This window comes from Schistocerca gregaria, chromosome 3 (genome assembly GCF_023897955.1).
Source record: "Schistocerca gregaria isolate iqSchGreg1 chromosome 3, iqSchGreg1.2, whole genome shotgun sequence".
NCBI lineage: Eukaryota > Metazoa > Arthropoda > Insecta > Orthoptera > Acrididae > Schistocerca > Schistocerca gregaria.
The window spans coordinates 50,797,616-50,869,704 of NC_064922.1; positions in this window are offsets into that span (position 1 = coordinate 50,797,616).

Consider the following 72,089-nt stretch of genomic DNA (forward strand, 5'->3'; position numbering starts at 1 on the left):
CTGATGTATTCAATCCCGATGCAATTTCTGTGTTTCAACAACACTCTGATAGTCCACAGATTACAGAATGCCTCCACATGTGCATCGGAAACTTCTACTGGTCTTGCAGGGAACGATCAAAGCGTAGACTGTTTGAGACATTACTCCCATGGAGGAAAGTGCGCATGGTGACTGTTGTATTCAATCCCGATACAATTTCTGTGTTTCATCAACACTTTGAAGGTCAACAGATTACAGAATACCCCCAGATGTTCATCGGAAACTACTACTGGTCTTCCAGGGAACAATCAAAGCGTAAACTGTTTGAGACATTACTCCCATGGAGGAAAGTGCGCATGGTGACTGTTGTATTCAATCCCGATGCATTTTCTGTGTTTTATCAACACTTTGAAGGCCCACTGTTTACAGAATGCCTCCAGATGTGCATCGGAAGCTACTACTGGTCTTCCAGGGAACGATCAAAACGTATACTGTTTGAGACATTACTCCCATGGAGGAAAGTGCGCATGTTGACTGTTGTTTCAATCCCGATGCAATTTCTGTGTTTCATCAACACTCTGAAAGTCCACAGATTACAGAATGCCTCCAGATGTGTATCGGAAACTACTACTGGTCTTCCAGGGAACGATCAAATAGTACACTGTTTGAAGCACTACTCCCATGGAGGAAAGTACACATGGTGACTGTTGTATTCAATCCCGATACATTTTCTGTGTTTCAACAACGCTCTGATAGTCCACACATTACAGAATGCCACAAGGTGTTCATCGGAAACTACTACTGGTCTTCCAGGGAACGATCAAAACGTAATCTGTTTGACACATTTCTCCCATTTAGGAAAGTGCGCATGGTGAGTGTTATATTCAGTCCCGAGGCAATTTCTTGTGTTTCATCAACACTTTGAAGGGCCCCAGATTACAGAATGCCTCCAGATGTGCATCGGAAACTACTACTGGTCTTCCAGGAAACGATCCAGACGTAGGCTGTTTGAGACATTACTCCAATGGAGGAAAGTGCACATGGTGACTGTTGTATTCAATCCCGATGCAATTTTTGCGTTTCTACAACACTTTGATAGTCCGCAGATAACAGAATGCATCCAGATGTGCATCGGAAACTACTACTGGTCTTCCAGTGAACGATCAAAGGGTAGACTGTTTAAGACATTACTCCCCAGGAGGAAAGTGCGCATGGTGACTGTTGTATTCAATCCCGAGGCAATTTCTGTGTTTCATCAACACTTTGAAGGTCCACAGATTACAGAATGCCTCCAGATGTGCATCGGAAACTACTACTGGTCTTGCAGGTAAAGATCAAATCGTAGACTGTTTGAGACATTACTCCCATGGGGGAAAGTGCGCATGGTGACTGTTGTATTCAATCCCGATGCAATTTCTGTGTTTCATCAACGCTTTGAAGGGCTACAGATTACCGAATACCTATAGATGTGCATCGGAAACTAATACTGGTCTTCCAGGAAACTATCAAAGCGTATACTGTATGAGACATTATTCCCATGGAGGAAAGTGCGCATGGTGACTGTTGTATTCTATCCCGATGCTGTTTATGTGTTCAACAACACTCTGATGGTCCACAGATTACAGAATGCCTCCAGATGTGCATCGGAAACTTTTACTGGTCTTCCAGGGAACGATCAAAGCGTAGACTGTTTGAGACATTACTCCCATGGAGGAAATTACACATGGTGACTGTTGTATTCAATGCCGATGCAATTTCTGTGTTTAAAAAACAATCTGATAGTCCACAGATTGCAGAATGCCTCCAGATGTGCATCGGAAACTACTACTGGTCTTCCAGGAAACGATCAAAGCGTAGACTGTTTGAGACATTACTCCCATGGAGGAAAGTGCGCATGGTGACTATTGTATTCAATCCCGATGCATTTTCTTTGTTTCATCAACACTTTGAAGGTCCACTGTTTACAGAATGCCTCCAAATGTGCATCGGAAACTACTACTGGTCTTCCATTAAACGATCAAAACGTAGACTGTTTGAGATATTTCTCCCATGGAGGAAAGTGCGCATCGTGACTGTTGTATTCAATCCCGATGCAATTTCTGTGTTTCATCAACACTCTGAGAGTCCACAGATTACAGAATGCCTCCAGATGTGTATCGGTAACTACTACTGGTCTTCCAGGGAACGATCAAGGTGTATACTGTTTGAGACATTACTCCCATGGAGGAAAGGGCGCATGGTGACTGTTGTATTCAATCCCGATGCAATTTCTGTGTTTCTACAACACTCTGATAGTCCACAGATAACAGAATGCATCCAGATGTGCATCGGAAAGCATCGGAAACTACTACTGGTCTTCCAGGGAACGATCAAATAGTACACTGTTTGGGGCATTACTCCCATGGATTAAAGTACACATGGTGACTGTTGTATTCAATCCCGATGCAATTTCTGTGTTTCAACAACACTCTGATAGTCCACAGATTACAGAATACCACCAGATGTGCATCGGAAACTACTACTGGTCTTCCAGGGAACGATCAAATAGTAGACTGTTTGAGACATTACTTCCATGGAGGAAAACTGCGCATGGTGACTGTTGTATTCAATCCCGATGCAATTTCTGTGTTTCAACAACGCTCTGATAGTCCACACATTACAGAATGCCCCAAGATGTTCATCGGAAACTACTACTGGTCTCCCAGGGAACGATCGAAGCGTAATCTGATTGACACATTTCTCCCATGGAGGAAAGTGCGCATGGTGACTGTTGTATTCAATCCCAATGCAATTTCTGCGTTTCTACACCTCTTTGATAGTCCACAGATAACAGAATGCATCCAGATGTGCATCAGAAACTACTACTGGTCTTCCAGTGAACGTTCAAAGAGTAGACAGTTTGAGTCATTACTCCCCAGGAGGAAAGTGCGCATGGTGACTATTGTATTCAATTCCGATGCATTTTCTGTGTTTCATCAACACTTTGAAGGTCCACTGTTTACAGAATGCCTCCAAATGTGCATCGGAAACTACTACTGGTCTTCCATTGAACGATCAAAACGTAGACTGTTCGAGACATCACTCCCATGGAGGAAAGTGCGTATGGTGACTGTTGTATTCAATCCCGATGCAATTTCTGTGTTTCATCAACACTCTGAGAGTCCACAGATTACAGAATGCCTCCAGATGTGTATCGGAAACTACTACTGGTCTTCCAGGGAACGATCAAAGCGTATACTGTTTGAGACATTACTCCCATGGAGGAAAATTTCGCATGGTGACTGTTGTATTCATTCCCGATGCAATTTCTGTGTTTCAACAACGCTCTGATAGTCCACCCATTGCAGAATGCCTCCAGATGTTCAACAGAAACTACTACTGGTCTTCCAGAGAACGATCAAGGCGTAAACTCTTTGAGACATTACTCCCATGGAGGACAGTGCGCATGGTGACTGTTGTATTCAATCCTGATGAAATATCTGTGTTTCAACAACACTCTGATAGTCCACAGATTACAGATTGCCTCCAGATGTCCATCGGAATCTACTAATGGTCTTCCAGGGAACGATCAAAGGGTAGACTGTTTGAGAAATTACTCCAATGGAGGAAAGTGCGCATGGTGACTGTTGTATTCAATCCCGATGCAATTTCTGCGTTTCTACAACACTTTGATAGTCCACAGATAACAGAATGCATCCAGATGTGCATCGGAAACTACTACTGGTCTTCCAGTGAACGATCTAAGTGTAGACTGTTTGAGACATTACTCCCCAGGAGGAATGTGAACATGGTGACTGTTGTATTCAATCCCGAGGCAATTTCTGTGTTTCATCAACACTTTGAAGGTCCACAGATTACAGAATGCCTCAAGATGTGCATCGGAAACTACTACTGGTCTTGCAGATAACGATCAAATCGTAGACTGTTTGAGACAGTACTCCCATGGAGTAAAGTGCGCATGGTGACTGTTGTATGCAATCCCGATGAAATATCTGTGTTTCATCAACACTCTGATAGTCCACAGGTTACAGAATGCCTCCAGATGTGCATCGGAAACTACTACTGGTCTTGCAGGGAACGATCAAAGCGTAGACTGTTTGAGACATTACTCCCATGGAGGAAAATTGCGCATGGTGACTGTTGTATTCAATCCCGATGCAATTTCTGTGTTTCAACAACACTCTGATAGTCCACAGATTACAGAATGCCTCCAGATGTGCATCGGAAACTACTACTGGTCTTCCAGGAAACGATCAAAGCGTAGACTGTTTGAGACATTACTCCCATGGAGGAAAATTGCGCATGGTGACTGTTGTATTCAATCCCGATGCAATTTCTGTGTTACAACAACACTCTGATAGTCCATAGATTACAGAATGATACCACATGTGCATCGGAAACTACTATTGGTCTTCCAGGGAACGATCAATGCATAGACTGTTTGAGACATTACTCTCATGGAGGAAAGTGCGCATGGTGACTGTTGTATTCAATCCCCATGCAATTTCTGTGTTTCAACAACACTCCGATAGTCCACACATTATAGAATTCCCCCAGATGTTCATCGGAAACTACTACTGGTCTTCCAGGGAACGATCAAATCGTAAATTGTTTTAGACATTACTCCCATGGAGGAAAGTGCGCATGGTGACTGTTGTGTTCAATGCCGATGCAATTTCTGTTTTTCATCAACACTTTGAAGGTCCACAGACTGCAGAATGCCTCCAGATGTGCATCGGAAACTACTACTGGTATTCCAGGAAACGATCAAAGCGTAGACTGTTTGAGACTTTATTCCCATGGAGGAAAGTGCGCATGGTGACTGTTGTATTCTATCCCGATGCAAATTTCTGTGTTTCATCAACACTTTGAAGGTCAACAGATTACAGAATGCCTCCAGATGTGCAACGGAAACTATTACTGGTTTTCCATGGAACGATCAAATCGTAGACTGTTTGAGACATTACTCCCATGGAGGAAAATTGCGCATGGTGACTGTTGTATTCATTCCCGATGCAATTTCTGTGTTTCAACAACGCTCTGATAGTCCACACATTGCAGAATGCCGCCAGATGTTCAACAGAAACTACTACTGGTCTTCCAGAGAACGATCAAAGCGTAAACTCTTTGAGACATTACTCCCATGGAGGACAGTGCGCATGGTGACTGTTGTATTCAATCCTGATGAAATATCTGTGTTTCAACAACACTCTGATAGTCCACAGATTACAGAATGCCTCCAGATGTTCATCGGAAACCACTACTGGTCTTCCAGGGAACAATCAATGCGTAAACTGTTTGAGATATTACTCCCATGGAGGAAAGTGCGCATGGTGACTGTTGTATTCAATCCCGATGCAATTTCTGTGTTTGATCAACACTTTGAAGGTCCACAGATTACAGAACGAATCCAGATGTGCATCGGAAACTACTACTGGTCTTCCAGGGTACGATCAAAACGTAGACTGTTTGAGACATTACTCCCATGGAGGAATGTGCGCATGGTGACTGTTGTATTCAATCCCGATGCAATTTCTGTGTTTCATCAACACTTTGAAGGTCAACAGATTACAGAATGCCTCCAGATGTGCAACGGAAACTATTACTGGTCTTCCAGGGAACGATCAAAGCGTAAACTGTTTGAGACATTACTCCCATGGAGGACAGTGCGCATGGTGACTGTTGTATTCAATCCCGATGCAATTTCTGTGTTTCAACAACACTCTGATAGTCCACAGATTACAGAATGCCTCCAGATGTGCATCGGAAACTACTACTGGTCTTCCAGGAAACGATCAAAGCGTAGACTGTTTGAGACATTACTCCAATGGAGGAAAGTGCACATGGTGATTGTTGTATTCAATCCCGATGCAATATCTGCGTTTCTACAACACTTTGATAGTCCACAGATAACAGAATGCATCCAGATGTGCATCGGCAACTACTACTGGGCTTCCAGTGAACGATCAAAGGGTAGACTGTTTGTGACATTACTCCCCAGGAGGAAAGTGCGCATGGTGACTGTTGTGATCAATCCCGAGGCAATTTCTGTGTTTCATCAACACTTTGAAGGTCCACAGATTACAGAATGCCTCCAGATGTGCATCGGAAACTACTACTGGTCTTGCAGGTAACGATCAAATCGTGGACTGTTTGAGACATTACTCCCATGGGGGAAAGTGCGCATGGTGACTGTTGAATTCAATCCCGATGCAATTTCTGTGTTTCATCAACACTTTGAAGGGCTACAGATTACCGAATACCTCCAGATGTGCATCGGAAACTACTACTGGTCTTCCAGGGAACGATCAAATAGTAGACTGTTTGAGACATTACTTCCATGGAGGAAAACTGCGCATGGTGACTGTTGTATTCAATCCCGATGCAATTTCTGTGTTTCAACGACGCTCTGATAGTCCACACATTACAGAATGCCCCAAGATGTTCATCGGAAACTACTACTGGTCTTCCAGAGAACGATCGAAGCGTAATCTGATTGACACATTTCACCCATGGAGGAAAGTGCGCATGGTGACTGTTGTATTCAATCCCGATGCAATTTCTGCGTTTCTACAACACTTTGATGGTCCACAGATAACAGAATGCATCCAGATGTGCATCGGAAACTACTACTGGTCTTCCATTGAACGATCAAAACGCAGACTGTTTGAGACATTACTCCCATGGCGGAAAGTGCGCATGGTGACTTTTGTATTCAATCCCGATGCAATTTCTGTGTTTCATCAACACTCTGAGAGTTCACAGATTACAGAATGCCTCCAGATGTGTATCGGAAACTACTACTGGTCTTCCAGGGAACGATCAAAGCGTATACTGTTTGAGACATTACTCCCATGGAGGAAAATTGCGCATGGTGACTGTTGTATTCATTCCCATTGCAATTTCTGTGTTTCAACAACGCTCTGATAGTCCACACATTGGAGAATGCCTCCAGATGTTCATCAGAAACTACTACTGGTCTTCCAGAGAACGATCAAATCGTAAACTCTTTGAGACATTACTCCCATGGAGGACAGTGCGCATGGTGACTGTTGTATTCAATCCCGATGCAATTTCTGTGTTTCAACAACACGCTAATAGTACACAGATTACAGAATGCCTCCAGATGTGCATCGGAAGCTACTACTGGTCTTCCAGGAAACGATCAAAGCGTAGACTGTTTGAGACATTACTCCCATGGAGGAAAATTGCGCATGGTGACTGTTGTATTCAATCCCGATGCAATTTCTGTGTTTCTACAACACTCTGATAGTCCACAGATTACAGATTGCCTCCAGATGTGCATCGGAAACTACTACTGGGCTTCCAGGGAACGATCAAAGCGTAGACTGTTTGAGACATTACTCCAATTGAGGAAAGTGCGCATGGTGACTGTTGTATTCAATCCCGATGCAATTTCTGCGTTTCTACAACACTTTGATAGTCCACAGATAACAGAATGCATCCAGATGTGCATCGGAAACTACCACTGGTCTTCCAGTGAACGATCAAAGTGTAGACTGTTTGAGACATTACTCCCCAGGAGGAAAGTGCGCATGGTGACTGTTGTGTTCAATCCCGAGGCAATTTCTGTGTTTCATCAACACTTTGAAGGTCCACAGATTACAGAATGCCTCAAGATGTGCTTCGGAAACTACTACTGGTCTTGCAGATAACGATCAAATCGTAGACTGTTTGAGACAGTACTCCCATGGAGGAAAGTGCGCATGGTGACTGTTGTATTCAATCCCGATGCTATTTCAGTGTTTCAACAACACTCTGATAGTCCATAGATTACAGAATGATACCAGATGTGCATCGGAAACTACTACTGGTCTTCCAGGGAACGATCAATGCGTAGACTGTTTGAGACATTACTCTCATGGAGGAGAGTGCGAATTGTGACTGTTGTATTCAATCCCCATGCATTTTCTGTGTTTCAACAACACTCCGATAGTCCACACATTACAGAATTCCCCCCGATGTTCATCGGAAACTACTCCTGGTCTTCCAGGGAACGATCAAATCGTAAATTGTTTTAGACATTACTCCCATGGAGGAAAGTGCGCATGGTGACTGTTGTGTTCAATGCCGATGCAATTTCTGTTTTTCATCAACACTTTGAAGGTCCACAGATTGCAGAATGCCTCCAGATGTGCATCGGAAACTACTACTGGTATTTCAGGAAACGATCAAAGCGTAGACTGTTTGAGACTTTATTCCCATGGAGGAAAGTGCGCATGGTGACTGTTGTATTCTATCCCGATGCTAATTTCTGTGTTTCAACAACACTCTGATAGTCCACAGATTACAGAATGCCTCCAGATGTTCATCGGAAACCACTACTGGTCTTCCAGGGAACAATCAATGCGTAAACTGTTTGAGACATTACTCCCAGGGAGGAAAGTGCGCATGGTGACTGTTGTATTCAATCCCGATGCAATTTCTGTGTTTGATCAACACTTCGAAGGTCCACAGATTACAGAACGAATCCAGATGTGCATCGGAAACTACTACTGGTCTTCCAGGGAACGATCAAAACGTAGACTGTTTGAGACATTACTCCCATGGAGGGATGTGCGCATGGTGACTGTTGTATTCAATCCCGATGCAATTTCTGTGTTTCATCAACACTTTGAAGGTCAACAGATTACAGAATGCCTCCAGATGTGCAACGGAAACTATTACTGGTCTTCCAGGGAACGATCAAATCGTAGACTGTTTGAGACATTACTCCCATGGAGGAAAGTGCGCAAGGTGACTGTTGTACTCAATCCCGATGCAATTTCTGTGTTTCATCAACACTCTGATAGTCCACACATTACAGAATGCCCCCAGATGTGAATCTGAAACTACTACTGGTCTTCCAGGAAACGATCAAATCGTAGACTGTATGAGACATTACTCCCATGGAGGAAAGTGCGCATGGTGACTGTTGTATTCAATCCCGATGAAATTTCTGTGTTTCAACAACACTCTGATAGTCCACAGATTACAGAATGCCTCCAGATATGCATCGGAAACTACTATTGGTTTTCCAGGGAACGATCAAAGCGTAAACTGTTTGAGACATTACTCCCATGGAGGAAAGTGCGCATGGTGACTGTTGTACTCTATCCCGATGCAATTTCTGTGTTTCATCAACACTCTGATATTCCACACATTACAGAATGCCTTCAGATGTTCATCGGAAACTACTACTGGTCTTCCGGAGGACGATCAAAGCGTAAACTCTTTGAGACATTACTCCCATGGAGGACAGTGCGCATGGTGACTATTGTATTCAATCCCGATGCAATTTCTGTGTTTCATCAACACTCTGATAGTCAACAGATTACAGATTGCCTCCAGATGTGCATCGGAAACTACTACTGGTCTTCCAGTGAACGATCAAAGTGTAGACTGTTTGAGACATTACTCCCCAGGAGGAAAGTGCGCATGGTGACTGTTGTATTCAATCCCGAGGCAATTTCTGTGTTTCATCAACACTTTGAAGGTCCACAGATTACAGAATGCCTCCAGATGTGCATCGGAAACTACTACTGGTCTTGCAGGTAACGATCAAATCGTAGACTGTTTGTGACATTACTCCCATGGAGTAAAGTGCGCATGGTGACTGTTGTATGCAATCCCGATGCAATTTCTGTGTTTCAACAACACTCTGATAATCCACAGATTACAGAATGCCTCCAGATGTGCATCGGAAACTACTACTGGTCCTACAGGAATCGATCAAAGCGTTGACTGTTTGAGACATTACTCCCATGGAGGAAAATTGCGCATGGTGACTGTTGTATTCAATCCCAATGCAATTTCTGTGTTTCAACAACACTCTGAAAGTCCACAGATTACAGAATGCCTCCAGATGTGCATCGGAAACTACTACTGGTATTAGAGGAAACGATCTAAGCGTAGACTGTTTGAGACATTACTCCCATGGAGGAAAGTGCGCATGGTGACTGTTGTATTCAATCCCGATGCAATTTCTGTGTTTCATCAACACTTTGAAGGGCCGCAGATTACAGAATGCCTACACATGTGCATCGGAAACTACTACTGGTCCTACAGGAATCTATCAAAGCGTAGACTGTTTGAGACATTACTCCCATGGAGGAAAATTGCGCACGGTGACTGTTGTATTCAATCCCGATGCAATTTCTGTGTTTCAACAACACTGTGATAGTCCACAGATTACAGAATGCCACCAGATGTGCATCGGAAACTACTACTGGTCTTCTAGGGAACGATCAAAGCGTAAACTGTTAGAGCCATTACTCCCATGGAGGAAAGTGCGAATGGTGACTGTTGTGTTCAATCCCGATGCAATTTCAGTGTTTCATCAACACTTTGAAGGTCCACAGATTACAGAATGCCTCCAGATGTGCATCGGAATCTACTACTGGTCTTCCAGGAAACGATCAAAGCGTAGACTGTTTGAGACATTATTCCCATGGAGGAAAGTGGGCACGGTGACTGTTGTATTCTATCCCGATGCAATTTCTGTGTTTCAACAACACTATGATAGTCCACAGATTACAGAATGCCTCCAAATGTGCACCGGAAACTACTACTGGTCTTCCAATGAACGATCAAAGCGTAGACTATTTGAGACATTACTCCCATGGAGGAAAGTACACATGTTGACTGTTGTATTCAATCCCGATGCAATTTCTGTGTTTCTACAACACTCTGATAGTCCACAGCTAACAGAATGCATCCAGATGTGCATTGGAAACTAATACTGGTCTTCCAGGTAACGATCAAATAGTACACTGTTTGAGGCATTACTCCCATGGAGGAAAGTACACATGGTGACTGTTGTATTGAACCCCGATGCAATTTCTGTATTTCAACAACACTCTGATAGTCCACAGATTACAGAATGCCTCCAGATGTGCATCGGAAACTACTACTGGTCATCCAGGGAACGATCAAAGCGTAATCTGATTCACACATTTCTCCCATGGAGGAAAGTGCGCATGGTGACTGTTGTATTCAGTCCCGAGGCAATTTCTTCTGTTTCATCAACACTTTGAAGATCCACAGATTACAGAATGCCTCCAGATGTGCAACGGAAACTACTACTGGTCTTCCAGGGAACGATCAAATCGTAGACTGTTTGAGACATTACTCGCATGGAGGAAAGTCCGCATGGTGACTGTTGTATTCAATCCCGATGCAATTTCTGTGTTTCATCAAATCTTTGAAGGTCCCCAGATTACAGAATGCCTCCAGATGTGCATCGGAAACTACTACTGGTCTTCCAGGAAACGATCCAGGCGTAGACTGCTTCAGGCAATACTCCAATGGAGGAAAGTGCGCATGGTGAATGTTGTATTAAATCCCGATGCAATTTCTGTGTTTCAACAACACTCTGATAGTCCACAGACTACAGAATGCCTCCAGATGGGCATCGGAAACTACTATTGGTCTTCCAGGGAACGATCAAAGCGTAGACTGTTTGAAACATTACTCCCATGGAGGAAAATTGCGCATGGTGACTGTTGTATTCAATCCCGATGCAATTTCTGTGTTTCAACAACACTCTGATAGTCCACAGATTACAGAATGCCTCCAGATGTGCATCGGAAACTACTACTGGTCTTCCAGGGAACGATCAAAGCGTAGACTGTTTGAGACATAACTCCAATGGAGGAAATTGCGCATGGTGACTGTTGTATTCAATCCCGATGCAATTTCTGCGTTTCTACAACACTTTGATAGTCCACAGACAACAGAATGCATAAAGATGTGCATCGGAAACTAATACTGGTCTTCCAGTGAACGATCAAAGAGTAGACTGTTTGAGACATTACTCCCCAGGAGTAAAGTGCGCATGGTGACTGTTGTATTCAATCCCGAGGCAATTTCTGTGTTTCATCAACACTTTGAAGGTCCACAGATTACAGAATGCCTCCAGATGTGCATCGGAAACTACTACTGATCTTGCAGGTAACGATCAAATCGTAGACTGTTTGAGACATTACTCCCATGGAGGAAAGTGCGCATGGTGACTGTTGTATTCTATCCCGAATGAAATTTCTGTGTTTCATCAACACTCTGATAGTCCACAGGTTACACAATGCCTCCAGATGTGCATCGGAAACTACTACTGGTCTTCCAGGGAACGATCAAACCGTAGACTGTTTGAGACATTACTCCCATGGAGGAAAATTGCGCATGGTGACTGTTGTATTCAATCCCGATGCAATTTCTGTGTTTCAACAACACTCTGATAGTCCAACAGATTACAGAATGCCTCATGATGTGTATCGGAAACTACTACTGGTCTTCCAGGGAACGATCAAATAGTACACTGTTTGAGGCATTACTCCCATGGAAAAAAATTGCGCATGGTGACTGTTGTATTCAATCCCGATGCAATTTCTGTGTTTCAACAACACTCTGATAGTCCATAGATTAATTAATGATACCAGATGTGCATCAGAAACTACTAGTGGTCTGCCAGGGAACGGTCAAAGCGTAGACTGTTTGAGACATTACTCCCATGGAGGAAACTGCGCATGGTGACTGTTGTATTCAATCCCCATGCAATTTCTGTGTTTCAACAACACCCTGATAGTCCACACATTACAGAATTCCCCCAGATGTTCATCGGAAACTATTACTGGTCTTCCAGGGAACGATCAAATCGTAAATTATTTGAGACATTACTCCCATGGAGGAAAGTGCGCATGGTGACTGTTGTGTTCAATTCCGATGCAATTTCTGTGTTTCATCAACACTTTGATAGTCCACAGATTACAGATTGTCTCAAGATGTGCTTCGTAAACTACTACTGGTCTTACAGGGAACGATCAAGGCGTAGACTGTTTGAGAATTACTACAATGGAGGAAAGTTGTCATGGTGAATGTTGTATTCAATCCCGATGCAATTTCTGTGTTTCATCAATACTTTGAAGGTCCACAGATTACAGAATGAATCCAGATGTGCATCGGAAACTACTACTGGTCTTCCAGGAAACGATCAAAGCGTAGACTGTTTGATACATTACTCCCATGGAGGAAAATTGCGCATGGTGACAGTTGTATTCAATCCCGATGCAATTTCTGAGTTTCTACAACACTCTGATAGTCCACAGATTACAGATTGCCTCCAGATGTGCATCGGAAACTACTACTGGGCTTCCAGGGAACGATCAAAGCGTAGACTGTTTGAGACATTACTCCAATGGAGGAGAGTGCGCATGGTGACTGTTGTATTCAATCCCGATGCAATTTCTGCGTTTCTACAACACTTTGATAGTCCACAGATAACAGAATGCATCCAGATGTGCATCGGAAACTACTACTGGTCTTCCAGTGAACGATCAAAGTGTAGACTGTTTGAGACATTACTCCCCAGGAGGAAAGTGCGAAGGTGACTGTTGTATTCATTCCCGAGGCAATTTCTGTGTTTCATCAACACTTTGAAGGTCCACAGATTACAGAATGCCTCAAGATGTGCATTGGAAACTACTACTGGTCTTGCAGATAACGATCAAATCGTAGACTGTTTGAGACAGTACTCCCATGGAGGAAAGTGCGCATGGTGACTGTTGTAAGCAATCCCGATGAAATTTCTGTGTTTCATCAACATTCTGATAGTCCACAGGTTACACAATGCCTCCAGATGTGCATCGGAAACTACTACTGGTCTTCCAGGGAACGATCAAAGCGTAGACTGTTTGAGACATTACTCCCATGGAGGAAAATTGCGCATGGTGACTGTTGTATTCAATCCCGGTGCAATTTCTGTGTTTCAACAACACTCTGATAGTCCACAGATTACAGAATGCCTCCAGATGTGCATCGGAAACTACTACTGGTCTTCCAGGAAACGATCAAAGCGTAGACTGTTTGAGACATTACTCCCATGGAGGAAAATTGCGCATGGTGACTGTTGTATTCAATCACGATGCAATTTCTGTGTTTCAACAACACTCTGATAGTCCATAGATTACAGAATGATACCAGATGTGCATCGGAAACTACTACTGGTCTTCCAGGGAACGATCAATGCGTAGACTGTTTGAGACATTACTCTCATGGAGGAAAGTGCGCATGGTGACTGTTGTATTCAATCCCCATGCAATTTCTGTGTTTCAACAACACTCCGATAGTCCACACATTATAGAATTCCCCCAGATGTTCATCGGAAACTACTACTGGTCTTCCAGGGAACGATCAAATCGTAAATTGTTTTAGACATTACTCCCATGGAGGAAAGTGCGCATGGTGACTGTTGTGTTCAATGCCGATGCAATTTCTGTTTTTCATCAACACTTTGAAGGTCCACAGATTGCAGAATGCCACCAGATGTGCATCGGAAACTACTACTGGTATTTCTGGAAACGATCAAAGCGTAGACTTTTTGAGACTTTATTCCCATGGAGGAAAGTGCGCATGTTGACTGTTGTATGCAATCCCGATGCAATTTCTGTGTTTCAACAACACTATGATAGTCCACAGATTACAGAATGCCTCCAAATGTGCACCGGAAACTACTACTGGTCTTCCAATGAACGATCAAAGCGTAGACTATTTGAGACATTACTCCCATGGAGGAAAGTACACATGTTGACTGTTGTATTCAATCCCGATGCAATTTCTGTGTTTCTACAACACTCTGATAGTCCACAGCTAACAGAATGCATCCAGATGTGCATTGGAAACTAATACTGGTCTTCCAGGTAACGATCAAATAGTACACTGTTTGAGGCATTACTCCCATGGAGGAAAGTACACATGGTGACTGTTGTATTGAACCCCGATGCAATTTCTGTATTTCAACAACACTCTGATAGTCCACAGATTACAGAATGCCTCCAGATGTGCATCGGAAACTACTACTGGTCATCCAGGGAACGATCAAAGCGTAATCTGATTCACACATTTCTCCCATGGAGGAAAGTGCGCATGGTGACTGTTGTATTCAGTCCCGAGGCAATTTCTTCTGTTTCATCAACACTTTGAAGATCCACAGATTTCAGAATGCCTCCAGATGTGCAACGGAAACTACTACTGGTCTTCCAGGGAACGATCAAATCGTAGACTGTTTGAGACATTACTCGCATGGAGGAAAGTCCGCATGGTGACTGTTGTATTCAATCCCGATGCAATTTCTGTGTTTCATCAAATCTTTGAAGGTCCCCAGATTACAGAATGCCTCCAGATGTGCATCGGAATCTACTACTGGTCTTCCAGGAAACGATCCAGGCGTAGACTGCTTCAGGCAATACTCCAATGGAGGAAAGTGCGCATGGTGAATGTTGTATTAAATCCCGATGCAATTTCTGTGTTTCAACAACACTCTGATAGTCCACAGACTACAGAATGCCTCCAGATGGGCATCGGAAACTACTATTGGTCTTCCAGGGAACGATCAAAGCGTAGACTGTTTGAAACATTACTCCCATGGAGGAAAATTGCGCATGGTGACTGTTGTATTCAATCCCGATGCAATTTCTGTGTTTCAACAACACTCTGATAGTCCACAGATTACAGAATGCCTCCAGATGTGCATCGGAAACTACTACTGGTCTCCCAGGGAACGATCAAAGCGTAGACTGTTTGAGACATAACTCCAATGGAGGAAATTGCGCATGGTGACTGTTGTATTCAATCCCGATGCAATTTCTGCGTTTCTACAACACTTTGATAGTCCACAGACAACAGAATGCATAAAGATGTGCATCGGAAACTAATACTGGTCTTCCAGTGAACGATCAAAGAGTAGACTGTTTGAGACATTACTCCCCAGGAGTAAAGTGCGCATGGTGACTGTTGTATTCAATCCCGAGGCAATTTCTGTGTTTCATCAACACTTTGAAGGTCCACAGATTACAGAATGCCTCCAGATGTGCATCGGAAACTACTACTGATCTTGCAGGTAACGATCAAATCGTAGACTGTTTGAGACATTACTCCCATTTAGGAAAGTGCGCATGGTGACTGTTGTATTCTATCCCGAATGAAATTTCTGTGTTTCATCAACACTCTGATAGTCCACAGGTTACACAATGCCTCCAGATGTGCATCGGAAACTACTACTGGTCTTCCAGGGAACGATCAAACCGTAGACTGTTTGAGACATTACTCCCATGGAGGAAAATTGCGCATGGTGACTGTTGTATTCAATCCCGATGCAATTTCTGTGTTTCAACAACACTCTGATAGTCCAACAGATTACAGAATGCCTCATGATGTGTATCGGAAACTACTACTGGTCTTCCAGGGAACGATCAAATAGTACACTGTTTGAGGCATTACTCCCATGGAAAAAAATTGCGCATGGTGACTGTTGTATTCAATCCCGATGCAATTTCTGTGTTTCAACAACACTCTGATAGTCCATAGATTAATTAATGATACCAGATGTGCATCAGAAACTACTAGTGGTCTGCCAGGGAACGGTCAAAGCGTAGACTGTTTGAGACATTACTCCCATGGAGGAAACTGCGCATGGTGACTGTTGTATTCAATCCCCATGCAATTTCTGTGTTTCAACAACACCCTGATAGTCCACACATTACAGAATTCCCCCAGATGTTCATCGGAAACTATTACTGGTCTTCCAGGGAACGATCAAATCGTAAATTATTTGAGACATTACTCCCATGGAGGAAAGTGCGCATGGTGACTGTTGTGTTCAATTCCGATGCAATTTCTGTGTTTCATCAACACTTTGATAGTCCACAGATTACAGATTGTCTCAAGATGTGCTTCGTAAACTACTACTGGTCTTACAGGGAACGATCAAGGCGTAGACTGTTTGAGAATTACTACAATGGAGGAAAGTTGTCATGGTGAATGTTGTATTCAATCCCGATGCAATTTCTGTGTTTCATCAATACTTTGAAGGTCCACAGATTACAGAATGAATCCAGATGTGCATCGGAAACTACTACTGGTCTTCCAGGAAACGATCAAAGCGTAGACTGTTTGATACATTACTCCCATGGAGGAAAATTGCGCATGGTGACAGTTGTATTCAATCCCGATGCAATTTCTGAGTTTCTACAACACTCTGATAGTCCACAGATTACAGATTGCCTCCAGATGTGCATCGGAAACTACTACTGGGCTTCCAGGGAACGATCAAAGCGTAGACTGTTTGAGACATTACTCCAATGGAGGAGAGTGCGCATGGTGACTGTTGTATTCAATCCCGATGCAATTTCTGCGTTTCTACAACACTTTGATAGTCCACAGATAACAGAATGCATCCAGATGTGCATCGGAAACTACTACTGGTCTTCCAGTGAACGATCAAAGTGTAGACTGTTTGAGACATTACTCCCCAGGAGGAAAGTGCGAAGGTGACTGTTGTATTCATTCCCGAGGCAATTTCTGTGTTTCATCAACACTTTGAAGGTCCACAGATTACAGAATGCCTCAAGATGTGCATTGGAAACTACTACTGGTCTTGCAGATAACGATCAAATCGTAGACTGTTTGAGACAGTACTCCCATGGAGGAAAGTGCGCATGGTGACTGTTGTAAGCAATCCCGATGAAATTTCTGTGTTTCATCAACATTCTGATAGTCCACAGGTTACACAATGCCTCCAGATGTGCATCGGAAACTACTACTGGTCTTCCAGGGAACGATCAAAGCGTAGACTGTTTGAGACATTACTCCCATGGAGGAAAATTGCGCATGGTGACTGTTGTATTCAATCCCGGTGCAATTTCTGTGTTTCAACAACACTCTGATAGTCCACAGATTACAGAATGCCTCCAGATGTGCATCGGAAACTACTACTGGTCTTCCAGGAAACGATCAAAGCGTAGACTGTTTGAGACATTACTCCCATGGAGGAAAATTGCGCATGGTGACTGTTGTATTCAATCACGATGCAATTTCTGTGTTTCAACAACACTCTGATAGTCCATAGATTACAGAATGATACCAGATGTGCATCGGAAACTACTACTGGTCTTCCAGGGAACGATCAATGCGTAGACTGTTTGAGACATTACTCTCATGGAGGAAAGTGCGCATGGTGACTGTTGTATTCAATCCCCATGCAATTTCTGTGTTTCAACAACACTCCGATAGTCCACACATTATAGAATTCCCCCAGATGTTCATCGGAAACTACTACTGGTCTTCCAGGGAACGATCAAATCGTAAATTGTTTTAGACATTACTCCCATGGAGGAAAGTGCGCATGGTGACTGTTGTGTTCAATGCCGATGCAATTTCTGTTTTTCATCAACACTTTGAAGGTCCACAGATTGCAGAATGCCACCAGATGTGCATCGGAAACTACTACTGGTATTTCTGGAAACGATCAAAGCGTAGACTGTTTGAGACTTTATTCCCATGGAGGAAAGTGCGCATGTTGACTGTTGTATGCAATCCCGATGCAATTTCTGTGTTTCATCAACACTCTGAGAGTTCACAGATTACAGAATGCCTCCAGATGTGTATCGGAAACTACCACTGGTCTTTAAGTGAACGATCAAAGCGGATACTGTTTGAGACATTACTCCCATGGAGGAAAATTGCGCATGGTGACTGTTGTATTCATTCCCGATGCAATTTCTGTGTTTCAACAACGCTCTGATAGTCCACACATTACAGAATGCCTCCAGATGTTCATCAGAAACTTCTACTGGTCTTCCAGAGAACGATCAAAGCGTAAACTCTTTGAGACATTACTCCCATGGAGGACAGTGCGCATGGTGACTGTTGTATTCAATCCTGATGAAATTTCTGTGTTTCAACAACACTCTGATAGTCCACAGATTACAGATTCCCTCCAGATGTGCATCGGAAACTACTACTGGGTTTCCATGGAACGATCAAAGCGTAGACTGTTTGAGACATTACTCCCATGGAGGAAAGTACACATGTTGACTGTTGTATTCAATCCCGATGCAATTTCTGTGTTTCTACAACACTCTGATAGTCCACAGCTAACAGAATGCATCCAGATGTGCATTGGAAACTAATACTGGTCTTCCAGGTAACGATCAAATAGTACACTGTTTGAGGCATTACTCCCATGGAGGAAAGTACACATGGTGACTGTTGTATTGAACCCCGATGCAATTTCTGTATTTCAACAACACTCTGATAGTCCACAGATTACAGAATGCCTCCAGATGTGCATCGGAAACTACTACTGGTCATCCAGGGAACGATCAAAGCGTAATCTGATTCACACATTTCTCCCATGGAGGAAAGTGCGCATGGTGACTGTTGTATTCAGTCCCGAGGCAATTTCTTCTGTTTCATCAACACTTTGAAGATCCACAGATTACAGAATGCCTCCAGATGTGCAACGGAAACTACTACTGCTCTTCCAGGGAACGATCAAATCGTAGACTGTTTGAGACATTACTCGCATGGAGGAAAGTCCGCATGGTGACTGTTGTATTCAATCCCGATGCAATTTCTGTGTTTCATCAAATCTTTGAAGGTCCCCAGATTACAGAATGCCTCCAGATGTGCATCGGAAACTACTACTGGTCTTCCAGGAAACGATCCAGGCGTAGACTGCTTCAGGCAATACTCCAATGGAGGAAAGTGCGCATGGTGAATGTTGTATTAAATCCCGATGCAATTTCTGTGTTTCAACAACACTCTGATAGTCCACAGACTACAGAATGCCTCCAGATGGGCATCGGAAACTACTATTGGTCTTCCAGGGAACGATCAAAGCGTAGACTGTTTGAAACATTACTCCCATGGAGGAAAATTGCGCATGGTGACTGTTGTATTCAATCCCGATGCAATTTCTGTGTTTCAACAACACTCTGATAGTCCACAGATTACAGAATGCCTCCAGATGTGCATCGGAAACTACTACTGGTCTTCCAGGGAACGATCAAAGCGTAGACTGTTTGAGACATAACTCCAATGGAGGAAATTGCGCATGGTGACTGTTGTATTCAATCCCGATGCAATTTCTGCGTTTCTACAACACTTTGATAGTCCACAGACAACAGAATGCATAAAGATGTGCATCGGAAACTAATACTGGTCTTCCAGTGAACGATCAAAGAGTAGACTGTTTGAGACATTACTCCCCAGGAGTAAAGTGCGCATGGTGACTGTTGTATTCAATCCCGAGGCAATTTCTGTGTTTCATCAACACTTTGAAGGTCCACAGATTACAGAATGCCTCCAGATGTGCATCGGAAACTACTACTGGTCTTGCAGGTAACGATCAAATCGTAGACTGTTTGAGACATTACTCCCATGGAGGAAAGTGCGCATGGTGACTGTTGTATTCTATCCCGAATGAAATTTCTGTGTTTCATCAACACTCTGATAGTCCACAGGTTACACAATGCCTCCAGATGTGCATCGGAAACTACTACTGGTCTTCCAGGGAACGATCAAACCGTAGACTGTTTGAGACATTACTCCCATGGAGGAAAATTGCGCATGGTGACTGTTGTATTCAATCCCGATGCAATTTCTGTGTTTCAACAACACTCTGATAGTCCAACAGATTACAGAATGCCTCATGATGTGTATCGGAAACTACTACTGGTCTTCCAGGGAACGATCAAATAGTACACTGTTTGAGGCATTACTCCCATGGAAAAAAATTGCGCATGGTGACTGTTGTATTCAATCCCGATGCAATTTCTGTGTTTCAACAACACTCTGATAGTCCATAGATTAATTAATGATACCAGATGTGCATCAGAAACTACTAGTGGTCTGCCAGGGAACGGTCAAAGCGTAGACTGTTTGAGACATTACTCCCATGGAGGAAACTGCGCATGGTGACTGTTGTATTCAATCCCCATGCAATTTCTGTGTTTCAACAACACCCTGATAGTCCACACATTACAGAATTCCCCCAGATGTTCATCGGAAACTATTACTGGTCTTCCAGGGAACGATCAAATCGTAAATTATTTGAGACATTACTCCCATGGAGGAAAGTGCGCATGGTGACTGTTGTGTTCAATGCCGATGCAATTTCTGTGTTTCATCAACACTTTGATAGTCCACAGATTACAGATTGTCTCAAGATGTGCTTCGTAAACTACTACTGGTCTTACAGGGAACGATCAAGGCGTAGACTGTTTGAGAATTACTCCAATGGAGGAAAGTTGTCATGGTGAATGTTGTATTCAATCCCGATGCAATTTCTGTGTTTCATCAATACTTTGAAGGTCCACAGATTACAGAATGAATCCAGATGTGCATCGGAAACTACTACTGGTCTTCCAGGAAACGATCAAAGCGTAGACTGTTTGATACATTACTCCCATGGAGGAAAATTGCGCATGGTGACAGTTGTATTCAATCCCGATGCAATTTCTGAGTTTCTACAACACTCTGATAGTCCACAGATTACAGAATGCCTCCAGATGTGCATCGGAAACTACTACTGGTCTTCCAGGAAACGATCAAAGCGTAGACTGTTTGAGACATTACTCCCATGGAGGAAAATTGCGCATGGTGACTGTTGTATTCAATCACGATGCAATTTCTGTGTTTCAACAACACTCTGATAGTCCATAGATTACAGAATGATACCAGATGTGCATCGGAAACTACTACTGGTCTTCCAGGGAACGATCAATGCGTAGACTGTTTGAGACATTACTCTCATGGAGGAAAGTGCGCATGGTGACTGTTGTATTCAATCCCCATGCAATTTCTGTGTTTCAACAACACTCCGATAGTCCACACATTATAGAATTCCCCCAGATGTTCATCGGAAACTACTACTGGTCTTCCAGGGAACGATCAAATCGTAAATTGTTTTAGACATTACTCCCATGGAGGAAAGTGCGCATGGTGACTGTTGTGTTCAATGCCGATGCAATTTCTGTTTTTCATCAACACTTTGAAGGTCCACAGATTGCAGAATGCCACCAGATGTGCATCGGAAACTACTACTGGTATTTCTGGAAACGATCAAAGCGTAGACTGTTTGAGACTTTATTCCCATGGAGGAAAGTGCGCATGTTGACTGTTGTATGCAATCCCGATGCAATTTCTGTGTTTCATCAACACTCTGAGAGTTCACAGATTACAGAATGCCTCCAGATGTGTATCGGAAACTACCACTGGTCTTTAAGTGAACGATCAAAGCGGATACTGTTTGAGACATTACTCCCATGGAGGAAAATTGCGCATGGTGACTGTTGTATTCATTCCCGATGCAATTTCTGTGTTTCAACAACGCTCTGATAGTCCACACATTACAGAATGCCTCCAGATGTTCATCAGAAACTTCTACTGGTCTTCCAGAGAACGATCAAAGCGTAAACTCTTTGAGACATTACTCCCATGGAGGACAGTGCGCATGGTGACTGTTGTATTCAATCCTGATGAAATTTCTGTGTTTCAACAACACTCTGATAGTCCACAGATTACAGATTCCCTCCAGATGTGCATCGGAAACTACTACTGGGTTTCCATGGAACGATCAAAGCGTAGACTGTTTGAGACATTACTCCCATGGAGGAAAGTACACATGTTGACTGTTGTATTCAATCCCGATGCAATTTCTGTGTTTCTACAACACTCTGATAGTCCACAGCTAACAGAATGCATCCAGATGTGCATTGGAAACTAATACTGGTCTTCCAGGTAACGATCAAATAGTACACTGTTTGAGGCATTACTCCCATGGAGGAAAGTACACATGGTGACTGTTGTATTGAACCCCGATGCAATTTCTGTATTTCAACAACACTCTGATAGTCCACAGATTACAGAATGCCTCCAGATGTGCATCGGAAACTACTACTGGTCATCCAGGGAACGATCAAAGCGTAATCTGATTCACACATTTCTCCCATGGAGGAAAGTGCGCATGGTGACTGTTGTATTCAGTCCCGAGGCAATTTCTTCTGTTTCATCAACACTTTGAAGATCCACAGATTACAGAATGCCTCCAGATGTGCAACGGAAACTACTACTGGTCTTCCAGGGAACGATCAAATCGTAGACTGTTTGAGACATTACTCGCATGGAGGAAAGTCCGCATGGTGACTGTTGTATTCAATCCCGATGCAATTTCTGTGTTTCATCAAATCTTTGAAGGTCCCCAGATTACAGAATGCCTCCAGATGTGCATCGGAAACTACTACTGGTCTTCCAGGAAACGATCCAGGCGTAGACTGCTTCAGGCAATACTCCAATGGAGGAAAGTGCGCATGGTGAATGTTGTATTAAATCCCGATGCAATTTCTGTGTTTCAACAACACTCTGATAGTCCACAGACTACAGAATGCCTCCAGATGGGCATCGGAAACTACTATTGGTCTTCCAGGGAACGATCAAAGCGTAGACTGTTTGAAACATTACTCCCATGGAGGAAAATTGCGCATGGTGACTGTTGTATTCAATCCCGATGCAATTTCTGTGTTTCAACAACACTCTGATAGTCCACAGATTACAGAATGCCTCCAGATGTGCATCGGAAACTACTACTGTTCTTCCAGGGAACGATCAAAGCGTAGACTGTTTGAGACATAACTCCAATGGAGGAAATTGCGCATGGTGACTGTTGTATTCAATCCCGATGCAATTTCTGCGTTTCTACAACACTTTGATAGTCCACAGACAACAGAATGCATAAAGATGTGCATCGGAAACTAATACTGGTCTTCCAGTGAACGATCAAAGAGTAGACTGTTTGAGACATTACTCCCCAGGAGTAAAGTGCGCATGGTGACTGTTGTATTCAATCCCGAGGCAATTTCTGTGTTTCATCAACACTTTGAAGGCCCACAGATTACAGAATGCCTCCAGATGTGCATCGGAAACTACTACTGGTCTTGCAGGTAACGATCAAATCGTAGACTGTTTGAGACATTACTCCCATGGAGGAAAGTGCGCATGGTGACTGTTGTATTCTATCCCGAATGAAATTTCTGTGTTTCATCAACACTCTGATAGTCCACAGGTTACACAATGCCTCCAGATGTGCATCGGAAACTACTACTGGTCTTCCAGGGAACGATCAAACCGTAGACTGTTTGAGACATTACTCCCATGGAGGAAAATTGCGCATGGTGACTGTTGTATTCAATCCCGATGCAATTTCTGTGTTTCAACAACACTCTGATAGTCCAACAGATTACAGAATGCCTCATGATGTGTATCGGAAACTACTACTGGTCTTCCAGGGAACGATCAAATAGTACACTGTTTGAGGCATTACTCCCATGGAAAAAAATTGCGCATGGTGACTGTTGTATTCAATCCCGATGCAATTTCTGTGTTTCAACAACACTCTGATAGTCCATAGATTAATTAATGATACCAGATGTGCATCAGAAACTACTAGTGGTCTGCCAGGGAACGGTCAAAGCGTAGACTGTTTGAGACATTACTCTCATGGAGGAAACTGCGCATGGTGACTGTTGTATTCAATCCCCATGCAATTTCTGTGTTTCAACAACACCCTGATAGTCCACACATTACAGAATTCCCCCAGATGTTCATCGGAAACTATTACTGGTCTTCCAGGGAACGATCAAATCGTAAATTATTTGAGACATTACTCCCATGGAGGAAAGTGCGCATGGTGACTGTTGTGTTCAATGCCGATGCAATTTCTGTGTTTCATCAACACTTTGATAGTCCACAGATTACAGATTGTCTCAAGATGTGCTTCGTAAACTACTACTGGTCTTACAGGGAACGATCAAGGCGTAGACTGTTTGAGAATTACTCCAATGGAGGAAAGTTGTCATGGTGAATGTTGTATTCAATCCCGATGCAATTTCTGTGTTTCATCAATACTTTGAAGGTCCACAGATTACAGAATGAATCCAGATGTGCATCGGAAACTACTACTGGTCTTCCAGGAAACGATCAAAGCGTAGACTGTTTGATACATTACTCCCATGGAGGAAAATTGCGCATGGTGACAGTTGTATTCAATCCCGATGCAATTTCTGAGTTTCTACAACACTCTGATAGTCCACAGATTACAGATTGCCTCCAGATGTGCATCGGAAACTACTACTGGGCTTCCAGGGAACGATCAAAGCGTAGACTGTTTGAGACATTACTCCAATGAAGGAGAGTGCGCATGGTGACTGTTGTATTCAATCCCGATGCAATTTCTGCGTTTCTACAACACTTTGATAGTCCACAGATAACAGAATGCATCCAGATGTGCATCGGAAACTACTACTGGTCTTCCAGTGAACGATCAAAGTGTAGACTGTTTGAGACATTACTCCCCAGGAGGAAAGTGCGAAGGTGACTGTTGTATTCAATCCCGAGGCAATTTCTGTGTTTCATCAACACTTTGAAGGTCCACAGATTACAGAATGCCTCAAGATGTGCATTGGAAACTACTACTGGTCTTGCAGATAACGATCAAATCGTAGACTGTTTGAGACAGTACTCCCATGGAGGAAAGTGCGCATGGTGACTGTTGTAAGCAATCCCGATGAAATTTCTGTGTTTCATCAACACTCTGATAGTCCACAGGTTACAGAATGCCTCCAGATGTGCATCGGAAACTACTACTGGTCTTCCAGGGAACGATCAAAGCGTAGACTGTTTGAGACATTACTGCCATGGAGGAAAATTGCGCATGGTGACTGTTGTATTCAATCCCGGTGCAATTTCTGTGTTTCAACAACACTCTGATAGTCCACAGATTACAGAATGCCTCCAGATGTGCATCGGAAACTACTACTGGTCTTCCAGGAAACGATCAAAGCGTAGACTGTTTGAGACATTACTCCCATGGAGGAAAATTGCGCATGGTGACTGTTGTATTCAATCACGATGCAATTTCTGTGTTTCAACAACACTCTGATAGTCCATAGATTACAGAATGATACCAGATGTGCATCGGAAACTACTACTGGTCTTCCAGGGAACGATCAATGCGTAGACTGTTTGAGACATTACTCTCATGGAGGAAAGTGCGCATGGTGACTGTTGTATTCAATCCCCATGCAATTTCTGTGTTTCAACAACACTCCGATAGTCCACACATTATAGAATTCCCCCAGATGTTCATCGGAAACTACTACTGGTCTTCCAGGGAACGATCAAATCGTAAATTGTTTTAGACATTACTCCCATGGAGGAAAGTGCGCATGGTGACTGTTGTGTTCAATGCCGATGCAATTTCTGTTTTTCATCAACACTTTGATGGTCCACAGATTGCAGAATGCCACCAGATGTGCATCGGAAACTACTACTGGTATTTCTGGAAACGATCAAAGCGTAGACTGTTTGAGACTTTATTCCCATGGAGGAAAGTGCGCATGTTGACTGTTGTATGCAATCCCGATGCAATTTCTGTGTTTCATCAACACTCTGAGAGTTCACAGATTACAGAATGCCTCCAGATGTGTATCGGAAACTACCACTGGTCTTTAAGTGAACGATCAAAGCGGATACTGTTTGAGACATTACTCCCATGGAGGAAAATTGCGCATGGTGACTGTTGTATTCATTCCCGATGCAATTTCTGTGTTTCAACAACGCTCTGATAGTCCACACATTACAGAATGCCTCCAGATGTTCATCAGAAACTTCTACTGGTCTTCCAGAGAACGATCAAAGCGTAAACTCTTTGAGACATTACTCCCATGGAGGACAGTGCGCATGCTGACTGTTGTATTCAATCCTGATGAAATTTCTGTGTTTCAACAACACTCTGATAGTCCACAGATTTCAGATTCCCTCCAGATGTGCATCGGAAACTACTACTGGGTTTCCATGGAACGATCAAAGCGTAGACTGTTTGAGACATTACTCCAATGGAGGAAAGTGCGCATGGTGACTGTTGTATTCAATCCCGATGATATTTCTGCGTTTCTACAACACTTTGATAGTCCACAGATAACAGAATGCATCCAGATGTGCATCGGAAACTACTACTGGTCTTCCAGTGAACGATCAAAGTGTAGACTGTTTGAGACATTACTCCCCAGGAGGAAAGTGCGCATGGTGACTGTTGTATTCAATCCCGAGGCAATTTCTGCGTTTCTACAACACTTTGATAGTCCACAGACAACAGAATGCATCCAGATGTGCATCGGAAACTACTACTGGTCTTCCAGTGAACGATCAAAGTGTAGACTGTTTGAGACATTACTCCCCAGGAGGAAAGTGCGAAGGTGACTGTTGTATTCATTCCCGAGGCAATTTCTGTGTTTCATCAACACTTTGAAGGTCCACAGATTACAGAATGCCTCAAGATGTGCATTGGAAACTACTACTGGTCTTGCAGATAACGATCAAATCGTAGACTGTTTGAGACAGTACTCCCATGGAGGAAAGTGCGCATGGTGACTGTTGTAAGCAATCCCGATGAAATTTCTGTGTTTCATCAACACTCTGATAGTCCACAGGTTACAGAATGCCTCCAGATGTGCATCGGAAACTACTACTGGTCTTCCAGGGAACGATCAAAGCGTAGACTGTTTGAGACATTACTGCCATGGAGGAAAATTGCGCATGGTGACTGTTGTATTCAATCCCGGTGCAATTTCTGTGTTTCAACAACACTCTGATAGTCCACAGATTACAGAATGCCTCCAGATGTGCATCGGAAACTACTACTGGTCTTCCAGGAAACGATCAAAGCGTAGACTGTTTGAGACATTACTCCCATGGAGGAAAATTGCGCATGGTGACTGTTGTATTCAAACACGATGCAATTTCTGTGTTTCAACAACACTCTGATAGTCCATAGATTACAGAATGATACCAGATGTGCATCGGAAACTACTACTGGTCTTCCAGGGAACGATCAATGCGTAGACTGTTTGAGACATTACTCTCATGGAGGAAAGTGCGCATGGTGACTGTTGTATTCAATCCCCATGCAATTTCTGTGTTTCAACAACACTCCGATAGTCCACACATTATAGAATTCCCCCAGATGTTCATCGGAAACTACTACTGGTCTTCCAGGGAACGATCAAATCGTAAATTGTTTTAGACATTACTCCCATGGAGGAAAGTGCGCATGGTGACTGTTGTATTCAATCCCGATGCAATTTCTGCGTTTCTACATCACTTTGATAGTCCACAGATAACAGAATGCATCCAGATGTGCATCGGAAACTACTACTGGTCTTCCAGTGAACGATCAAAGTGTAGACTGTTTGAGACATTACTCCCCAGGAGGAAAGTGCGCATGGTGACTGTTGTATTCAATCCCGAGGCAATTTCTGTGTTTCATCAACACTTTGAAGGTCCACAGATTACAGAATGCCTCAAGATGTGCATCGAAATCTACTACTGGTCTTGCAGATAACGATCAAATCGTAGACTGTTTGAAACAGTACTCCCATGGAGGAAAGTGCGCATGGTGACTGTTGTATGCAATCCCGATGAAATTTCTGTGTTTCATCAACACTCTGATAGTCCACAGATTACATAATGCCTCCAGATGTGCATCGGAAACTACTACTGGTCTTCCAGGAAACGATAAAAGCGTAGACTGTTTGAGACATTACTCCCATGGAGGAAAATTGCGCATGGTGACAGTTGTATTCAATCCCGATGCAATTTCTGTGTTTCTACAACACTCTGATAGTCCACAGATTACAGATTGCCACCAGATGTGCATCGGAAACTACTACTGGGCTTCCAGGGAACGATCAAAGCGTAGACTGTTTGAGACATTACTCCAATGGAGGAAAGTGCGCATGTTGACTGTTGATTTCAATCCCGATGAAATTTCTGCGTTTCTACAACACTTTGATAGTCCACAGATAACAGAATGCATCCAGATGTGCATCGGAAACTACTACTGGTCTTCCAGTGAACGATCAAAGTGTAGACTGTTTGAGACATTACTCCCCAGGAGGAAAGTGCGCATGGTGACTGTTGTATTCAATCCCGAGGCAATTTCTGTGTTTCATCAACACTTTGAAGGTCCACAGATTACAGAATGCCTCAAGATGTGCATCGGAAACTACTACTGGTCTTGCAGATAACGATCAAATCGTAGACTGTTTGAGACAGTACTCCCATGGAGGAAAGTGCGCATGGTGACTGTTGTATGCAATCTCGATGAAATTTCTGTGTTTCATCAACACTCTGATAGTCCACAGGTTACAGAATGCCTCCAGATGTGCATCGGAAACTACTACTGGTCTTCCAGGGAACGATCAAAGCGTAGACTGTTTGAGACATTACTCCCATGGAGGAAAATTGCGCATGGTGACTGTTGTATTCAATCCCGATGCAATTTCTGTGTTTCAACAACACTCTGATAGTCCACAGATAACAGAAAGCCTCCAGATGTGCATAGGAAACTACTACTGGTCTTCCAGGAAACGATCAAAGCGTAGACTGTTTGAGACATTACTCCCATGGAGGAAAATTGCGCATGGTGACTGTTGTATTCAATCCCGATGTAATTTCTGTGTTTCAACAACACTCTGATAGTCCATAAATTACAGAATGATACCAGATGTGCATCGGAAACTACTACAGGTCTTCCAGGGAACGATCAATGCGTAGACTGTTTGAGACATTACTCTCATGGAGGAAAGTGCGCATGGTGACTGTTGTATTCAATCCCGATGCAATTTCTGTGTTTCAACAACACTCCGATAGTCCACACATTATAGAATTCCCCCAGATGTTCATCGGAAACTACTACTGGTCTTCCAGGGAACGATCAAAGCGTAGACTGTTTGAGACATTACTGCCATGGAGGAAAATTGCGCATGGTGACTGTTGTATTCATTCCCGATGCAATTTCTGTGTTTCAACAACGCTCTGATAGTCCACACATTACAGAATGCCTCCAGATGTTCATCAGAAACTACTACTGGTCTTCCAGAGAACGATCAAAGCGTAAACTCTTTGAGACATTACTCCCATGGAGGACAGTGCGCATGGTGACTGTTGTATTCAATCCTGATGAAATTTCTGTGTTTCAACAACACTCTGATAGTCCACAGATTACAGATTCCCTCCAGATGTGCATCGGAAACTACTACTGGGCTTCCATGGAACGATCAAAGTGTAGACTGTTTGAGACATTACTCCAATGGAGGAAAGTGCGCATGGTGACTGTTGTATTCAATCCCGATGCAATTTCTGCGTTTCTACAACACTTTGATAGTCCACAGATAACAGAATGCATCCAGATGTGCATCGGAAACTACTACTGGTCTTCCAGTGAACGATCAAAGTGTAGGCTGTTTGAGACATTACTCCCCAGGAGGAAAGTGCGCATGGTGACTGTTGTATTCAATCCCGAGGCAATTTCTGTGTTTCATCAACACTTTGAAGGTCCACAGATTACAGAATGCCTCAAGATGTGCATCGAAATCTACTACTGGTCTTGCAGATAACGATCAAATCGTAGACTGTTTGAGACAGTACTCCCATGGAGGAAAGTGCGCATGGTGACTGTTGTATGCAATCCCGATGAAATTTCTGTGTTTCATCAACACTCTGATAGTCCACAGGTTACAGAATGCCTCCAGATGTGCATCGGAAACTACTACTGGTCTTCCAGGGAACGATAAAAGCGTAGACTGTTTGAGACATTACTGCCATGGAGGAAAATTGCGCATGGTGACTGTTGTATTCAATCCCGATGCAATTTCTGTGTTTCAACAACACTCTGATAGTCCACAGATTACAGATTGCCACCAGATGTGCATCGGAAACTACTACTGGGCTTCCAGGGAACGATCAAAGCGTAGACTGTTTGAGACATTACTCCAATGGAGGAAAGTGCGCATATTGACTGTTGTATTCAATCCCGATGAAATTTCTGCGTTTCTACAACACTTTGATAGTCCACAGATAACAGAATGCATCCAGATGTGCATCGGAAACTACTACTGGTCTTCCAGTGAACGATCAAAGTGTAGACTGTTTGAGACATTACTCCCCAGGAGGAAAGTGCGAAGGTGACTGTTGTATTCATTCCCGAGGCAATTTCTGTGTTTCATCAACACTTTGAAGGTCCACAGATTACAGAATGCCTCAAGATGTGCATTGGAAACTACTACTGCTCTTGCAGATAACGATCAAATCGTAGACTGTTTGAGACAGTACTCCCATTGAGGAAAGTGCGCATGGTGACTGTTGTAAGCAATCCCGATGAAATTTCTGTGTTTCATCAACACTCTGATAGTCCACAGGTTACAGAAGGCCTCCAGATGTGCATCGGAAACTACTACTGGTCTTCCAGGGAACGATCAAAGCGTAGACTGTTTGAGACATTACTCCCATGGAGGAAAATTGCGCATGGTGACTGTTGTATTCAATCCCGGTGCAATTTCTGTGTTTCAACAACACTCTGATAGTCCACAGATTACAGAATGCCTCCAGATGTGCATCGGAAACTACTACTGGTCTTCCAGGAAACGATCAAAGCGCAGACTGTTTGAGACATTACTCCCATGGAGGAAAATTGCGCATGGTGACTGTTGTATTCAATCACGATGCAATTTCTGTGTTTCAACAACACTCTGATAGTCCATAGATTACAGAATGATACCAGATGTGCATCGGAAACTACTACTGGTCTTCCAGGGATCGATCAATGCGTAGACTGTTTGAGACATTACTCTCATGGAGGAAAGTGCGCATGGTGACTGTTGTATTCAATCCCCATGCAATTTCTGTGTTTCAACAACACTCCGATAGTCCACACATTATAGAAATCCCCCAGATGTTCATCGGAAACTACTACTGGTCTTCCAGGGAACGATCAAATCGTAAATTGTTTTAGACATTACTCCCATGGAGGAAAGTGCGCATGGTGACTCTTGTGTTCAATGCCGATGCAATTTCCGTTTTTCATCAACACTTTGAAGGTCCACAGATTTCAGAATGCCACCAGATGTGCATCGGAAACTACTACTGGTATTTCAGGAAACGATCAAAGCGTAGACTGTTAGAGACTTTATTCCCATGGAGGAAAGTGCGCATGTTGACTGTTGTATGCAAACCCGATGCAGTTTCTGTGTTTCATCAACACTCTGAGAGTCCACAGATTACAGAATGCCTCCAGATGTGTATCGGAAACTACCACTGGTCTTCCAGGGAACGATCAAAGCGGATACTGTTTGAGACATTACTCCCATGGAGGAAAATTGCGCATGGTGACTGTTGTATTCATTCCCGATGCAATTTCTGTGTTTCAACAACGCTCTGATAGTCCACACATTACAGAATGCCTCCAGATGTTCATCAGAAACTTCTACTGGTCTTCCAGAGAACGATCAAAGCGTAAACTCTTTGAGACATTACTCCCATGAAGGACAGTGCGCATGGTGACTGTTGTATTCAATCCCGATGCAATTTCTGCGTTTCTACAACACTTTGATAGTCCACAGATAACAGAATGCATCCAGATGTGCATCGGAAACTACTACTGGTCTTCCAGTGAACGATCAAAGTGTAGACTGTTTGAGACATTACTCCCCAGGAGGAAAGTGCGCATGGTGACTGTTGTATTCAATCCCGAGGCAATTTCTGCGTTTCTACAACACTTTGATAGTCCACAGATAACAGAATGCATCCAGATGTGCATCGGAAACTACTACTGGTCTTCCAGTGAACGATCAAAGTGTAGACTGTTTGAGACATTACTCCCCAGGAGGAAAGTGCGAAGGTGACTGTTGTATTCATTCCCGAGGCAATTTCTGTGTTTCATCAACACTTTGAAGGTCCACAGATTCCAGAATGCCTCAAGATGTGCATTGGAAACTACTACTGGTCTTGCAGATAACGATCAAATCGTAGACTGTTTGAGACAGTACTCCCATGGAGGAAAGTGCGCATGGTGACTGTTGTAAGCAATCCCGATGAAATTTCTGTGTTTCATCAACACTCTGATAGTCCACAGGTTACAGAATGCCTCCAGATGTGCATCGGAAACTACTACTGGTCTTCCAGGGAACGATCAAAGCGTAGACTGTTTGAGACATTACTCCCATGGAGGAAAATTGCACATGGTGGCTGTTGTATTCAATCCCGGTGCAATTTCTGTGTTTCAACAACACTCTGATAGTCCACAGATTACAGAATGCCTCCAGATGTGCATCGGAAACTACTACTGGTCTTCCAGGAAACGATCAAAGCGTAGACTGTTTGAGACATTACTCCCATGGAGGAAAATTGCGCATGGTGACTGTTGTATTCAAACACGATGCAATTTCTGTGTTTCAACAACACTCTGATAGTCCATAGATTACAGAATGATACCAGATGTGCATCGGAAACTACTACTGATCTTCTAGGGAACGATCAATGCGTAGACTGTTTGAGACATTACTCTCATGGAGGAAAGTGCGCATGGTAACTGTTGTATTCAATCCCCATGCAATTTCTGTGTTTCAACAACACTCCGATAGTCCACACATTATAGAATTCCCCCAGATGTTCATCGGAAACTACTACTGGTCTTCCAGGGAACGATCAAATCGTAAATTGTTTTAGACATTACTCCCATGGAGGAAAGTGCGCATGGTGACTGTTGTGTTCAATGCCGATGCAATTTCTGTTTTTCATCAACACTTTGAAGGTCCACAGATTGCAGAATGCCACCAGATGTGCATCGGAAACTACTACTGGTATTTCAGGAAACGATCAAAACGTAGACTGTTTGAGACTTTAATCCCATGGAGGAAAGTGCGCATGGTGACTGTTGTATGCAATCCCGATGCAATTTCTGTGTTTCATCAACACTCTGAGAGTCCACAGATTACAGAATGCCTCCAGATGTGTATCGGAAACTACCACTGGTCTTCCAGGGAACGACCAAAGCGGATACTGTTTGAGACATTACTCCCATGGAGGAAAATTGCGCATGGTGACTGTTGTATTCATTCCCGATGCAATTTCTGTGTTTCAACAGCGCTCTGATAGTCCACACATTACAGAATGCCTCCAGATGTTCAACAGAAACTACTACTGGTCTTCCAGAGAACGATCAAAGCGTAAACTCTTTGAGACATTACTCCCATGTTGGACAGTGCGCATGGTGACTGTTGTATTCAATCCTGATGAAATTTCTGTGTCTCAACAACACTCTGATAGTCCACAGATTACAGATTCCCTCCAGATGTGCATCGGAAACTACTACTGGGCTTCCATGGAACGATCAAAGCGTAGACTGTTTGAGACATTACTCCCCAGGAGGAAAGTGCGCATGGTGACTGTTGTATTCAATCCCGAGGCAATTTCTGTGTTTCATCAACACTTTGAAGGTCCACAGATTACAGAATGCCTCAAGATGTGCATCGGAAACTACTACTGGTCTTCCAGGGAACGATCAAAGCGTAGACTGTTTGAGACATTACTGCCATGGAGGAAAATTGCGCATGGTGACTGTTGTATTCAATCCCGATGCAATTTCTGTGTTTCAACAACACTCTGATAGTCCACAGATTACATAATGCCTCCAGATGTGCATCGGAAACTACTACTGGTCTTCCAGGAAACGATAAAAGCGTAGAATGTTTGAGACATTACTCCCATGGAGGAAAATTGCGCATGGTGACAGTTGTATTCAATCCCGATGCAATTTCTGTGTTTCTACAACACTCTGATATTCCACAGATTACAGATTGCCACCAGATGTGCATCGGAAACTACTACTGGGCTTCCAGGGAACGATCAAAGCGTAGACTGTTTGAGACATTACTCCAATGGAGGAAAGTGCGCATGTTGACTGTTGTATTCAATCCCGATGAAATTTCTGCGTTTCTACAACACTTTGATAGTCCACAGATAACAGAATGCATCCAGATGTGCATCGGAAACTACTACTGGTCTTCCAGTGAACGATCAAAGTGTAGACTGTTTGAGACATTACTCCCCAGGAGGAAAGTGCGCATGGTGACTGTTGTATTCAATCCCGAGGCAATTTCTGTGTTTCATCAACACTTTGAAGGTCCACAGATTACAGAATGCCTCAAGATGTGCATCGGAAACTACTACTGGTCTTGCAGATAACGATCAAATCGTAGACTGTTTGAGACAGTACTCCCATGGAGGAAAGTGCGCATGGTGACTGTTGTATGCAATCCCGATGAAATTTCTGTGTTTCATCAACACTCTGATAGTCCACAGGTTACAGAATGCCTCCAGATGTGCATCGGAAACTACTACTGGTCTTCCAGGGAACGATCAAAGCGTAGACTGTTTGAGACATTACTCCCATGGAGGAAAATTGCGCATGGTGACTGTTGTATTCAATCCCGATGCAATTTCTGTGTTTCAACAACACTCCGATAGTCCACACATTATAGAATTCCCCTAGATGTTCATCGGAAACTACTACTGGTCTTCCAGGGAACGATCAAATCGTAAATTGTTTTAGACATTACTCCCATGGAGGAATGTGCGCATGGTGACTGTTGTGTTCAATGCCGATGCAATTTCTGTTTTTCATCAACACTTTGAAGGTCCACAGATTGCAGAATGCCTCCAGATGTGCATCGGAAACTACTACTGGTATTTCAGGAAACGATTAAAGCGTCGACTGTTTGAGACTTTATTCCCATGGAGGAAAGTGCGCATGGTGACTGTTGTAAGCAATCCCGATGAAATTTTTGTGTTTCATCAACACTCTGATAGTCCACAGGTTACAGAAAGCCTCCAGATGTGCATCGGAAACTACTACTGGTCTTCCAGGGAACGATCAAAGCGTAGACTGTTTGAGACATTACTTCCATGGAGGAAAATTGCGCATGGTGACTGTTGTGTTCAATCCCGGTGCAATTTCTGTGTTTCAACAACACTCTGATAGACAACAGATTACAGAATGCCTCCAGATGTGCATCGGAAACTACTACTGGTCTTCCAGGAAACGATCAAAGCGTAGACTGTTTGAGACATTACTCCCATGGAGGAAAATTGCGCATGTTGACTGTTGTATTCAATCACGATGCAATTTCTGTGTTTCAACAACACTCTGATAGTCCATAGATTACAGAATGATACCAGATGTGCATCGGAAACTACTACTGGTCTTCCAGGGAACGATCAATGCGTAGACTGTTTGAGACATTACTCTCATGGAGGAAAGTGCGCATGGTGACTGTTGTATTCAATCCCCATGCAATTTCTGTGTTTCAACAACACTCCGATAGTCCACACATTATAGAATTCCCCCAGATGTTCATCGGAAACTTCTACTGGTCTTCCAGGGAACGATCAAATCGTAAATTGTTTTAGACATTACTCCCATGGAGGAAAGTGCGCATGGTGACTGTTGTGTTCAATGCCGATGTAATTTCTGTTTTTCATCAACACTTTGAAGGTCCACAGATTGCAGAATGCCACCAGATGTGCATCGGAAACTACTACTGTTATTTCAGGAAACGATCAAAGCGTAGACTGTTTGAGACTTTATTCCCATGGAGGAAAGTGCGCATGGTGACTGTTGTATGCAATCCCGATGCAATTTCTGTGTTTCATCAACACTCTGAGAGTCCACAGATTACAGATTCCCTCCAGATGTGCATCGGAAACTACTACTGGGCTTCCATGGAACGATCAAAGCGTAGACTGTTTGAGACATTACTCCAATGGAGGAAAGTGCGCATGGTGACTGTTGTATTCAATCCCGATGCAATTTCTGCGTTTCTACAACACTTTGATAGTCCACAGATAACAGAATGCATCCAGATGTGCATCGGAAACTACTACTGGTCTTCCAGTGAACGATCAAAGTGTAGACTGTTTGAGACATTACTCCCCAGGAGGAAAGTGCGCATGGTGACTGTTGTATTCAATCCCGAGGCAATTTCTGTGTTTCATCAACACTTTGAAGGTCCACAGATTACAGAATGCCTCAAGATGTGCATCGAAATCTACTACTGGTCTTGCAGATAACGATCAAATCGTAGACTGTTTGAGACAGTACTCCCATGGAGGAAAGTTCGCATGGTGACTGTTGTATGCAATCCCGATGAAATCTCTGTGTTTCATCATCACTCTGATAGTCCACAGGTTACAGAATGCCTCCAGATGTGCATCGGAAACTACTACTGGCCTTCCAGGGAACGATCAAAGCGTAGACTGTTTGAGACATTACTGCCATTGAGGAAAATTGCGCATGGTGACTGTTGTATTCAATCCCGATGCAATTTCTGTGTTTCAACAACACTCTGATAGTCCACAGATTACATAATGCCTCCAGATGTGCATCGGAAACTACTACTGGTCTTCCAGGAAACGATAAAAGCGTAGACTGTTTGAGACATTACTCCCATGGAGGAAAATTGCGCATGGTGACAGTTGTATTCAATCCCGATGCAATTTCTGTGTTTCTACAACACTCTGATAGTCCACAGATTACAGATTGCCACCAGATGTGCATCGGAAACTACTACTGGGCTTCCAGGGAACGATCAAAGCGTAGACTGTTTGAGACATTACTCCAATGGAGGAAAGTGCGCATGTTGACTGTTGTATTCAATCCCGATGAAATTTCTGCGTTTCTACAACACTTTGATAGTCCACAGATAACAGAATGCCTCCAGATGTGCATCGGAAACTACTACTGGTCTTCCAGGGAACGATCAAAGCGTAGACTGTTTGAGACATTACTGCCATGGAGGAAAATTGCGCATGGTGACTGTTGTATTCAATCCCGATGCAATTTCTGTGTTTCAACAACACTCTGATAGTCCACAGATTACATAATGCCTCCAGATGTGCATCGGAAACTACTACTGGTCTTCCAGGAAACGATAAAAGCGTAGACTGTTTGAGACATTACTCCCATGGAGGAAAATTGCGCATGGTGACAGTTGTATTCAATCCCGATGCAATTTCTGTGTTTCTACAACACTCTGATAGTCCACAGATTACAGATTGCCACCAGATGTGCATCGGAAACTACTACTGGGCTTCCAGGGAACGATCAAAGCGTAGACTGTTTGAGACATTACTCCAATGGAGGAAAGTGCGCATGTTGACTGTTGTATTCAATCCCGATGAAATTTCTGCGTTTCTACAACACTTTGTTAGTCCACAGATAACAGAATGCATCCAGATGTGCATCGGAAACTACTACTGGTCTTCCAGTGAACGATCAAAGTGTAGACTGTTTGAGACATTACTCCCCAGGAGGAAAGTGCGCATGGTGACTGTTGTATTCAATCCCGAGGCAATTTCTGTGTTTCATCAACACTTTGAAGGTCCACAGATTACAGAATGCCTCAAGATGTGCATCGGAAACTACTACTGGTCTTGCAGATAACGATCAAATCGTAGACTGTTTGAGACAGTACTCCCATGGAGGAAAGTGCGCATGGTGACTGTTGTATGCAATCCCGATGAAATTTCTGTGTTTCATCAACACTCTGATAGTCCACAGGTTACAGAATGCCTCCAGATGTGCATCGGAAACTACTACTGGTCTTCCAGGGAACGATCAAAGCGTAGACTGTTTGAGACATTACTCCCATGGAGGAAAATTGCGCATGGTGACTGTTGTATTCAATCCCGATGCAATTTCTGTGTTTCAACAACACTCTGATAGTCCACAGATTACAGAAAGCCTCCAGATGTGCATCGGAAACTACTACTGGTCTTCCAGGAAACGATCAAAGCGTAGACTGTTTGAGACATTACTCCCATGGAGGAAAATTGAGCATGGTGACTGTTGTATTCAATCCCGATGTAATTTCTGTGTTTCAATAACACTCTGATAGTCCATAGATTACAGAATGATACCAGATGTGCATCGGAAACTACTACAGGTCTTCCAGGGAACGATCAATGCGTAGACTGTTTGAGACATTACTCTCATGGAGGAAAGTGCGCATGGTGACTGTTGTATTCATTCCCGATGCAATTTCTGTGTTTCATCAACACTCTGATAGTCCACAGGTTACAGAATGCCTCCAGATGTGCATCGGAAACTACTACTGGTCTTCCAGGGAACGATCAAAGCGTAGACTGTTTGAGACATTACTCCCATGGAGGAAAATTGCGCATGGTGACTGTTGTATTCAATCCCGACGCAATTTCTGTGTTTCAACAACAATCTGATAGTCCACACATTATAGAATTCCCCCAGATGTTCATCGGAAACTACTACTGGTCTTCCAGGGAACGATCAAATCGTAAATTGTTTTAGACATTACTCCCATGGAGGAATGTGCGCAAGGTGACTGTTGTGTTCAATGCCGATGCAATTTCTGTTTTTCATCAACACTTTGAAGGTCCACAGATTTCAGAATGCCTCCAGATGTGCATCGGAAACTACTACTGGTATTTCAGGAAACGATCAAAGCGTAGACTGTTTGAGACTTTATTCCCATGGAGGAAAGTGCGCATGGTGACTGTTGTATGCAATCCCGATGCAATTTCTGTGTTTCATCAACACTCTGAGAGTCCACAGATTACAGAATGCCTCCAGATGTGTATCGGAAACTACTACTGGTCTTCCAGGGAACGATCAAAGCGTATACTGTTTGAGACATTACTCCCATGGAGGAAAATTGCGCATGGTGACTTTTGTATTCATTCCCGATGCAATTTCTGTGTTTCATCAACGCTCTGATAGTCCACACATTACAGAATGCCTCCAGATGTTCATCAGAAACTACTACTGGTCTTCCAGAGAACGATCAAAGCGTAAACCCTTTGAGACATTACTCCCATGGAGGACAGTGCGCATGGTGACTGTTGTATTCAATCCTGATGAAATTTCTGTGTTTCAACAACACTCTGATAGTCCACAGATTACAGATTGCCTCCAGATGTGCATCGGAAACTACTACTGGGCTTCCAGGGAACGATCAAAACGTAGACTGTTTGAGACATTACTCCAATGGAGGAAAGTGCTCATGGTGACTGTTGTATTCAATCCCGATGCAATTTCTGCGTTTCTACAACACTTTGATAGTCCACAGATAACAGAATGCATCCAGATGTGCATCGGAAACTACTACTGGTCTTCCAGTGAACGATCAAAGTGTAGACTGTTTGGGACATTACTCTACAGGAGGAAAGTGCGCATGGTGACTGTTGTATTCAATCCCGAGGCAATTTCTGTGTTTCATCAACACTTTGAAGGTCCACAGATTACAGAATGCCTCAAGATGTGCATCGGAAACTACTACTGGTCTTGCAGATAACGATCAAATCGTAGACTGTTTCAGACAGTACTCCCATGGAGGGAACTGCGCATGGTGACTGTTGTATGCAATCCCCATGAAATTTCTGTGTTTCATCAACACTCTGATAGTCCACAGGTTACAGAATGCCTCCAGATGTGCATCGGAAACTACTAATGGTCTTCCAGGGAACGATCAAAGTGTAGACTGTTTGAGACATTACTCCCATGGAGGAAAATTGCGCATGGTGACTGTTGTATTCAAACCCGATGCAATTTCTGTGTTTCAACAACAGTCTGATAGTCCACAGATTACAGAATGCCTCCAGATGTGCATCGGAAACTACTACTGGTCTTCCAGGAAACGATCAAAGCGTAGACTGTTTGAGACATTACTCCCATGGAGGAAAATTGCGAATGGTGACTGTTGTATTCAATCCCGATGCAATTTCTGTGTTTCAACAACACTCTGATAGTCCATAGATTACAGAATGATACCAGATGTGCATCGGAAACTACTACTGGTCTTCCAGGGAACGATCAATGCGTAGACTGTTTGAGACATTACTCTCATGGAGGAAAGTGCGCATGGTGACTGTTGTATTCAATCCCCATGCAATTTCTGTGTTTCAACAACACTCCGATAGTCCACACATTACAGAATTCCTCCAGATGTTCATCGGAAACTACTACTGGTCTTCCAGGGAACGATCAAATCGTAAATTGTTTTAGACATTACTCCCATGGAGGAAAGTGCGCATGGTGACTGCTGTGGTCAATGCCGATGCAATTTCTGTTTTTCATCAACACTTTGAAGGTCCACAGATTGCAGAATGCCTCCAGATGTGCATCGGAAACTACTACTGGTATTTCAGGAAACGATCAAAGCGTAGACTGTTTGAGACTTTATTCCCATGGAGGGAAGTGCGCATGGTGACTGTTGTATTCTATCCCGATGCAAATTTCTGTGTTTCAACAACACTCTGATAGTCCACAGATTACAGAATGCCTCCAGATGTTCATCGGAAATCACTACTGGTCTTCCAGGGAACAATCAATGTGTAAACTGTTTGAGACATTACTCCCATGGAGGAAGGTGGGCATGGTGACTGTTGTATTCAATCCCGATGCAATTTCTGTGTTTGATCAACACTTTGAAGGTCCACAGATTACAGAACGAATCCAGATGTGCATCGGAAACTACTACTGGTCTTCCAGGGAACGATCAAAACGTAGACTGTTTGAGACATTACTCCCATGGAGGAATGTGCGCATGGTGACTGTTGTATTCAATCCCGATGCAATTTCTGTGTTTCATCAACACCTTGAAGGTCAACTGATTACAGAATGCCTCCAGATGTGCAACGGAAACTATTACTGGTCTTCCAGGGAACGATCAAATCGTAGACTGTTTGAGACATTACTCCCATGGAGGAAAGTGCGCATGGTGACTGTTGTACTCAATCCCGATGCAATTTCTGTGTTTCATCAACACTCTGATAGTCCACACATTACAGAATGCCCCCAGATGTGAATCTGAAACTACTACTGGTCTTGCAGGTAACGATCAAATCGTAGACTGTATGAGACATTACTCCCATGGAGGAAAGTGCGCATGGTGACTGTTGTATTCAATCCCGATGAAATTTCTGTGTTTCAACAACACTCTGATAGTCCACAGATTACAGAATGCCTCCAGATATGCATCGGAAACTACTACTGGTTTTCTAGGGAACGATCAAAGCGTAAACTGTTTGAGACATTACTCCCATGGAGGATAGTGCGCATGGTGACTGTTGTACTCAATCCCGATGCAATTTCTGTGTTTCATCAACACTCTGATATTCCACACATTGCAGAATGCCTTCAGATGTTCATCGGAAACTACTACTGGTCTTCCAGAGAACGATCAAAGCGTAAACTCATTGAGACATTACTCCCATGGTGGACAGTGCGCATGGTGACTGTTGTATTCAATCCCGATGCAATTTCTGTGTTTCATCAACACTCTGATAGTCCACAGATTACAGATTGCCTCCAGATGTGCATCGGAAACTACTACTGGTCTTCCACAGAACGATCAAAACGTAGACTGTTTGAGACATTACTCCAATGGAGGAAAGTGTGCATGGTGACTGTTGTATTCAATCCCGTTGCAATTTCTGCGTTTCTACAACACTTTGATGGTCCAAAGATAATAGAATGCATCCAGATATGCATCGGAAACTACTACTGGTTTTCCAGTGAACGATCAAAATGTAGACTGTTTGAGACATTACTCCCCAGGAGGAAAGTGCGCATGGTGACTGTTGTATTCAATCCCGAGGCAATTTCTGTGTTTCATCAACACTTTGAAGGTCCACAGATTACAGAATGCCTCCAGATGTGCATCGGAAACTACTACTGGTCTTGCAGGTAACGATCAAATCGTAGACTGTTTGAGACATTACTCCCATGGAGTAAAGTGCGCATGGTGACTGTTGTATGCAATCCCGATGAAATTTCTGTGTTTCATCAACACTCTGATAGTCCACAGGTTACAGAATGCCTCCAGATGTGCATCGGAAACTACTACTGGTCTTCCAGTAAACGATCAAAGCGTAGACTGTTTGAGACATTACTCCCATGGAGGAAAATTGCGCATAGTGACTGTTGTATTCAATCCCGATGCAATTTCTGTGTTTCAACAACCCTCTGATAGTCCACAGATTACAGATTGCCTCCAGATGTGCATCGGAAACTACTACTGGTCTTCCAGGAAACGATCAAAGCGTAGACTGTTTGAGATATTACTCCCATGGAGGAAAGTGCGCATGGTGACTGTTGTATTCAATCCCGATGAAATGTCTGTGTTTCAACAACACTCTGATAGTCCAAAGATTACAGAATGCCTCCAGATATGCATCGGAAACTACTACTCTTCTTCCAGGGAACGATCAAACCGTAGACTGTTTGAGACAATACTCCCATGGAGGAAATGTGTGCATGGTGACTGTTGTATTCAATCCCCATGCAATTTCTGTGTTTCATCAACACTTTGAAGGTCCACAGATTACAGAATGTCTCCAGATGTGCATCGGAAACTACTACTGGTCTTCCAGGAAACGATCAAAGTGTAGACCGTGTGAGACATTACTCCCACGGAGGAAAGTGCGCATGGTGACTGTTGTATTCAATCCCGATGCAATTTCTGTGTTTCAACAACACTCTGATAGTCCACAGATTACAGAATGCCTCCAGATGTGCATCGGAAACTACTACTGGTCTTCCAGTAAACGATCAAATCGTAGATAGTTTAAGACATTACTCCTATGGAGTTAAACTGCGCATGGTGACTGTTGTATTCAAATTGGGCATGGTGACTGTTGCATTCAATCCCGATGCAATTTCTGTGATTCAACAACACTCTGATAGTCCATAGATTACAGAATGATACCAGATGTGCATCGGAAACTACTACTGGTCTGCCAAGGAACGATCAAAGCGTAGACTGTTTGAGACATTACTCCCATGGAGGAAAATTGCGCATGGTGACTGATGTATTAAATCCCGATGCAATTTCTGTGTTTCAACAACACTCTGATAATCAACAGATTACAGAATGCCTCCAGATGTGCATCGGAAACTACTACTGGTCCTACAGGAATCGTTCAAAGCGATGACTGTTTGAGACATTACTCCCATGGAGGAAAATTGCGCATGGTGACTGTTGTATTCAATCCCAATGCAATTTCTTTGTTTCAACAACACTCTGATAGTCCACAGATTACAGAATGCCTCCAGATGTGCATCGGAAACTACTACTGGTCTTAGAGGAAACGATCAAAGCGTAGACTGTTTGAGACATTACTCCCATGGAGGAAAGTGCGCATGGTGACTGTTGTATTCAATCCCGATGCAATTTCTGTGTTTCATCAACACTTTGAAGGGCCACAGATTACAGAATGCCTACACATGTGCATCGGAAACTACTACTGGTCCTACAGGAATCTATCAAAACGTAGACTGTTTGAGACATTACTCCCATGGAGGAAAATTGCGCACGGTGACTGTTGTAATCAATCCCGATGCAATTCCTGTGTTTCAACAACACTCTGATAGTCCACAGATTACAGGATGCCACCAGATGTGCATCGGAAACTACTACTGGTCTTCTAGGGAACGATCAAAGCGTAAACTGTTAGAGACATTACTCCCATGGAGGAAAGTGCGCATGGTGACTGTTGTGTTCAATCCCGATGCAATTTCAGTGTTTCATCAACACTTTGAAGTTCCACAGATTACAGAATGCCTCCAGATGTGCATCGGAAACTACTACTGGTCTTCCAGGAAACGATCAAAGCGTAGACTGTTTGAGACATTATTCCCATGGAGGAAAGTGCGCATGGTGACTGTTGTATTCTATCCCGATTAAATTTCTGTGTTCCAACAACACTATGATAGTCCACAGATTACAGAATGCCTCCAGATATGCATCGGAAACTACTACTGGTCTTCCACTGAACGATCAAAGCGTAGATTATTTGAGACATTACTCCCATGGAGGAAAGTACACATGTTGACTGTTGTATTCAATCCCGATGCAATTTCTGTGTTTCTACAACACTCTGATAGTCCACAGCTAACAGAATGCATCCAGATGTGCATTGAAAACTACTACTGGTCTTCCAGGTAACGATCAAAGAGTACACTGTTTGAGGCATTACTCCCATGGAGGAAAGTACACATGGTGACTGTTGTATTGAACCCCGATGCAATTTCTGTGTTTCAACAACACTCTGATAGTCCACAGATTACAGAATGCCTCCAGATGTGCATCGGAAACTACTACTGGACTTCCAGGGAACGATCAAATAGTATACTGTTTGAGACATTACTTCCATTGAGGAAAACTGCGCATGGTGACTGTTGTATTCAATCGCGATGCAATTTCTGTGTTTCAACAACGCTCTGATAGTCCACACATTACAGAATGCCCCAAGATGTTCATCGGAAACTACTACTGGTCTACCAGGGAACGATCAAAGCGTAATCTGATTCACACATTTCTCCCATGGAGGAAAGTGCGCATGGTGACTGTTGTATTCAGTCCCGAGGCAATTTCTTGTGTTTCATCAACACTTTGAAGGTCCACAGATTACAGAATGCCTCCAGATGTGCAACGGAAACTACTACTGGTCTTCCAGGGAACGATCAAATCGTAGACTGTTTGAGACATTACTCGCATGGAGGAAAGTCCGCATGGTGACTGTTGTATTCAATCCCGATGCAATTTCTGTGTTTCAGCAAAACTTTGAAGGTCCCCAGATTACAGAATGCCTCCAGCTGTGCATCGGAAACTACTACTGGTCTTCCAGGAAACGATCCAGGCGTAGACTGCTTCAGACAATACTCCAATGGAGGAAAGTGCGCATGGTGAATGTTGTATTCAATCCCGATGCAATTTCTGTGTTTCAACAACACTCTGATAGTCCACAGACTACAGAATGCCTCCAGATGGGCATCGGAAACTACTATTGGTCTTCCAGGGAACGCCCAAAGCGTAGACTGTTTGAAACATTACTCCCATGGAGGAAAATTGCGCATGGTGACTGTTGTATTAAATCCCGATGCAATTTCTGTGTTTCAACTACGCTCTGATAGTCCACACATTACAGAATGCATCCAGATGTGCATCGGAAACTACTGCTGGTCTTCCAGTGAACGATCAAAGAGTAGACTGTTTGAGACATTACTCCCCAGGAGTAAAGTGCGCATGGTGACTGTTGTATTCAATCCCGAGGCAATTTCTGTGTTTCATCAACACTTTGAAGGTCCACAGATTACAGAATGCCTCCAGATGTGCATCGGAAACTACGACTGGTCTTGCAGGTAACGATCAAATCGTAGACTGTTTGAGACATTATTCCCATGGAGGAAAGTGCGCATGGTGACTGTTGTATTCTATCCCGATGAAATTTCTGTGTTTCATCAACACTCTGATAGTCCACAGGTTACACAATGCCTCCAGATGTGCCTCGGAAACTACTACTGGTCTTCCAGGGAACGATCAAACCGTAGACTGTTTGAGACATTACTCCCATGGAGGAAAATTGCGCATGGTGACTGTTGTATTCAATCCCGATGCAATTTCTGTGTTTCAACAACACTCTGATAGTCCAGCAGATTACAGAATGCCTCCAGATGTGCATCGGAAACTACTACTGGTATTTCAGGAAACGATCACACCGTAGACTGTTTGAGACATTATTCCCATGGAGGAAAGTGCGCCTGGTGACTGTTGTATTCTATCCCGATGCAAATTTCTGTGTTTCAACAACACTCTGATAGTCCACAGATTACAGAATGCATCCAGATGTGCATCGGAAACTACTACTGGTCTTCCAGTGAACGATCAAAGCGTAGACTGTTTGAGACATTACTCCCATGGAGGAAAGTACACATGGTGAGTGTTGTATTCAATAGCCATGCAATATCTGTGTTTCATCAACACTCTGATAGTCCACAGATTACAGAATGCCTCCAGATGTGCATCGGAAACTACTACTGGTCTTCCAGGAAACGATCAAAGCGTAGACTGTATGAGACATTACTCCCATGGAGGAAAATTGCGCATGGTGACTGTTGTACTCAATCCCGATGCAATTTCTGTGTTTCAACAACACTCTGATAGTCCACAGTTTATAGAATGCCTCCAGATGTGTATTGGAAACTACTACTGGTCTGCCAGGGAACGATCAAAGCGTAGACTGTTTGAGACATTACTCAAATGGAGGAAAATTGCGCATGGTGACTGTTGTATTCAATCCCGATGCAATTTCTGTGTTTCAACAACACTCTGATAGTCCACACATTACAAGATGCCACCAGATGTTCATCGGAAACCACTACTGGTCTTCCAGGGAACTATCAATGCGTAAACTCTTTGAGACATTACTCCCATGGAGGAAAGTGTGCATTGTGACTGTTGTATTCAATCCCGATGCAATTTCTGTGTTTCATCAACACTTTGAAGGTCCACAGATTTCAGAAGGAATCCAGATGTGCATCGGAAACTACTACTGGTCTTCCAGGGAACGATCAAAACGTCGACTGTTTAAGATATTACTCCCATGGAGGAAAATTGCGCATGGTGACTTTTGTATTCAATCCCGATGCAATTTCTGTGTTTCATCAACACTCTGATAGTCCACACATTACAGAATGCCCCCAGATGTGCATCGGAAACTACTACTGGTCTTCCAGGAAACGATCAAAGCGTAGACTGTTAGACATTACTCCCATTGAGGAAAGTGCGCATGGTGACTGTTGTACTCAATCCCGATGCAAATTCTATGTTTCATCAACACTCTGATAGTCCACACATTACAGAATGCCCCCAGATGTGCATCGGAAACTACTACTGGTCTTCCAGGAAACGATCAAAGCGTAGACTCTTTGAGACATTATTCCCACGGAGGAAAGTGCGCATGGTGACTGTTGTATTGTATCCCCATGCAATATCTGTGTTTCAACAACACTCTCATAGTCCACAGATTACAGAATGCCTCCAGATGTGCATCGGAAACTACTACTGGTCTTCCAGGAAACGATCAAAACGTAGACAGTTTGAGACATAACTCCCATGGAGGAAAATTGTGCATAGTGACTGTTGTACTCAATCCCGATGCAATTTCTGTGTTTCAACAACACTCTGAGAGTCCACAGATTATTGAATGCCTCCAGATGTGTATCGGAAACTACTACTGGTCTGCCAGGGAACGATCAAAGCGTAGGCTGTTTGAGACATTACTCCCATGGAGGAAAATTGCGCATGGTGACTGTTGTATTCAATCCCGATGCAATTTCTGTGTTTCAACAACACTCTGATAGTCCACACATTACAGAATGCCCCCAGATGTTCATCGGAAACTACTACTCTTCTTCCAGGGAACGATCAAATCGTAGACTGTTTTCGACATTACTACCGTGGAGGAAAATTGCGCATGGTGACTCTTGTATTCGATCCCGATGCAATTTCTGTGTTTCATCAAAACTTAGAAGGTCCCCAGATTACACAATGCCTCCAGATATGCATCGGAAACTACTACTGGTCTTCCAGGAAACGATCCAGGCGTAGACTGCTTCAGACAATACTCCAATGGAGGAAAGTGCGCATGGTGACTGTTGTATTCAATCCGGATGCAATTTCTGCGTTTCTACAACACTTTGATAGTCCACAGACAACAGAATGCATCCAGATGTGCATCGGAAACTACTACTGGTCTGCCAGTGAACGATCAAAGAGTAGACTGTTTGAGACATTACTCCCCAGGAGTAAAGTGCGCATGGTGACAGTTGTATTCAATCCCGAGTCAATTTCTGTGTTTCATCAACACTCTGATAGTCCACAGATTACAGAATGCCTCCAGATGTGCATCGGAAACTACTACTGGTCTTGCAGGTAACGATCAAACCGTAGACTGTTTGAGACATTACTCCCATGGAGGAAAGTGCGCATGGTGACTGTTGTATTCTACCCCGATGAAATTTCTGTGTTTCATCAACACTCTTATAGTCCACAGGTTACACAATGACTCCAGATGTGCATCGGAAACTACTACTGGTCTTCCAGGGAACGATCAAACCGTAGACTGTTTGAGACATTACTCCCATGGAGGAAACTGCGCAAGGTGACTGTTGTATTCAATCCCCATGCAATTTCTGTGTTTCAACAACACCCTGATAGTCCAAACATTACAGAATTCCCCCAGATGATCATCGGAAACTACTACTAGTCTTCCAGGGAACGATCAAATCGTAAATTATTTCAGACATTACTCCCATGGAGGAAAGTGCGCATGGTGACTGTTGTGTTCAATGCCGATGCAATTTCTGTGTTTCATCAACACTTTGAAGGTCCACAGTTTACAGAATGACTCCAGATGTGCATCGGAAACTACTACTGGTATTTCAGGAAACGATCAAACCGTAGACTGTTTGAGACATTATTCCCATGGAGGAAAGTGCGCATGGTGACTGTTGTATTCTATCCCGATGCAAATTTCTGTGTTTCAACAACACTCTGATAGTCCACAGGTTACAGAATGCATCCAGATGTGCATCGGAAACTACTACTGGCCTTCCAGTGAACGATCAAGGCGTAGACTCTTTGAGACATTACTCCCATGGAGGAAAGTGCGCATGGCGACTGTTGTATTCAATCCCGATGCAATTTCTGTGTTTCATCAACACTTTGAAGGTCCACAGATTTCAGAACGAATCCAGATGTGCATCGGAAACTACTACTGGTCTTCCAGGGAACGATCAAAACGTAGACTGTTTAAGACATTACTCCCATGGAGGAAAGTGCGCATGGTGACAGTTGTATTCAATCCCGATGCAATTTCTGTGTTTCATCAACACTCTGATAGTCCACACATTACAGAATGCCCCCAGATGTGCATCGGAAACTACTACTGGTCTTCCAGGAAACGATCAAAGCGTAGACTGTTTGAGACATTACTCCCATGGAGGAAAGTGCGCATGGTGGCTGTTGTACTCAATCCCGATGCAATTTCTATGTTACATCAACACTCTGATTGTCCATACATTACAGAATACACCAAGATGTGAAAAGGAAACTACTACTGGTCTTCCAGGAATTGATCAAATCGTAGACTGTTTGAGACATTACTCCCATGGAGGAAAGTGCGCATGATGACTGTTGTATTCAATCCCGATGAAATTTCTGTGTTTCAACAACACTCTGATAGTCCACAGATTACAGAATGCCTCCAGATATGCATCGGAAACTACTACTGGTTTTCCAGGGAACGATCAAAGCGTAAACTGTTTGAGACATTACTCCCATGGAGGAAAGTGCGCACGGTGACTGTTGTATTCAATCGCGATGCAATTTCTGTGTTTCAACAACACTCTGATAGTCCACAGATTACAGAATGCCTCCAGATGTGCATCGGAAACTACTACTGGTCTTCCAGGAAACGATCAAAGCGTAGACTGTTTAAGATATTACTCCCATGGAGGAAAATTGCGCATGGTGATTGTTGTATTCAAATTGGGCATGGTGACTGTTGCATTCAATCCCGATGAAATTTCTGTGTTTCAACAACACTCTGATAATCCACACATTACAGAATGCCTCCAGATGTGCATCGGAAACTACTACTGTTCCTACAGGAATCGATCAAAGCGTAGACTGTTTGAGACATTACTCCCATGGAGGAAAATTGCACATGGTAACTGATGTACTAAATCCCGATGCAATTTCTGTGTTTCAACAACACTCTGATAGCCCCACATTACAGAATGCCACCAGATGTGCATCGGAAACTACTACTGGTCTTCCAGGGAGCGATCAGAGCGTAGACTGTTTGAGACATTACTCCCTTGGAGGAAAGTGCGCATGGTGACTGTTGTATTCAATCCCGATGAAATTTCTGTGTTTCAACAACACTCTGATAGTCCACAGATTACAGAATGCCTCCAGATATGCATCGGAAACTACTACTGGTTTTCCAGGGAACGATCAAAGCGTAAACTGTTTGAGACATTACTCCCATGGAGGAAAGTGCGCACGGTGACTGTTGTATTCAATCCCGATGCAATTTCTGTATTTCATCAACACTCTGATAGTCGACAGATTACAGAATGCCTCCAGATGTGCATCGGAAATTACTACTGGTCTTCTAGGGAACGATCAAAGCGTAGACTGTTTGAGACATTACTTATATGGAGGAATGTGCGCATGGTGAATGATGTATTCAATCCCGATGCAATTTCTGTGTTTCGTCAACACTCTGATATTCCACAGATTACAGAATGCCTCCAGATGTTCATCGGAAACTACTACTGGTGTTCCAGGGAACGATCAAAGCGTAGACTGTTTGAGACATACCTCCCGTGGAGGAAAGTGCGCATGGTGACTGTTGTATTCGATCCCGATGCAATTTCTGTGTTTCATCAACACTCTGATAGTCCACAGATTACAGAGTGCCTTCAGATGTGCATCGGAAACTACTACTGGTCTTCCAGGGAACGATCAAAGCGTAGACTGTTTGAGACATTACGATTATGGAGGAATGTGCGCATGGTGACTGTTGTATTCAATCCCGATGCAATTTCTGTGTTTCATCAACACTCTAATAGTCCACAGATTACAGAGTGCCTTCAGATGTGCATCGGAAACTACTACTGGTCTTCCAGGAACGATCAAATCGTAGACTGTTTGGGACATTACTCCCATGGAGGAAAGTGCGCATGGTGACTGTTGTATTCAATCCCGATGCAATTTCTGTGTTTCATCAACACTCTGATACTCCACAGATTACAGAATGCCTCCAAATGTGCATCGGAAACTACGACTGGTCCTACAGGAATCGTTGAAAGCGTTGACTGTTTGAGACATTAATCCCATGGAGGAAAATTGCGCATGGTGACTGTTGTATTCAATCCCAATGCAATTTCTTTGTTTCAACAACACTCTGATAGTCCACAGATTACAGAATGCCTCCAGATGTGCATCGGAAACTACTACTGGTCTTAGAGGAAACGATCAAAGCGTAGACTGTTTGAGACATTACTCCCATGGAGGAAAGTGCGCATGGTGACTGTTGTATTCAATCCCGATGCAATTTCTGTGTTTCATCAACACTTTGAAGGGCCACAGATTACAGAATGCCTACACATGTGCATCGGAAACTACTACTGGTCCTACAGGAATCTATCAAAACGTAGACTGTTTGAGACATTACTCCCATGGAGGAAAATTGCGCACGGTGACTGTTGTAATCAATCCCGATGCAATTTCTGTGTTTCAACAACACTCTGATAGTCCACAGATTACAGGATGCCACCAGATGTGCATCGGAAACTACTACTGGTCTTCTATTGAACGATCAAAGCGTAAACTGTTAGAGACATTACTCCCATGGAGGAAAGTGCGCATGGTGACTGTTGTGTTCAATCCCGATGCAATTTCAGTGTTTCATCAACACTTTGAAGGTCCACAGATTACAGAATGCCTCCAGATGTGCATCGGAAACTACTACTGGTCTTCCAGGAAACGATCAAAGCGTAGACTGTTTGAGACATTATTCCCATGGAGGAAATTGCGCATGGTGACTGTTGTATTCTATCCCGATTAAATTTCTGTGTTTCAACAACACTATGATAGTCCACAGATTACAGAATGCCTCCAGATGTGCATCGGAAACTACTACTGGTCTTCCAGTGAACGATCAAAGCGTAGATTATTTGAGACATTACTCCCATGGAGGAAAGTACACATGTTCACTGTTGTATTCAATCCCGATGCAATTTCTGTGTTTCTACAACACTCTGATAGTCCAAAGCTAACAGAATGCATCCAGATGTGCATTGAAAACTACTACTGGTCTTCCAGGTAACGATCAAATAGTACACTGTTTGAGGCATTACTCCCATGGAGGAAAGTACACATGGTGACTGTTGTATTGAACCCCGATGCAATTTCTGTGTTTCAACAACACTCTGATAGTCCACAGATTACAGAATGCCTCCAGATGTGCATCGGAAACTACTACTGGACTTCCAGGGAACGATCAAATAGTATACTGTTTGAGACATTACTTCCATTGAGGAAACCTGCGCATGGTGACTGTTGTATTCAATCGCGATGCAATTTCTGTGTTTCAACAACGCTCTGATAGTCCACACATTACAGAATGCCCCAAGATGTTCATCGGAAACTACTACTGGTCTACCAGGGAACGATCAAAGCGTAATCTGATTCACACATTTCTCCCATGGAGGAAAGTGCGCATGGTGACTGTTGTATTCAGTCCCGAGGCAATTTCTTGTGTTTCATCAACACTTTGAAGGTCCACAGATTACAGAATGCCTCCAGATGTGCATCGGAAACTACTACTGGTCTTCCAGGAAACGATCCAGGCGTAGACTGCTTCAGACAATCCTCCAATGGAGGAAAGTGCGCATGGTGAATGTTGTATTCAATCCCGATGCAATTTCTGTGTTTCAACAACACTCTGATAGTCCACAGACTACAGAATGCCTCCAGATGGGCATCGGAAACTACTATTGGTCTTCCAGGCAACGCCCAAAGCGTAGACTGTTTGAAACATTACTCCCATGGAGGAAAATTGCGCATGGTGACTGTTGTATTCATTCCCGATGCAATTTCTGTGTTTCAACAACGCTCTGATAGTCCACACATTACAGAATGCATCCAGATGTGCATCGGAAACTACTGCTGGTCTTCCAGGGAACGATCAAAGAGTAGACTGTTTGAGACATTACTCCCCAGGAGTAAAGTGCGCATGGTGACAGTTGTATTCAATCCCGAGTCAATTTCTGTGTTTCATCAACACTCTGATAGTCCACAGATTACAGAATGCCTCCAGATGTGCATCGGAAACTACTACTGGTCTTGCAGGTAACGATCAAACCGTAGACTGTTTGAGACATTACTCCCATGGAGGAAAGTGCGCATGGTGACTGTTGTATTCTACCCCGATGAAATTTCTGTGTTTCATCAACACTCTGATAGTCCACAGGTTACACAATGCCTCCAGATGTGCATCGGAAACTACTACTGGTCTTCCAGGGAACGATCAAACCGTAGACTGTTTGAGACATTACTCCCATGGAGGAAACTGCGCATGGTGACTGTTGTATTCAATCCCCATGCAATTTCTGTGTTTCAACAACACTATGATAGTCCACAGATTACAGAATTCCCCCAGATGATCATCGGAAACTACTACTGGTCTTCCAGGGAACGATCAAATCGTAAATTATTTCAGACATTACTCCCATGGAGGAAAGTGCGCATGGTGACTGTTGTGTTCAATGCCGATGCAATTTCTGTGTTTCATCAACACTTTGAAGGTCCACAGATTACAGAATGACTCCAGATGTGCATCGGAAACTACTACAGGTATTTCAGGAAACGATCAAACCGTAGACTGTTTGAGACATTATTCCCATGGAGGAAAGTGAGCATGGTGACTGTTGTATTCTATCCCGATGCAAATTTCTGTGTTTCAACAACACTCTGATAGTCCACAGATTACAGAATGCATCCAGATGTGCATCGTAAACTACTACTGGCCTTCCAGTGAACGATCAAAGCGTAGACTCTTTGAGACATTACTCCCATGGAGGAAAGTGCGCATGGTGACTGTTGTATTCAATCCCGATGCAATTTCTGTGTTTCATCAACACTTTGATGGTCCACAGATTTCAGAACGAATCCAGATGTGCATCGGAAACTACTACTGGTCTTCCAGGGAACGATCAAAACGTAGACTGTTTAAGTCATTACTCCCATGGAGGAAAGTGCGCATGGTGACAGTTGTATGCAATCCCGATGCAATTTCTGTGTTTCATCAACACTCTGATAGTCCACACATTACAGAATGCCCCCAGATGTGCATCGGAAACTACTACTGGTTTTCCAGGGAACGATCAAAGCGTAAACTGTTTGAGACATTACTCCCATGGAGGAAAGTGCGCACGGTGACTGTTGTATTCAATCGCGATGCAATTTCTGTGTTTCAACAACACTCTGATAGTCCACAGATTACAGAATGCCTCCAGATGTGCATCGGAAACTACTACTGGTCTTCCAGGAAACGATCAAAGCGTAGACTGTTTAAGATATTACTCCCATGGAGGAAAATTGCGCATGGTGATTGTTGTATTCAAATTGGGCATGGTGACTGTTGCATTCAATCCCGATGAAATTTCTGTGTTTCAACAACACTCTGATAATCCACACATTACAGAATGCCTCCAGATGTGCATCGGAAACTACTACTGTTCCTACAGGAATCGATCAAAGCGTAGACTGTTTGAGACATTACTCCCATGGAGGAAAATTGCACATGGTAACTGATGTACTAAATCCCGATGCAATTTCTGTGTTTCAACAACACTCTGATAGCCCCACATTACAGAATGCCACCAGATGTGCATCGGAAACTACTACTGGTCTTCCAGGGAGCGATCAGAGCGTAGACTGTTTGAGACATTACTCCCATGGAGGAAAGTGCGCATGGTGACTGTTGTATTCAATCCCGATGAAATTTCTGTGTTTCAACAACACTCTGATAGTCCACAGATTACAGAATGCCTCCAGATATGCATCGGAAACTACTACTGGTTTTCCAGGGAACGATCAAAGCGTAAACTGTTTGAGACATTACTCCCATGGAGGAAAGTGCGCACGGTGACTGTTGTATTCAATCCCGATGCAATTTCTGTATTTCATCAACACTCTGATAGTCGACAGATTACAGAGTGCCTCCAGATGTGCATCGGAAATTACTACTGGTCTTCTAGGGAACGATCAAAGCGTAGACTGTTTGAGACATTACTTATATGGAGGAATGTGCGCATGGTGAATGTTGTATTCAATCCCGATGCAATTTCTGTGTTTCGTCAACACTCTGATATTCCACAGATTACAGAATGCCTCCAGATGTTCATCGGAAACTACTACTGGTCTTCCAGGGAACAAACAAAGCGTAGACTGCTTGAAAATTACTCCCATGGAGGAAAGTGCGCATGGTGACTGTTGTATTCAATCCCGATGCGATTTCTGTGTTTCATCAACACTCTGATAGTCCACAGATTACAGAATGCCTCCAGATGTGCATCGGAAACTACTACTGGTCTTCCAGGGAACGATCAAAGCGTACACTGTTTGAGACATTACTCCCACGGAGGAAAGTGCGCATGGTGACTGTTGTATTTAATCCCGATGCAATTTCTGTGTTTCATCAACACTCTGATAGTCCACAGATTACAGAATGCCTCCAGATGTTCATCGGAAACTACTACTGGTGTTCCAGGGAACGATCAAAGCGTAGACTGTTTGAGACATACCTCCCGTGGAGGAAAGTGCGCATGGTGACTGTTGTATTCGATCCCGATGCAATTTCTGTGTTTCATCAACACTCTGATAGTCCACAGATTACAGAGTGCCTTCAGATGTGCATCGGAAACTACTACTGGTCTTCCAGGGAACGATCAAAGCGTAGACTGTTTGAGACATTACGATTATGGAGGAATGTGCGCATGGTGACTGTTGTATTCAATCCCGATGCAATTTCTGTGTTTCATCAACACTCTAATAGTCCACAGATTACAGAGTGCCTTCAGATGTGCATCGGAAACTACTACTGGTCTTCCAGGAACGATCAAATCGTAGACTGTTTGGGACATTACTCCCATGGAGGAAAGTGCGCATGGTGACTGTTGTATTCAATCCCGATGCAATTTCTGTGTTTCATCAACACTCTGATACTCCACAGATTACAGAATGCCTCCAAATGTGCACCGGAAACTACGACTGGTCCTACAGGAATCGTTGAAAGCGTTGACTGTTTGAGACATTAATCCCATGGAGGAAAATTGCGCATGGTGACTGTTGTATTCAATCCCAATGCAATTTCTTTGTTTCAACAACACTCTGATAGTCCACAGATTACAGAATGCCTCCAGATGTGCATCGGAAACTACTACTGGTCTTAGAGGAAACGATCAAAGCGTAGACTGTTTGAGACATTACTCCCATGGAGGAAAGTGCGCATGGTGACTGTTGTATTCAATCCCGATGCAATTTCTGTGTTTCATCAACACTTTGAAGGGCCACAGATTACAGAATGCCTTCACATGTGCATCGGAAACTACTACTGGTCCTACAGGAATCTATCAAAACGTAGACTGTTTGAGACATTACTCCCATGGAGGAAAATTGCGCACGGTGACTGTTGTAATCAATCCCGATGCAATTTCTGTGTTTCAACAACACTCTGATAGTCCACAGATTACAGGATGCCACCAGATGTGCATCGGAAACTACTACTGGTCTTCTATTGAACGATCAAAGCGTAAACTGTTAGAGACATTACTCCCATGGAGGAAAGTGCGCATGGTGACTGTTGTGTTCAATCCCGATGCAATTTCAGTGTTTCATCAACACTTTGAAGGTCCACAGATTACAGAATGCCTCCAGATGTGCATCGGAAACTACTACTGGTCTTCCAGGAAACGATCAAAGCGTAGACTGTTTGAGACATTATTCCCATGGAGGAAAGTGCGCATGGTGACTGTTGTATTCTATCCCGATTAAATTTCTGTGTTTCAACAACACTATGATAGTCCACAGATTACAGAATTCCCCCAGATGATCATCGGAAACTACTACTGGTCTTCCAGGGAGCGATCAAATCGTAAATTATTTCAGACATTACTCCCATGGAGGAAAGTGCGCATGGTGACTGTTGTGTTCAATGCCGATGCAAATTTCTGTGTTTCAACAACACTCTGATAGTCCACAGATTACAGAATGCATCCAGATGTGCATCGTAAACTACTACTGGCCTTCCAGTGAACGATCAAAGCGTAGACTCTTTGAGACATTACTCCCATGGAGGAAAGTGCGCATGGTGACTGTTGTATTCAATCCCGATGCAATTTCTGTGTTTCATCAACACTTTGAAGGTCCACAGATTTCAGAAAGAATCCAGATGTGCATCGGAAACTACTACTGGTCTTCCAGGGAACGATCAAAACGTAGACTGTTTAAGACATTACTCCCATGGAGGAAAGTGCGCATGGTGACAGTTGTATTCAATCCCGATGCAATTTCTGTGTTTCATCAACACTCTGATAGTCCACACATTACAGAATGCCCCCAGATGTGCATCGGAAACTACTACTGGTCTTCCAGGAAACGATCAAAGCGTAGACTGTTTGAGACATTACTCCCATGGAGGAAAGTGCGCATGGTGGCTGTTGTACTCAATCCCTATGCAATTTCTATGTTTCATCAACACTCTGATTGTCCACACATTACAGAATACACCAAGATGTGAAGAGGAAACTACTACTGGTCTTCCAGGAAACGATCAAATCGTAGACTGTTTGAGACATTACTCCCATGGAGGAAAGTGCGCATGGTGACTGTTGTATTCAATCCCGATGACATTTCTGTGTTTCAACAACACTCTGATAGTCCACAGATTACAGAATGCCTCCAGATATGCATCGGAAACTACTACTGGTTTTCCAGGGAACGATCAAAGCGTAAACTGTTTGAGACATTACTCCCATGGAGGAAAGTGCGCACGGTGACTGTTGTATTCAATCGCGATGCAATTTCTGTGTTTCAACAACACTCTGATAGTCCACAGATTACAGAATGCCTCCAGATGTGCATCGGAAACTACTACTGGTCTTCCAGGAAACGATCAAAGCGTAGACTGTTTAAGATATTACTCCCATGGAGGAAAATTGCGCATGGTGATTGTTGTATTCAAATTGGGCATGGTGACTGTTGCATTCAATCCCGATGAAATTTCTGTGTTTCAACAACACTCTGATAATCCACACATTACAGAATGCCTCCAGATGTGCATCGGAAACTACTACTGTTCCTACAGGAATCGATCAAAGCGTAGACTGTTTGAGACATTACTCCCATGGAGGAAAATTGCACATGGTAACTGATGTACTAAATCCCGATGCAATTTCTGTGTTTCAACAACACTCTGATAGCCCCACATTACAGAATGCCACCAGATGTGCATCGGAAACTACTACTGGTCTTCCAGGGAGCGATCAAAGCGTAGACTGTTTGAGACATTACTCCCATGGAGGAAAGTGCGCATGGTGACTGTTGTATTCAATCCCGATGCGATTTCTGTGTTTCATCAACACTCTGATAGTCCACAGATTACAGAATGCCTCCAGATGTGCATCGGAAACTACTACTGGTCTTCCAGGGAACGATCAAAGCGTACACTGTTTGAGACATTACTCCCACGGAGGAAAGTGCGCATGGTGACTGTTGTATTTAATCCCGATGCAATTTCTGTGTTTCATCAACACTCTGATAGTCCACAGATTACAGAATGATTTCAGATGTGCATCGGAAACTACTACTGGTCTTCCCGGGAACGATCAAAGCGTAGACTGTTTCAGACATTACTCCCATGGAGGAAAGTGCGGATGGTGACTGTTGTATTCAATCCCGATGCAATATCTGTGTTTCATCAACACTCTGATACTCCACAGATTACAGAAAGCCTCCAAATGTGCATCGGAAACTACTACTGGTCTTCCAGGGAACGATCAAAGCGTAAACTCTTTGAGACATTACTCCCATGGAGGAAGTGCGCATGGTGACTGTTGTATTCAATCCCGATGCTTTTCCTGTGTTTCATCAACACTCGGATAGTCCACAGATTACAGAATGCCACGAGATGTGCATCGGAAACTGCTACTGGTCTTCCCGGGAACAATCAAAGCGGATACTGTTTCAGACATTACTCCCATGGAGGAAAGTGCGCATGGTGACTGTTGTATTCAATCCCGATGCAATTTCTGTGTTTCATCAACACCCTGATAGTCCACAGATTACAGAATGCCAGCAGATGTGCATCGGAAACTACTACTGGTCTTCTAGGGAACGATCAAAGCGTGGACTTATTGAGACGTACCTCCCATGGAGGAAAGTGCGCATGGTGTCTGTTGCATCCAATCCCGATGCAATTTCTGTGATTCATCAACACTCTGATAGTCGGCCGATTACAGAATGCCACCAGATGTGCTTCGGAAACTACTACTGGCCTTCAAGGGAACGATCAAAGCGTAGACTGTTTGAGACATTACTCCCATGGAGGAATGTGCTCATGGTGACTGTTGTATTCAATCCCAAGGCAATTTCTGTGTTTCATCAACACTCTGATAGTCCACATATTACAGAATGCCTCCAGATGTTCATCGGAAACTACTACTGGTCTTCCAGGGAACAATCAAAGCGCAGACTGTTTGAGACATACCTCCCAATGAGGAAAGTGCGCGTGGTGACTGTTGTATTCAATCCCGTTGCAAATTCTGTGTTTCATCAACACTCTGATAGTCCACAGATTACAGAATGCCACCACATGTGCATCGGAAAGTACTACTGGTCTTCCAGGGAACGATCAAAGCATAGACTGTTTCAGACATTACTCCCATGGAGGAAAGTGCGGATGGTGACTGTTGTATTCAATCCCGATGCAATTTCTGTGTTTCATCAACACTCTCATAGTCCCCAGATTACAGAATGCCACCAGATGTGCATCGCAAACTACTACTGGTCTTCCAGGGAACGATCAAAGCATAGACTGTTTGAGACATACCTCCAATGGAGGAAAGTGCGCATGGTGGCTGTTGTATTTAATCCCGATGCAATTTCTGTGTTTCATCAACACTCTGATAGTCCGCAGATTACAGAATGCCTCCAGATGTGCATCGGAAACTACTACTGGTCTTCCAGGGAACGATCAAAGCGTAGATTGTTTGAGACATTACTCCCATGGAGGAAAGTGAGCATGGTGACTGTTGCATTCAATCCCGATGCATTTTCTGTGTTTCATCAACACTCTGATAGTCCCCAGATTACAGAATGCCACCAGATGTGCATCGGAAACTACTACTGGTCTTCCAGGGAACGATCAAAGCGTAGACTGTTTGAGACATATCTCCCAAGGGGGAAAGTGCGCATGGTGACTATTGTATTCAATCCCGTTGCAAATTCTGTGTTTCATCAACACTGTGATAGTCCACAGATTGCAGAATGCCACCAGATTTGCATCGCAAAGTACTACAGGTCTTCCAGGGAACGATCAAAACGTAGACTTTTTGAGAATTATTCCCATGGAGGAAACAGCGCATGGTGACTGTTGTATTCAATCCCGATGCAATTTCTGTGTTTCATCAACACTCTGATACTCCACAGATTACAGAATGCCTCCAGATGTGCATCGGAAACTACTACTGGTCTTCCAGGGAACGATCAAAGCGTAGACTGTTTGAGACATTACTCCCATCGAGGATAGTGGGCATGGTGGCTGTTGTATTCAATCCCGATGCAATTTCTGTGTTTCATCAACACTCTGATAGTCCACAGATTACAGAGTGCCACCACATGTGCATCGGAAACTACTACTGGTCTTCCAGGGAACGATCAAAGCGCAGACTGTTTGAGACATACCTCCCGCGGAGGAAAGTGCGCATGGTGACTGTTGTATTCAATCCCGATGCAATTTCTGTGTTTCATCAATACTCTGATAGTCCACAGATTGCAGAATGCCACCAGATGTACATCGGAATCAACTACTGGTCTTCCAGGGAACGATCAAAGCGTAGACTGTTTGAGAATTACTCCCATGGAGGAAGGTGCGCTTGGTGATTGTTGTATTCAATCCCGATGCAATTTCTGTGTTTCATCAACACTCTGATACTCCACAGATTACGGAATGCCTCCAGATGTGCATCGGAAACTACTACTGGTGTTCCAGGGAACGATCAAATCGTAAACTCCTTGAGACATTACTCCCATGGAGGAAAGTGAGCATGGTGACTGTTGTATTCAATCCCGATGCATTTTCTGTGTTTCACCAACACTTTGATAGTCCACAGATTACAGAATGCCACGAGATGTGCATCGGAAACTACTACTGGTCTTCCAGGGAACGATCAAAGCGTAGACTGTCTCAGACATTACTCCCATGGAGGAAAGTGCGGATGGTGACTGTTGTATTCAATCCAGATGCAATTTCTGTGTTTCATCAACACTCTGATAGTCCACAGATTACAGAATGCCACCAGATGTGCATCGGAACATACTACTGGTCTTCCAGGGAACGATCAAAGCGTAGAGAGTTTGGGACATTTCTCCCATGGAGGAAAGAGCGCATGGTGACTGTTGTATTCAATCCCGATGCAATTTCTGTGTTTCATCAACACTCTGATAGTCCACTGATTACAGAATGCCTCCAGATGTTAATCGGAACTACTACTGGTCTTCCAGGGAACGATCAAAGCGTAGACTGTTTCAGACATTACTCCCATGGAGGAAAGTGCGGATGGTGACTATTGTATTCAATCCCGATGCAATTTCTGTGTTTCATCAAGACTTTGATAGTCCACAGATTACAGAATGCCACCAGATGTGCATCGGAAACAACTACTGGTCTTCCAGGGAACGATCAAAGCGTAGACAGTTTGAGACATACCTCCCGTGGAGGAAAGTGCGCAAGGTGACTGTTGTATTCAATCCCGATGCAATTTCTGTGTTTCATCAACACTCAGATAGTCCACAGATTGCCGAATGCCACCAGATGTACATCGGAATCAACTACTGGTCTTCCAGGGCACAATCAAAACGTAGACTGTTTGAGAATTACTCCCATGGAAGAAGGTGCGCATGGTGACTATTGTATTCAATCCCGATGCAATTTCTCTGTTTCATCAACACTCTGATAGTCCACAGATTACAGAATGCCACCAGATGTGCATCGGAAACAACTACTGGTCTTCCAGGGAACGATCAAAGCGTAGACAGTTTGAGACATACCTCCCGTGGAGGAAAGTGCGCATGGTGACTGTTGTATTCAATTACGATGCAATTTCTGTGTTTCATCAACACTCTGATAGTCCACAGATTACAGAATGCCTCCAGATGTGCATCGGAAACTACTACTGGTCTTCCAGGGAACGATCAAATCGTAAACTCCTTGGGACATTACTCCCATGGCGGAAAGTGAGCGTGGTGACTGTTGTATTCAATCCCGATTCATTTTCTGTGTTTCACCAACACTCTGATAGTCCACAGATTACAGAATGCCACGAGATGTGCATCGGAAACTACTACTGGTCTTCCAGGGAACGATCAAAGCGTAGACAGTTTGAGACATACCTCCCGTGGAGGAAAGTGCGCATGGTGACTGTTGTATTCAATCCCGATGCAATTTCTGTGTTTCATCAACACTCTGATAGCCCACAGATTGCAGAATGACACCATATGTACATCGGAATCAACTACTGGTCTTCCAGGGCACGATCAAAACGTAGACTGTTTGAGAATTACTCCCATGGAGGAAAGTGCGCATGGTGATTGTTGTATTCAATCCTGATGCAAATTCTGTTTTTCATCAACACTCTGATACTCCACAGATTACAGAATGCCTCCAGATGTGCATCGGAAACTACTACTTGTCTTCCAGGGAACGATCAAATCGGAAACTCCTTGAGACATTACTCCCATGGAGGAAAGTGAGCGTGGTGACTGTTGTATTTAATCCCGATGCAATTTCTGTGTTTCATCAACACTCTGATAGTCCACAGATTACAGAATGCCTCCAGATGTGCATCGGAAACTACTACTGGTCTTCCAGGGAACGATCAAAGCGTAGACTATTTGAGACATTACTCCCATTTAGGAAAGTGCGCATGGTGACTGTTGTATTTATTCCCGATGCAATTTCTGTGTTTCATCAACACTCTGATAGTCCACAGATTACAGAATGAATTCAGATGTGCATCGGAAACTACTACTGGTCGTCCCGGGAACGATCAAAGCGTAGACTGTTTCAGACATTACTCCCATGGAGGAAAGTGCGGATGGTGACCGTTGTATTCAATCAAGATGCAATTTCTGTGTTTTATCAACACTCTGATACTCCACAGATTACAGAATGCCTCCAAATGTGCATGGGAAACTACTACTGGTCTTCCAGGGAACGATCAAAGCGTAAAGTATTTGAGACATTACTCTTATGGAGGAAGTGCGCATGGTGACTGTTGTATTCAATCCCGATGCATTTCCTGTGTTTCATCAACACTCTGATAGTCCACAGATTACAGAATGCCTCAAGATGTGCATCGGAATCTACTACTGGTCCTCCAGGGAACGATCAAAGCGTAGACAGTTTAAGACATCACTTTTATGGAGGAATGTGCGCATGGTGACTGTTATATTCAATCCCGATGCAATTTCTGTGTTTCATCAACACTCTAGTAGTCCACAGATTACAGAATGCCTCCAGATGTGCAATTGACTCTACTACTGGTCTTCCAGGGAAAGATCAAAGTGTAGACTGTTTGAGACATTACTCCCATGGAGGAAACTGCGCATTGAGAATGTTGTATTCAATCCCTATGCAATTTCTGTGATTCATCAACACTCTGATAGTCCACAGATTACAGAAAGCCTCCAGATGTGCATCGGAAACTACTACTGGTCTTCCAGGGAACAATCAAAGCGTAGTCTGTTTGAGACATTACTCCCATGGAGGAAAGTGCGCATAGTGACTGTTGTATTTTATCCCGATGCAATTTCTGTGTTTCATCAACACTCTGATAGTCCACAGATTACAGAATGCCTCCACATGTGCATGAGAAACTACTACTGGTCTTCCAGGGAACGATCAAAGCGTAAACTCTTTAGGACATTACTCCCATGGAGGAAAGTGCGCATGGTGACTGTTGTATTCAATCCCGATGCAATTTCTGTGTTTCATCAACACTCTGATAGTCCACAGATTACAGAATGCCAGCAGATGTGCATCGGAAACTACTACTGGGCTTCCAGGGAACGATCAAAGCGTAGACTGATTGAGACGTACCTCAAATGGAGGAAAGTGCGCATGGTGGATGTTGTATCCAATCCCGTTGCAATTTGTGTGTTTCATCAACACTCTGATAGTCCGCAGATTACAGAATGCCACCAGATGTGCATCGGAAACTACTACTGGTCTTCCAGGGAACGATCAAAGCGCAGACTGTTAGAGACATTACTCCCATGGATCAAAGTGCGCATGGTAACTGTTGTATTCAATCCCGAGGCAATTTCTGTGTTTCATCAACCCTCTGATAGTCTACAGATTACAGAAAGCCACCAGATGTGCATCGGAAACTACTACTGGTCTTCCAGGGAACGATCAAAGCGTAGACTGTTAGAGACATTACTCCCATTGAGGAAAGTGCGCATGGTGACTGTTTTATTCAATCCCGATGCAATTTCTGGGCTTCATCAACACTCTGATAGTCTACACATTACAGAATGCCACCTGATGTGCATCGGAAACTACTACTGGTCTTCCAGGGAACGATCAAAGCGTAGATTGTTTGAGACATTACTCCCGTGGAGGAAAGTGCGCATGGTGACTGTTGTATTCAATCCAGATGCATTTTCTGTGTTTCATCAACACTATGATTGTCCACAGATTACAGGATACCTCCAGATGAACATCGGAAGCTACTACTGGTCTTCCAGGGAACGATCAAATCTTAGAGTGTTTGATACATTACTCTCATGGAGGAAAGTGCGCATGGTGACTGTTGTATTCAATCCCGATGCAATTTCTGTGTTTCATCAACACTCTGATGGTCCACAGATTACAGAATGAGTACAGATGTTCATCGGAAGCTACTACTGGTCTCCCAGGGAACGATCAAATCGTAGACTGTTTGAGACATTAATGCCATGGAGGTAAGTGCGCATGGTGACTGTTGTATTCAATCCCGATGCAATTTCAGTGATTCATCAACACTCTGATACTCCACAGATTACAGAATGACTCCAGATGTGCGTCGGAAACTACTACTGGTCTTTCAGGGAACGATCAAAGCGTAGACTGTTTGAGACATTACTCCCATGGAGGAAAGTGCGCATGGTGACTGTTGTAGTCAATCCCGATGCAATTTCTGTGTTTCATCAACACTCTGAAAGTCCACAGATTACAGAATGCCACGAGATGTGCATCGGAAACTACTACTGGTCTTCCCGGCAGCGATCAAAGAGTAGACTGTTTGAGACATTACTGCCATGGAGGAAAGCGCGCATGGTGACTGTTGTATTTGATCCCGATGCAATTTCTGTATTTCATCAACACTCTGATAGTTCACAGGTTACAGAATGCCTCCAGATGTGCATCGGATACTACTACTGGTTCTCCAGGGAAAGATCAAAGCGTAGACTGTTTAAGACTCTACTTTTATGGAAGTATGTGCGCATGGTGAATGTTGTATTCAATCCCGAAGCAATTTCTGTGTTTCATTAACACTTTGATAGTCCACAGATTACAGAATGACTCCAGATGTTCATCGGAAAGTACTACTGGTCTTCCAGGGAACGATCTAAGCGTAGACTGTTTGAGAAATTACGTTTATGGAGGAATGTGCGCATGGTGACTGTTGTATTCAATCCCGATGCAATTTCTGTGTTTCATCAATTCTCTATTAGTCCACAGATTACAGAATGCCTCCAGATGTGCAATTGAAACTACTACTGGTCTTCCAGGGAAAGATCAAAGTGTAGACTGTTTGAGACATTACTCCCATGGAGGGAACTGCACATTGAGAATGTTGTATTCATTCCCGATGCAATTTCTGTGATTCATCAACACTCTGATAGTCCACAGATTACAGAATGCCAGCAGATGTGCATCGGAAACTACTACTGGTCTTCTAGGGAACGATCAAAGCGTGGACTGATTGAGACGTACCTCCCATGGAGGAAAGTGCGCATGGTGACTGTTGTATTCAATCTTAATGCCATTTCTGTGTTTCATCAACACTCTGATAGTCCACAGATTACAGAATGACTCCAAATGTGCATCGGAAACTATTACTGGTCTTCCAGGGAACGATCAAAGCGTAAACTCTTTGAGACATTACTCCCATGGAGAAAAGTGCGCATGGTGACTGTTGTATTCAATCCCGATGCAATTTCTGTGTTTCATCAACACTCTGATAGGCCACAGATTACTGAATGCCTCCAGATGTGCATCGGAAACTACTACTGGTCTTCCAGGGAACAATCAAAGCGTAGACTGTTTGAGACATTACTCCCATGGAGGAATGTGCGAATGGTGACTGTTGTATTTAATCCCGATGCAATTTCTGTGTATCATCAACACTCTGATAGTCCACAGATTACAGAATGCCTTCAGATGTGCATCGGAAACTACTACTGGTCTTCCAGGGAACGATCAAAGCGTTGACAGTTTGAGACATACTTCCCGTGGAGGGAAGTGCGCATGGTGACTGTTGTATTCAATCCCGATGCAATTTCTGTGTTTCATCAACACTCTGATAGTCCACAGATTGCAGAATGACACCAGATGTACATCGGAATCAACTACTGGTCTTCCAGGGCACGATCAAAACGTAGACTGTTTGAGAAGTACTCCCATGGAGGAAGGTGCGCATGGTGATTGTTGTATTCAATCCTGATGCAAATTCTGTTTTTCATCAACACTCTGATACTCCACAGATTACAGAATGCCTCCAGATGTGCATCGGAAACTACTACTTGTCTTCCAGGGAACGATCAAATCGTAAACTCCTTGAGACATTACTCCCATGGAGGAAAGTGAGCGTGGTGACTGTTGTATATAATCCCGATGCAATTTCTGTGTTTCATCAACACTCTGATAGTCCACAGATTACAGAATGCCTCCAGATGTGCATCGGAAACTACTACTGGTCATCCAGGGAACGATCAAAGCGTAGACTGTTTGAGACATTACTCCCATTTAGTAAAGTGCGCATGGTGACTGTTGTATTTATTCCCGATGCAATTTCTGTGTTTCATCAACACTCTGATAGTCCACAGATTACAGAATGAATTCAGACGTGCATCGGAAACTACTACTGGTCTTCCCGGGAACGATCAAAGCGTAGACTGTTTCAGACATTACTCCCATGGAGGAAAGTGCGGATGGTGAACGTTGTATTCAATCAAGATGCAATTTCTGTGTTTCATCAACACTCTGATACTCCACAGATTACAGAATGCCTCCAAATGTGCATCGGAAACTACTACTGGTCTTCCAGGGAACGATCAAAGCGTAAACTATTTGAGACATTACTCTTATGGAGGAAGTGCGCATGGTGACTGTTGTATTCAATCCCGATGCATTTCCTGTGTTTCATCAACACTCTGATAGTCCACAGATTACAGAATGCCTCCAGATGTGCATCGGAATCTACTACTGGTCCTCCAGGGAACGATCAAAGCGTAGACTGTTTAAGACATTACTTTTATGGAGGAATGTGCGCATGGTGACTGTTGTATTTAATCCCGATGCAATTTCTGTGTTTCATCAACACTCTAGTAGTCCACAGATTACAGAATGCCTCCAGATGTGCAATTGACTCTACTACTGGTCTTCCAGGGAAAGATCAAAGTGTAGACTGTTTGAGACATTACTCCCATGGAGGAAACTGCGCTTTGAGAATGTTGTATTCAATCCCGATGCAATTTCTGTGATTCATCAACACTCTGATAGTCCACAGATTACAGAAAGCCTCCAGAGTTGCATCGGAAACTACTACTGGTCTTCCAGGGAACGATCAAAGCGTAGTCTGTTTGAGACATTACTCCCATGGAGGAAAGTGCGCATAGTGACTGTTGTATTTATTCCCGATGCAATTTCTGTATTTCATCAACACTCTGATAGTTCACAGGTTACAGAATGCCTCCAGATGTGCATCGGATACTACTACTGGTTCTCCAGGGAAAGATCAAAGCGTAGACTGTTTAAGACTCTACTTTTATGGAAGTATGTGCGCATGGTGAATGTTGTATTCAATCCCGAAGCAATTTCTGTGTTTCATTAACACTTTGATAGTCCACAGATTACAGAATGACTCCAGATGTTCATCGGAAAGTACTACTGGTCTTCCAGGGAACGATCTAAGCGTAGACTGTTTGAGAAATTACGTTTATGGAGGAATGTGCGCATGGTGACTGTTGTATTCAATCCCGATGCAATTTCTGTGTTTCATCAATTCTCTATTAGTCCACAGATTACAGAATGCCTCCAGATGTGCAATTGAAACTACTACTGGTCTTCCAGGGAAAGATCAAAGTGTAGACTGTTTGAGACATTACTCCCATGGAGGGAACTGCACATTGAGAATGTTGTATTCATTCCCGATGCAATTTCTGTGATTCATCAACACTCTGATAGTCCACAGATTACAGAATGCCAGCAGATGTGCATCGGAAACTACTACTGGTCTTCTAGGGAACGATCAAAGCGTGGACTGATTGAGACGTACCTCCCATGGAGGAAAGTGCGCATGGTGACTGTTGTATTCAATCTTAATGCCATTTCTGTGTTTCATCAACACTCTGATAGTCCACAGATTACAGAATGACTCCAAATGTGCATCGGAAACTATTACTGGTCTTCCAGGGAACGATCAAAGCGTAAACTCTTTGAGACATTACTCCCATGGAGAAAAGTGCGCATGGTGACTGTTGTATTCAATCCCGATGCAATTTCTGTGTTTCATCAACACTCTGATAGCCCACAGATTACTGAATGCCTCCACATGTGGATCGGAAACTACTACTGGTCTTCCAGGGAACAATCAAAGCGTAGACTGATTGAGACGTACCTCCCATGGAGGAAAGTGCGCATGGTGACTGTTGTATTCAATCCCGATGCAATTCCTGTGTTTCATCAACACTCTGATAGTCCACAGATTACAGAATGCCTCCAGATGTTAATCGGAAACTACTACTGGTCTTTCAGGGAACGATCAAAGCGTAGACTGTTTGAGACATTACTCCCATGGATGAAAGTGCGCATGGTGACTGTTGTATTCAATCCCGATGCAATTTCTGTGTTTCACCAACACACCGATAGTCCACAGATTACAGAATGCCACGAGATGTGCATCGGAAACTACTACTGGTCTTCCAGGGAACGATCAAAGCGTTGACAGTTTGAGACATACTTCCCGTGGGGGAAAGTGCGCATGGTGACTGTTGTATTCAATCCCGATGCAATTTCTGTGTTTCATCAACACTCTGATAGTCCACAGATTGCAGAATGACACCAGATGTACATCGGAATCAACTACTGGTCTTCCAGGGCACGATCAAAACGTAGACTGTTTGAGAAGTACTCCCATGGAGGAAGGTGCGCATGGTGATTGTTGTATTCAATCCTGATGCAAATTCTGTTTTTCATCAACACTCTGATACTCCACAGATTACAGAATGCCTCCAGATGTGCATCGGAAACTACTACTTGTCTTCCAGGGAACGATCAAATCGTAAACTCCTTGAGACATTACTCCCATGGAGGAAAGTGAGCGTGGTGACTGTTGTATTTAATCCCGATGCAATTTCTGTGTTTCATCAACACTCTGATAGTCCACAGATTACAGAATGCCTCCAGATGTGCATCGGAAACTACTACTGGTCTTCCAGGGAACGATCAAAGCGTAGACTGTTTGAGACATTACTCCCATTTGGTAAAGTGCGCATGGTGACTGTTGTATTTATTCCCGATGCAATTTCTGTGTTTCATCAACACTCTGATAGTCCACAGATTACAGAATGAATTCAGACGTGCATCGGAAACTACTACTGGTCTTCCCGGGAACGATCAAAGCGTAGACTGTTTCAGACATTACTCCCATGGAGGAAAGTGCGGATGGTGAACGTTGTATTCAATCAAGATGCAATTTCTGTGTTTCATCAACACTCTGATACTCCACAGATTACAGAATGCCTCCAAATGTGCATCGGAAACTACTACTGGTCTTCCAGGGAACGATCAAAGCGTAAACTATTTGAGACATTACTCTTATGGAGGAAGTGCGCATGGTGACTGTTGTATTCAATCCCGATGCATTTCCTGTGTTTCATCAACACTCTGATAGTCCACAGATTACAGAATGCCTCCAGATGTGCATCGGAATCTACTACTGGTCCTCCAGGGAACGATCAAAGCGTAGACTGTTTAAGACATTACTTTTATGGAGGAATGTGCGCATGGTGACTGTTGTATTTAATCCCGATGCAATTTCTGTGTTTCATCAACACTCTAGTAGTCCACAGATTACAGAATGCCTCCAGATGTGCAATTGACTCTACTACTGGTCTTCCAGGGAAAGATCAAAGTGTAGACTGTTTGAGACATTACTCCCATGGAGGAAACTGCGCTTTGAGAATGTTGTATTCAATCCCGATGCAATTTCTGTGATTCATCAACACTCTGATAGTCCACAGATTACAGAAAGCCTCCAGAGTTGCATCGGAAACTACTACTGGTCTTCCAGGGAACGATCAAAGCGTAGTCTGTTTGAGACATTACTCCCATGGAGGAAAGTGCGCATAGTGACTGTTGTATTTAATCCCGATGCAATTTCTGTATTTCATCAACACTCTGATAGTCCACAGATTACAGAATGCCTCCAGATGTGCATCAGAAACTACTACTGGTCTTCCAGGGAACGATCAAAGCGTAAACTCTTTAAGACATTACTCCCATGGAGGAAAGTGCGCATGGTGACTGTTGTATTCAATCCCGATGCATTTCCTGTGTTTCATCAAAACTCTGATAGTCCACAGATTACAGAATGCCACGAGATCTGCATCGGAAACTACTACTGGTCTTCCCGGGGACAATCAAAGCGTATACTCTTTCAGACATTACTCCCATCTAGGAAAGTGCACATGGTGACTGTTGTATTCAATCCCGATGCAATTTCTGTGTTTCATCAACACTCTGATAGTCCACAGATTACAGAATGCCAGCAGATGTGCCTTGGAAACTACTACTGGACTTCCAGCGAACGATCAAAGCGTAGACTGATTGAGACGTACCTCAAATGGAGGAAAGTGCGCATGGTGACTGTTGTATCCAATCCCGATGCAATTTGTGTGTTTCATCAACACTCTGATAGTCCGCAGATTACAGAATGCTACCAGATGTGCATCGGAAACTACTACTGGTCTTCCAGGGAACGATCAAAGCGTTGACAGTTTGAGACATACTTCCCGTGGAGGAAAGTGCGCATGGTGACTGTTGTATTCAATCCCGATGCAATTTCTGTGTTTCATCAACACTCTGATAGTCCACAGATTGCAGAATGACACCAGATGTACATCGGAATCAACTACTGGTCTTCCAGGGCACGATCAAAACGTAGACTGTTTGAGAATTACTCCCATGGAGGAAGGTGCGCATGGTGATTGTTGTATTCAATCCTGATGCAAATTCTGTTTTTCATCAACACTCTGATACTCCACAGATTACAGAATGCCTCCAGATGTGCATCGGAAACTACTACTTGTCTTCCAGGGAACGATCAAATCGTAAACTCCTTGAGACATTACTCCCATGGAGGAAAGTGAGCGTGGTGACTGTTGTATTTAATCCCGATGCAATTTCTGTGTTTCATCAACACTCTGATAGTCCACAGATTACAGAAT